Genomic DNA, 72,089 nt, shown 5'->3' with positions numbered 1-72,089 from the left:
CCCACACTTGAACTTTTGCTTGTCCTCAAGCAAAACTCTTTAATATGTGGCTTACACTCCCAAATAGAATGGGTAGAAGAGAAGGTTTTGGCTTGTCATAGAGTGTCGGGAATCCAAGATCTTTTTGGGTTTTATTTTTATTTATTTACAATCCTATTCATTATGATTTGTTTAGAACGTTTCATAGGAGAAATTACTTATTTGGGCATAACATGCCTTTTTTAAAATTCCATTTATATACAAGTTCACATACCTCACGGGAGAAATCACTCACACTCGGCCGAAGGTGTATTTTTAGTGAATCACTCGAGAGCGGCGTGGAACTTATTCCTACCATAAGCTTGCCAAGCAATCAATCCTCCTCCTTTTTAACTTGTTACCTTTGTAAATATCAAGAGGACTTTTTGGGTAAAGGCTTGGGCTAAAGGTGGGTGAATGGGTTAGTTGTTAGTAGAAAAGGGCGAAAAGCGTAAAAAGCGTCGGTTTTCGTAAAACACTTTGTTTTAGTGACTATTTATTTTGAAGTATTTCTTCAAACAAGCTTTTGTTTTAAGAGCTTTGTTTGTTTATTTATTTCTAACTTCATCATTTTTTTTCAGTCACACGAAAACCGGGCTTGTTACTAAAATAAAAGGTAAAAATAAAAAAGGGTTTTTGGTGGGTAAAAAGGTTTTAGGGTAAAGAAATGAAAGGTTTAGGCTCAAAGGGGTTAACTAGGGGGATTTTGGGAAGGTGGTAAAAAAAATGAAAAATAATGGTGTAGAAAGAAAAAGGGTTAGTCCTAATGACTCCATCATTTACTTACTTGGGTTTAAGTTGGTAAGGACCGGGAATGAATCGTCGTGGCAAGTTCTAGAGTCGTAAGAACCAAGCGGCTATTCACACAAGAAACGAAAAATGAGCATTTAGTCTAAAGATGTATATTTGTATGCTCAATAAAGGCTCAAAACTCACTTTTTGTGGGAATGGGTTTTTCTATGTGATCAAGTATATATAATCAAATTTTAATTAAGCTTGTCATGCCGTTTTATAATTTTCTTATGTTGGTTCTTTTTATCACGACGCTCTCGGTTGTAAATTTGTAAAAATATAACCTTATTAATCTTAGAATTCCTAACTTAAACTTTAGACAAGTAAAAAAATGGAAATTTTTGAAAAAAAAAAAAATTGGGGTGATTAGCGGTTCCAATAGAGTTTTGTGTAAGGCTTGTTATTAGGACTTGCAAAATTTCAAGGTTTTAGCATCCCCCCCCCCACACTTAAATTACACATTGTCCTCAATGTGTCCCAAAAATAAATTTTTAGGTTGATTAGATGTGTAATATGGTGTTAAAAGCAAAGATTTTATGTTACTGGCAGTCTGGACACGGCCCCATGGGAACCGGACACGGCCCAGTGTTTAGGTGCCAGTAACGAAAATTAAAGAAAAGATACAGAAGCCTGGACACGGGGGCGTGTCTGGTGAACACGGCCCGTGTCCAGTTACCTGAACTGGGCGTTTTTCTGCAGGGGGTTCAGCACGAGGCCGTGTTGGTTGGACACGGCCCGTGTTGAACCTTCTGTTTTGGAGAAATTGATGTCGGGTTGCCTTGTTCTTGTGCATGGGCCATGTTTCTCGTTTCCCTTTTCATCCTTTACCACCATGAGTGTGTTTTATTATGGACCATCCAAACTTTAAAACCATCATTTCATTGAAATCATAGAAAAATACATAATATTCCTAAAATAAAAACTTAACTAAATAGGTCAGGAGGTACACGAGGTTATCATAAAGAGTTCTACTTTTTAAGAAAATTTCGAGAATAGTTTCCCGATATAGTAGGATTTTCGGCCGAAGGTGTTCTTCCCTAGATGTCGTTTAAAGCCATTCTTCTATCTCCCTTGGAAGGAAGAAGGCGGCTTCATTTTCCTCAGTAACTTGTGGCTGAGGGGGAACATTCACCGGGATTCCTTGCACCACCCTTTGCGGAGGCTCTTGGTGCATGGCATACCATTCGGCCGGAATGATGACCTCGAGCACCACGTTCCACGCCATTTGGGATATTATAGGCACCAAGGGCGGGGAGGCGAGAAGGTTTAACCTCTGGTGCAAGAGGTTCACCTCTCGGAGACAACCCTCCAGTCCCACCGTTAGATGGTTGATACGGTCGACCAATGCTTCCTCCACTCCCGTCATTTCGTCAATAGCCTCCCTTAGGGCGTAAACATAGTTTACAAGAGAGTCTTCTGCCGTTGATGATCTCTTCCCTTGTCGGTTACTTCTTGAAGACGATCCGCTTGTTCTGCTTGCCATTTTCTGAGAAAGAAACCGAAGAAAGCTAAATTTTTACGAAACAGTGCCTCGGACACGGCCCCGTGCTCGCTGAGCACGGCCCCGTGTCCACTTGTCTGCAGGATTTTAGGCTAAGGAGTCTTGGAGTTTTAAATTATTTTCATGATTTTTAGCTGGGTTTTAAGCATAGATAATTTAAAACAGAGTTATACAACTAACTTTGTACAAGAATCCTTAGCAAATAATCTTACAAACTTCACATAGAAGGTTGGAATCATGGAGTTTCCAAGCTTCCATGGAGGAAATGTTGAAAAATTTGAAAGAAGAGGTAATGAATAAAAGTGGAAGGGACAAGATGGTCCTTGGGAACCTTCTTTTAGCACTTACCTAGGATGGTATGAGTGAAGATCCCAGGAATCTCTGTCTTTTGAAGTGGTCAAAAATGAGCAGAGATCAGGCTGCATTTAAAGAAAACGACAGCGCGCTGGACACGGTCCCGTGTTGACTGGACACGGCTCCGTGTGCAGAGGAAATCCTAACACATTTTGTCCGTATTCTGACAAAATCAGCAGAGAATCATTTAGGTGAGCACGGGGGCGTGTTGACCTGGACACGGCCCCGTGTCTAGAAGCTGTCTTATGGAGTTTTGTTACTTCTAAGGATCTCATCGATATCGGGTGGTTCCTTACTGGTTGGAACAACCCCAAAGTGCCTAAGATACCTTAATTGTCCTAGACTAAGGCGAGAACGCAAGAGGTTGTCGGTTAGGGTAATTCCTATTTTCATTCTAGGTGGACAAGTCCAACCCTTTCCCGGGCTCTCGTTAAAGAAGGTGTATGCCGAATTGCTCAGGTCTATGTATGCACCGAACGAAGTCGATGGAGAGTCCTTCACGGCACAATCGGCACAGGGACGACTATCGTCCAAGTCATCGCTAGGTATGAAGGTATTTTTGGGAGCAACGAGGTTGTCGGAATGCGATCCCAGCATTTCTTCATGATCATCGTCTTGGGGTGGATCAATAAAATCCTTCCTAAGCTCTTTTGACCAATTTGGAATTAGCTCTTCTAGTTGAAATAACTCGTCAAGGAGCATTTCTCCTAGAATATCTGGCTGGGCGCATTCGAGGGAGAGATAGTGATTATTTTTACTTTCGCCCCTCTTAAGGTTATAAGGAATAGGTGGGTCTATGTAGTGGGGCCTATAATTTAGAAAGTAACATTCTAATTCTTTATGTTCGCCTCCACATAATTGACACCACGTACCATAAGAGTGCCGAAAGTAAAAAGAATTGCTATCACTCATGTTTGTGTCAGAAATTACCAACCGCCGGGATCTAACGGTTCTATTTTCAGTAAGTGAATCTTGGGCACGGGGGCGTGTTGAGTGAGCACGGCCCTGTGTTCAGCTTACTGTCTGACTTAAAACAGGATTGCCAGTTCCAATGATTGAGCACGGGGGCGTGTTCAGCGGGCACGGTCCGTGCTGAGCTCTGCAAAGGCTGAAAAACTAAGAAAATCCTAAAAAATTAAAAAGAAAAATAAAAAGATGATTAGGCCGTTGATTCCTAACTTTCTTAAAATCCTTGTGTCCCCGGCAGCGGCCCCAAAAAACTTGATGTGCGTGTAGTGTAATATATTTTTGATGTATATTTTAAGCCCTTTTTACACTTTTAGCCAAGTTTTAAATTTATAAAACACGATATTTACTAACACTAAACACACATATGGGCAAGTGCACCCATCGTGGACGTAGTATGGTGTTGGTAAGATACCGAGGTCGTCCAAGGACACAAGAGTTTTTAGTACCGGTTTATCCTCAACGTCTAATCAAATCAAAAAGTTAGAAAAGATTTTTTAAACTAAGAAAATAAAAACTAACTAAATGCTGAAAAATAAAATAAAAATAAAAACAGATAGACAAGATGAATCACTTGGATCCGACTCGTGTATTAGTATAACCTTTGATTATTTTCGCACTTTTGCACTTGTTTAAGAGATTATCTTAGTTATTGTAGTAGGCCCCTCTTTTGAAGGCGACGTTACCCTCAACCCAATAGTTTGAGTCAGCAAGGATACAATCCTAAAGGGTTGGATTATTGGAAGATAATGAATTAAGTTATTAATGCAAATTATGGTAGGCCCCTCTTTTGGCGGTGACGTTACCCTCGGCTAAGTAGTCTGAGTCAGCAGGGATACAGTCCTAAATAGCCGGGTTATAGTATTAATAGTATTAACTTATGAGGGGGTCAAAGAGTTTGGATCCCCGCCATCCAATACCTATGGGTATTGAAGGAGATCCTACTAAATTTGACCCAGGTCCCTTGCAGGACCTCTAAACGCTGAACAAGGACAAGACCCTTACCAAACCGTTCCCTTAACCCCCGACCAGGTAGCCAACATATCTCCATATAGACCGTGGAGATATGAATGATGAAAATCTTTTATTTTATATAGACAGTAAAATAATGCCAAGACATCACGGAAAAACGATAAGGAAAGATCACCTTCAACATAAGCAACTAGTTATTAAAGTCATTAATACAAAACCAAATAAAAAGTGCAAAAGATTGAAAATAAAAAGTATTATACTAAACACTTGTCTTCACCAAGTGATGTAAGAGACTTAGGCAAACATGGCCTTGGTTGTCAAGAACTCTTACGATCAATCTTGGATCCCGAGACGACTCACACACTCTATGATGGACAATGGATGATGGTGGTGGATGATGGTGTTATGGTGGTGGTGGGTGGTGGATGAAGTGTGAGAGAGGTGGTGTGCCAAGGGATGAGTTGCAATGAAACCAAGCACTCCTATTTATAGGCTGAACAGAAGGCTGGGCACGGCCCTGTGTCCACTGGACACGCCCCCGTGCCTGTCTGACACTCTCTCTCTTCATTAATTGTAATTCGCAATTACAATTAATGCGCCTGCTGTACTTTCGCCACGCCCCTGTGTCCACTGGACACGGCCCCGTGGTGGGCAATAGAAGCTTCTACTGGTTTGTCTTTTCTGCTGCTTCTTGGGCACGGCCCCGTGCTGGCTGAGCACGGGGCGTGTTCAGTCTTCTGTCTTTTCTATTTTGCTTGGGAGGATGCTGTTGAGGGGTCGGGCAATCCACTTATGTTCCTTTTCTTGTATTTATGTTAGATTTAGTTGTCTTTTTGCTTCTTTTGTGAATTTGAGCTCATTTAATCCTGAAAATACAAAAGGAAGAAAAAAACACTCTTTTTCCAACATTAGTACTTAAAAAGGGTTAGTTTTATGCCTTATTTGATGTAATTTATATGTTGCATTTTACACACATCACTTAGCAATTAAGAAAACTTAATAGCTAAGAAAACTTAACAGTTAAGCAGCTGAGTAGGGTGATTAATCTGCTAATTAAGCTAAGCAATCAACTAAGCAAATTATAAAAGTTAAGGTAAATTAATCAGTTAAATAGTTAAGTCAGTTAATTAATTAATCCGTTAAGTAAGATTAATTAAGCTAAGCAGGATTAATTAAGCTAAGCAAGATTAATTAAGCTAAGTAAAGATTTATTAATCACATAAATAGATATACATGAAAAATAGATATATATGGGGTCGTGTATATGAGACCGTTTAATATTAATAATTAAATATATTATTTTTGATCTTACTCCATTTTTAATGAAACTTAGGTTAAAACATAGATAAAAATATGCTCGTTCTAATGACATATTCGTCGTTTTATAAAACGTCACATTTTAAAAGTTATACGACAAAAACGAGTGAAGCAGCTGAATTAATATATATAAGCAAGCTAGCTAGCAGGTCAAGCAGGCAGGTAGGCATGTCAATTGTATCCCATCGACCCAGAAAGATTTTGAGGTGCTTGCTTGCTTGCTTTAAATAAGAGTCTCAGTAGTTTGTTTAGGTACCAGTTTCTTTAATGGCAACGCTCTAGTATAGAGAATCCCGAGTATACGATACCCCGTTGGGTGTTGTTAATAGTCGCTTTTGGAGCGCGAGTAGGAGCAGGAGTAGGGAAACTCTACATCAACGTGTCGTAGATAGTTTTAAGGTATGCTCTCGTTTACGTTTATGTTTAGTTATTTATTATTCATTTTTTGTAGTTAATAGGAGTATTATTATTTGTAGTAATATTATTATTAGTAGTAGTGGTAATGTTAGTATTATTTTTAGGTACTAGGGTTATTGTCAGGGGCAGGTATTGGGTAGATCAAACTGAATGCTTAATCATCAGAAGATTCAGAACTATAAAGTAGATGCTTAGAATCAAGATGCTTGTTTAATCAAGACTATATGCTAACATGGTGAGTCATTCTCTTTTTACCAAATTGTTTCCAAAACCCTATTTATTTTTAAAGTTATAATTACAGGGATTAAGTTTTTGTAATCTTCAATTACTGCCGGTATGTGGGGTTTTGTATACATTACTTGATACCCGTCACAATTGGACAACGGGTTAGCCAATGGGTGATCTGACCATAGTCACAGAAACGAGTCGAGTGACAAATACCGATTTGGGGTAATTGGTTGATAGAAACATTGTAATCGCCCTTAATACTGTAATTTATAACTATGCGTCATTTTGTACAAAAATGAACGAACTCACCAGTATTTCCTGCTGACAAAACCTTTTTAAAACGCGTTTCAGGTAATTACAGTAGATCGGAATAAGAGTTGGATACGGCACCAAAAGACTTAAAGAAGTGGCTTATTTTATCATTAAATTGAATTAAGAAAAGTTGTTTATGTATTCGGATTATCCAATATAAAAGCTACCTTTGAAAAACCTGGGTTTATTCCCATTTATTTAATAAATAAAATCCGGTGTTTCAAACTCTGATATTTTTCCTAACTCGCGGTCCTGATGAATATTTCCGCTGCAACGTTTTTTTTAAAACCACCGGTACCCCTCGTCTGCTTCACGGCTCCCGTCCTGGGTGAGGTCGGGGGTCGTGACAATCGATACCAATGACTGCGGGTTGACTGCCCAAGGCAGTTCGTAATACACACTCACCACTGTGAGCCATGTAACTAGTTGTCCTTAACAACCCCTGAATGAATAGGTGTTGGGTCTAAACTATAGTACTATCGTTGCTAAGGCAGGTAGACAACATTCCATGTGTAAACATAACAAACAAGCATTCATTAAGTCACGTATAGCTTGCAGTAACGGTTAGCGTTAAAGTATTGCGTAGTGTGTTCGATGTGATTTCAGAATAAGTAACGTGTGTAACACCCAAAAGTGTGTTAAAGCAAAAAGGGATCGGGTATACTCACAGCGATGATGGATTGAAGGGAGCGCTTAGAGTGAGATTAGCCTGATCAGAACGATAGCATAACGATAAGCGATACGTAAATGGTGAGAGGTGTCAATGGATCGAACGGTACTCCGATCGGATGGCAATCCGATTGGGTAGCCGATCGATCGGGTGAAAATCCGCTCGGATGGTCATCCGATCGGGTGACCTTTCGGGTGGATTGTTTCTTTGCTTGGGAAGGATGTGTTTATGTATGATGGCTTGACTTTTGAAGTTTTTGTTGTAGCATTTTGAAAACAAAGAAGTATCTCTACCTTTCAGGTCGATCAATCGAACGACCGTTCGATCGGGCGACAATCCGGTAGGTTGGACACTTAGTGAGAACAAGTTCACAGCAGTTTGTCACTCGATCGGATTGTAGTCCAATCGGGTGGCAGTCTGCTTGTATTGAACATGTTTGGAAATTGTTTAAGTGTTGAAGTCAAAACATCACATGGTCGAGTGGCAATCCGATCGGGTGGTAGTCTGATCGGACAACATTTCGTTCGATGTTCAACCTCAAAAAGTTTGAACTAAAAGTCAATTATGGGTCCAAGGTGCAAGCCGATCGGGTGGCAACCCGATCGGGTGACAATCCGATCGGACAGCAGTCCGATCGGGCGACACTCCGTCCTGGTCGGCCTGATCGTCTTCTTCCTTGGTTATGTTGATGGTTTTGTAGTTTCATCGAGACATCGTGACAACGTGCTAATCCACAGAACCCCATCTTGACCCAAGTGACCCGATCGAACAGGAAATCACCCAAGTTCAACCAGTTAACCGGTTCAAGACGGTTGTTCTTGGTTAACCCGAAATCGGTGGTCTCGTGGATAGAATCCAGATCTTGAACCGACCAATACTAAGAATGAGTAGGAGATCAGAACAAGCTCCGATTCTATCGGTTTTGAGTGCATTGAGTGTAAAAGAGTTGAAAGAAAGTTGGAAACCATCTTTCAATCCTTTTACACCATGAATATGTTCAGATCTGTGCAAGATCTTTGTTTATTTGTGTGAAAATCGTTCAGATCTAAGTTGTTCTTGGTGGATTGAAGCCAAAACATGGAGTTCATAAGAACACCATGATGACATCATCCTAGAACACCTCAAACCTAGTGATTTCATGGTTAAAAGTTAGGATTTAAAAGATAGAAAGGTGTAGGAGTGCGTGTAGATCAAGAAAGTACAAGATTTAGGTTGAATACTTACAAGAATCGCGAGAAATCTGAAGAAAAGTGGGCAAGAAGCGTTGGTCGGACGAGAGGTGCAGAAAAAGGTAAGTTTGTGATGTTGACAGAGGTATTTATAGGGTTTCCATAAAAGGAAATGGGAAAAAAGAGGCTGGTCGATCCGGTGACAGCCCAATCGGGTGACACCTCGATCGAGTGGAACCTCGATCGGGTGGCAGTCTGATCGGGTGGCAGCTCGATCGGCTGACCACTCGATTGGAGCGTTTTGCGCGACGGCTTTTGCGGTTTCATTTCGCGTGTTGAGCGTTGCGATGCGATAGAGTTTCCTATTCAATTACTTTTAATCCCAACTACTGTATCTATCATACAATCATCCTAATTAACTTACGGTTAGCGTTTGCGATTCGATTGCGATAGCGTTTCGATTAATCACCACATTACAACATAAATAAACACGCACAAGTAACACATAAATAGCACACACACGTAAAACAAAATCCAAGGCGCATAATTCGGGTTGCGAGTGCGATACGATAAGCGATAAAACATGCGATAAATAGCGATTAACCTCGATTATTAATAAGTACTCCACATAATACAACTAAAGTAAACAATAAAATAGGCTAACTACGAGTCAAAGAAGTCAAAACAGGAATTGAGCACGGAGTGACAGATCGCAATTAGCAATCTTTTCTTCCTTTGACTTCAGTCTTGACTTTGACTTTGACTTTCGAAACACGGGGTGTTACAATATCTTCCCTCCAAAACCACCACCTTGTCGCGTATGGTCTACTTGAGTCTAGATTCTTGCTTAAACGATGTTCTGATATCGATAATGTTCGTTTGGGGAAAATGTTATGGAAATTGAAGGAAAAGGAACGTTGAAACCGTACAATGATAATGATTCAACACCAAATTTCATTTGTCCACACGAAAAGATGGTGGACCACAACTCCGCAGCAAAACCACTACTGATGATAGATGACTTGCACTATCAGAAGAAAACTCAAACAAACCACCAAACTAGGACATCAACATCAATTGATGTCCAATTGACGAACACGAATGTGTGAAATAGGATTTATTTAAAAGTAAAAAGAAAACTGAAACCAGTTTTCCTTGGTAGCAGAAGCCGTTCGATTTTATGGTTATGAACACTACATAGACTGCCATATCGAATGGTCGTTCAAACAAGATTATAGGAGTGTGTGTATAGAAAGGGCCCTTTTCTTACCTTTTCTTTTTATGATGGGATGATGCTATTATTGAAAGTTTCAGAGACTGTTGCCGACATTTCACATATTTCATCTAACAAATCCCATCTATTCAAAGAGAAAGAACACTCGAACTCTTGATAATCATTGTGAATTTGAGAACAGGAAGCTCAACACTCAGACTCTTGATAATCATTGCATTTTTTTAGCAAGCACGACTGATGATAGATGACTTGCATCATCAGAAGAAAACTCAAATAAACCACCAAACTAGGACATCAACATCAACTGATGTCCAATTGACGAACACGAAAGTGTGAAATGAGATTTATTTAAAAGTAAAAAGAAAACTACATAGACTGCCAGATTGAATGGTCGTTTATGTGAGTTTTCTTTCTCTTTAATGAAATGGGATTTGTTTCAAAGTAGAAAAGAAAACTGAAACCCGTTTTCCTTGATAGTCTAAGCCGTTCGATTTGATGGTTCTGAACACTATATAGACTGTCAGATCGAAACCCTAATGGGTGAATATTAACTCAAAGATATGATATTAAATCATCTATTTAGGGCTTTCATCTAGTTCTCACACCAAAGCACATAATAATGCCATCTAATTAATGTTCAGGGAATACTGGTAAATAACCCGGGTAATCACTAATGTTCGTTACGTATATATTTATTATTACGTAACATGATAATATCTAACAATTCACGAGTGCAAACCTAGGCATTGAAAAAGGGCTTTGCTAGACTTTAAACACTGAACTTAGAATGATTAAGTCTAAATGCATGTGATAATGTAAAACAATTTTAATTGGTTGTACTGATAATGACTCGGGTTTATCAGGCGTAACATATTTCTTTCTTTCTATTATCCCTCGATCCCTCACATAGACAGCTCACCCTTCTCAATCCATCTACAAAAATCTAATTCTCTCATTCCCCTTCATGCCTTCTCTTTTTACCTTTCAATCACACGCATAAACCCTAACGTTGAAGAAACTCGAGATAGTGGGTGCCACCATTGGTTAGCTACCCTCCACCGACGCAAAAGGATCGCTACAGCAGTACAACGACCTAGCCACCACCATTACAACACTACCACCTAATTGCCACCAGAACCCGATGAATTTGGTTTCAACTTTTTTTTTCCAACCACGGATTGAAACTCGAAAGCCGATTGAGGCGGTAATACCCGACGATGGTTTCAATGATGTCACACCCCTATTTCCACGTGTCTCACCGGTGGGCCCGGTGGGGGATTACCGTGACGTAGTTAGCAACATTATAGTCAAACCACACAATATAAATGAATGCACAGCGGAAGCAATAAGATAATTATATTTCAACATTTAGTGTAATATCAATGTATCACCATTGTTGAAATAATAATCCACAGGGGATCAAATAATAATATAAAAGTATTGTTCGACAGACTTCAGGCATCTTAAGCTTGCGAGACTTCTAGTGATGCTAAGGAGAAATCCCAGCCAATTACGCATAGTACCTGCATTTAGTCTTTTTGGGGAAAATACGTCAGTTTACACTGGTAAATACATTCAACCGACACTTTTGTAAAATGTTTAATAAAATTGGTTTAAATGCTCAAGGCACAAACTCTTTATAACTTGGGATAATTTATAATCAAATCTTGTAAAGAATTACATGTTACTATGCGTTCGGTCGCCCGGGTCGTGCCGGGTTAAAGTTTAATAGACACACCACATAGTATAAAACCGTGGCGGGTAACCAACGGCTACACTTTTATAGTTATAGACATAATGCCGGGTGTACGCCTACACCAGGATGTCAAGGTCGTGGCCATTCATAAATGCTGCCAAGGATATCCGGGACATGGTCATTAAGCCCCCAAAGGCGTTAAGCCAACAAAACAAGTTTTTAAACGGGTCACATTGATAATACCCAACTACAAATGAGTTGGGGTCAATTGCCCGACCAAGCGGTATTTTAGATACCGTAACCCAAGCCTGTATAACGGAAAATAAGTTAAAAGTATTTACCTTTGCAAGTATAATCCTTAATTGAATAAATCACAGATAGCTTTTACTGGTCTCCTATTCTGGAACGAAGGTTTTAAAATAACCTATTAGAATCCTAACGGGTCTTTATATTTGCCGTAGCTTAGACCGGTCAGTTTCAAAGTATAGTTACGGTTTAATCGCGCGAAAGGCGAAAACCGTGAATGGAGTGTGATTTTGACCCAACAAGTTTGAAGACTTGTTTTATATGGGTATAATAATCATACTCTGGATTTTGGGGTCCAAACAATATGGTTTGACCCGTATCGGCTAATTTATGTAAACTAGTTACATAAGCCGAACCGTGCGCGCAAAAGGCGCAACGGGTAACCGTAAAAGTCCTACACTGTTTTCCTAAGTCAACATGCTTTAAAGAGGTTGTGGTATCAGTAGGATACCTTCCATAATGCCCGTAACGAGTTTAAGTTAATATTATGCCACGTAGGGGTATTTCGGTCTTTTTAAAGATTATAAAAGAGGTTTATGAGTTCTACAAGAAATCTGAGTTTTCCGAACAGTTTATAAAGTCTAAAATACTTTATTTATTAATTAAAATCAGTAGCAACTGGAATCGGGTCAAAAGACCTTGTAGAACTCAAGTTATGGCCGAAAAGGGTATATTCGGTATTTACCGAACCGTAGCCATAACCGCAGGTTATGAGCAGGTTAAAAATAATTAAAAATCTTTAAAAATCCCAAAATATTATTTTACAACAGTGAGTAAAAGGTTTGGTGTCGAAATCCGGGTTTAGATAGGCGTTATGCTAATTGCGCTATTTAATTACTAAAGTTTCGCAATTTGCGCTATTTAGCATAACTCCTATTCTGGACCTCGGATTGACGTGAAATTTTAGGGACATGCTTAGAAATCAGTAACCAAGGTCATGATCCTTTCACGTGTCCGAAATTCTCGTTTTAAATTAAAAAGGGCGTTACGGTCAACTTTTAAGCATTTAACGGAAATGTGTAAAAGACTCGGACAAACAACGAACCGGTCACAGAGGTTTATACCATCATGTAACCTGGTCCTAAGAGAGTCCTAAGGCATATCTATATCTAACTTTAACGGGTCAGAACTGAAGTCAATGCAAAAGTCAAACTTTTGCGACTTTCGGTTCCGAACCGGGTCTAAACAATAAATGGTCGGATCAAACAAGCTTAGACTAGTTTGTATACTTATTATCATGTTTTATGAGTGTTCAAACATGTTACATATCATCTACATTACAGATTATGCAAGAAATCACAAAATGACATTTCTGTTGACTTTTTCTAAGCACGTTTGACTCGACATTTGGACTAGTTAGTCTGGGAATCAGAGGGTGCCCTTTTAGGGGTTTAATGCCCACATGATTACCATCATATAACTATCTTTGATTCGACAAACCACTGGACCATTCGTGATTTATCGCAAAGTCAATCGTTAATTACGATGGATTGACTTTTGGGCTAAAACTATGGAAAAATGAAACCACAAAGGGTTAGGCAACTTACAGAAGCTTTGTGCACGACTGAGAATGATAGAGGAAAGCTTGAGAGCTCCAAGAATGATCAGAAGGTAAGTTTTGAGGTGTGTTTCACTTATGCACAATGCATTGGCTTTTATAGTGAAAAATGAGGCTTAGGATCATCACAACTCATCCTACAAAGCATCATGGATGTCCAGCAGGTGGCCCTGGGTGCTAGGGGGCATGTAGAGGGCGCCCATGCTTCATTTATTGCCCATATGATCGTTCACAACTTCAAACAGCAAGTCTGTCCAAAGTTTCTGCATCTGGGACTTTCACGCGGCCCGCATGAGAGATCAGGCAACCTGTACGTGGGCCGCCTGGATCCTCAAGTCAGAACGTGTATAAGCAGGAGGCTCGCGGCCCGCATCAACTCATGTAAAACCTTTACGCGGCCCGCATTAGACTTGATTTTCAAGATTTCTAAATCTTTTATAATCATTGACCAAATCTTTGTAATTAATAACCTAACCTTTAGGTTTCGAAGGGGTAACTTTGCGATTTGGCCCTCGATTATTTACCGTTAAGGGCGTCGTGCCTTTTACCCGCGCTGTTAAGTCCCCGGTTAGTTTAATTACTATCCGTAAAGCCTTAACTTTCATTGTTGACGCTTTTAACCCCTCTCGTACGAATTTGATCATAACTTTATCGTTTTAAAACGGAACTTCGCGAAATTTATATAGTACATTCTAGTGAGCGTATTTTACTATTACAAAGCCTCGGGTTCGTCAAAGGGTCACTCAGATGTATAATTAAACATGTTGACACAGTTAACCCCTGCAGCTTGTAATCTCTCACTTTCTTCCGCGTTTCGCTTCCGTACGATCCATGATTTATTCGTTTGAAGGTACGAGCATCGTTTAGGGTTACTATACAGTATATTTACCCTTTGTTGACATTTATAACCCTCGAATTTACATACTTTCAAGGTTTGTCAACTTTAGTCCTTTATTTAATATTTAATGCCACGTGTAAACTCATGACACGTGTTAACACATTATTGGACACAAAATTTCGAGGTGTTACATCCTCACCCCCTTAAAATAAATCTCGACCCGAGATTTACTCAAACAAATAAGGGTATTTTTCTTTCATCGTGGCTTCAACCTCCCACGTGAATTCGGGACCTCTACGGGCATCCCACTTGACCTTTACTATAGGTACATGCTTCCTTCGAAGCTTCTTTACCTGTCGATCTTCAATCGACAAAGGCTTCTCCACAAATTTCAAGCTCTCATCTATATGCACATCTGTGTGTGGGATCAACAATGATTCATCAGCGAAGCACTTCTTTAGATTGCAGATGTGGAACACATTGTGAATTCCATTGAGCTCCTCCGGTAAGTTTAGCTTATAGGCAACGGACCCGACCCGTTTGATAACCTCGAAAGGTCCTATGTATCTCGGGCTTAGTTTGCCTTTCTTACCGAAATGCATCACCCCCTTCCAGGGTGATACTTTAAGTAGCACTTTTTCACCTACTTCGAAGTGAAAATCTTTACGCTTTGGATCCGCGTAACTCTTCTGCCTATCTCGGACAGCTTTGAGACGTTCTCGAATCTGGACAATCTTGTCCGTCGTTTCGAAAACTATCTCTGGTCCAGACAATTGGACATCTCCAACTTCCGCCCAACAAACAGGCGATCTACACTTTCTACCGTATAATGCCTCGAAAGGCGCAACCTTAATGCTGGTATGGTAGCTATTGTTGTAGGAGAATTCGATTAGTGGTAGGTTCTTATCCCAACTACCACCCAAATCGATAGCACATGCACGCAGCATGTCTTCCAACGTTTGAATAGTACGCTCACTCTGACCGTCTGTCTGAGGATGGTAAGCCGTACTAAAATTCAAACGTGTGCCCAAAGATTGCTGGAAACTTTTCCAGAAATGAGACGTGTATCTAGTATCCCGGTCAGAGATAATAGACACAGGTATGCCATGCAGGGCTACAATCTTATCAACGTATAACTGGGCTAACATGTCGGAGCTATAAGTCTCCTTGATGGGTAAGAAATGAGCTGACTTAGTCAGTCTATCGACTATAACCCATATTGTGTCATTTCCTTTCCTCGTCTTGGGTAACTTGGTAATAAAATCCATAGTTACACATTCCCACTTCCATTCAGGAAGTTCAGGCTGTTGTAGCAAGCCAGATGGCTTTTGATGCTCAGCCTTGACTTGCGCACAAGTTAAGCATTTGGCTACATAAGCGGCTACAGACTTTTTCAAGCTTATCCACCAATAATTTGCCTTTAGATCCTGATACATTTTATCAGCTCCAGGATGAACAGAATACTTGGAACTATGGGCTTCCTGGGGGATAACATCTCGTAGTCCCCCATAGATTGGAACCCATATTCGTCCATTCAATCGTAAAATTCCGTCCTTGCTACGAGTTAACTGCTCCTCAGTTACTCCTAACTTCTCTTTAGGATAGTTAGCTTCCAACACAGCTTCTCTCTGTGCAGCTAACACCCTTTCAATCAAATTATTCTTGACTTCAATGCTCTTGGCATTGATTCGGATGGGTTTCACCCTTTCCTTTCTACTCAGGGCATCAGCGACTACATTCGCTTTGCCGGGATGATATCTGATTTCACAATCATAATCATTTAAAGTCTCCATCCAACGGCGTTGCCTCATGTTTAGCTCCTTCTGATTAAACAGATGTTGAAGGCTCTTATGATCAGAATAGATCACAAACTTGATACCATACAGGTAATGCCTCCACAGTTTTAGTGCGAACATAACGGCACCCAGCTCCAAGTCATGGGTGGTGTAATTCTTCTCGTGCACCTTTAACTGTCTCGAAGCATAGGCAATAACCTTGCCTTTTTGCATGAGCACACACCCCATGCCAGTGTGTGATGCGTCGCAGTAAACTACGAACTCCTCGGTACCTTCCGGTAGTGTCAGCACAGGAGCGTTGCTCAGCTTTTGCTTCAGAATATCAAAGGACTCTTGCTGCTTAGAGCCCCAAACAAATTTTATCTTCTTCTTGGTCAGGGAAGTTAAGGGCGCAGCAATCCTTGAAAAATTTTCAATGAATCGCCTGTAGTATCCTGCTAACCCCAGGAAACTACGAATCTCAGTAGGCATCTTTGGCTCTTGCCAATTCATGACAACCTCTACTTTAGCGGGATCCACCTGGATACCACGCTCGCTGACAACGTGTCCTAGAAATTGAACTGCTCGTAGCCAGAATTCGCACTTAGAGAATTTGGCATAGAGTTTCTCATGATGTAGTAGTTTGAGAATACAACGAAAGTGTTTCTCATGGTCAGCTTGGTTCTTCGAGTATATAAGAATGTCGTCGATGAAAACGATGATGAATTTGTCCAAGTACGGCTTGCAGACGCGATTCATGAGATCCATGAACGCAGCCGGTGCATTAGTGAGCCCAAAAGGCATCACTAGGAACTCGTAGTGACCGTAACGAGTCCTAAATGCGGTTTTATGTACGTCTTCATCTCTGACTTTCAGTTGATGGTAGCCTGACCTCAAATCAATCTTCGAAAAATAACTTGCCCCTTGTAACTGATCGAACAAATCGTCGATCCTCGGCATGGGATATCTATTCTTTATCGTGACCTTATTAAGCTCGCGATAATCGATGCACAGACGCATCGATCCGTCCTTTTTCTTAACAAACAGGACAGGTGCTCCCCAGGGAGACGAACTAGGTTTGATGAAACCTTTAGCCAGTAGTTCATCCAGCTGGGTCCTCAACTCCTTCATTTCGGTTGGTGCTAGCCTGTAAGGTGCTCTAGCAATAGGTGCTGCTCCAGGGATGATATCAATCCTGAATTCCACTTGCCTATCTGGTGGCAGACCAGGTAGATCTTCAGGGAAAACTTCTGGATATTCCGAAATGACGGGAATGTCTTCTATCTTCGGTTTGGGCTCTTCAATAATCACCTGTGCCATGTAAATGACACAACCCTTCTTTAGACATTTTGAAGCCTTGAGCATAGTTACTTGCTCAGGCAATCCGTACTGGGTATCTCCCCGAATGGTAAGCGATTCACCAGACGGAGTCTTTATCACCACTTGCTTTCTGTTGCAGACGATCTGGGCCTGGTTGTGAGATAACCAGTCCATACCCAATACTAGGTCAAAACCGGCCAATTTAAAGGGAAGTAGAGATAGAGGAAAAGAGTGGTTCTTAATGGATATCACACATCCATCTAACACAGTGGAGACCGTTTCTATGGTGCCGTCTGCTAGCTCTACCTCGTAATTCATATTTAAGGTTTTGACAGGCATATTCAGCAATTTGCAAAATTTATGATCTACGAAAGACTTATCAGCGTCTGAATCAAAAAGTACTCTTGCAAAGATATCATTTACGAGAAAAGTACCTGTGATCACGTTATCATCCAGCACTGCTTCTTTCGCCTCCATTCTGAAGACTCTAGCATTGTTCTTCTTGGCCTCCTCAGGCTTCTTGGCATACTTAGGGTAGTTGCTTTTAATGTGCCCCTTCTCGCTGCAGTTATAGCAAGTTGCATCTTTTATTTTCTTGCAGTCCACGGTCTTGTGGTCCTTGGACTTGCACAACCCGCAAGCATACGACTTCGACTGAGTCTGCGAGTTTGATTCGAGCCTACACTTCCCAAAGTGATGTCTCTTGCAAGTCTTGCACTTGGGCTTCTCACCAGTCTGTTGCCCATCCTTCCTTGACTCCGACCCCCTCTTGTTATCACCGTTTCCACGATGTTTCTTGCTCGACCTCCGTGAAGTTTCATCTTCACGCTTTCTCTTTTCAGCTTCTTTGTTCCTTAGCGATCTTTGACCAATAAAACCCTCCCAAGTGGACCAATTCTGGTAGGATATTGTAGACACAAACTTAGTACTATTTGTGGTGTGGTTGTATGTAGGGGTGTTCAAAACCGGATATCCGAAATTTTCAGATACCAGATTTCACTATTCGAATCCGAAAATAAGTTTTCGGATATCCGAATCCGATCGGATAATGAATCGGATATCCGAATATCCAATTTTTTTATTTAATTTTTATTTTTTTATTATTTTTTGATATTCGAAACCGGATATTTCGGATAGTTTCGGATATCCGAATATAAGTTTTCGGATATTTTCGGATAGTTTCGGATATTTTTCGGATATTTATCGGATATTTCAGGTATTTTTCAGATATTCGGATATCCGAAAAAAAATAAAAAATTAAATTTTCGGATATTTCGGATATCCGAAATATCCGAGAATTTTTAAAATCACTATCCGAATCCGAAAATTCAGATATCCGAATTTCGGATATTTGAAATTGGATATTTCGGATTCAGATATCGAATATTTCGGATCGGATTTTCGGATACGGATAATTTTGAACAGGGCCGGCTCTGAGCATGTGCGAGGTGGGCGCCGGCTCAGGGCCAAAAACGTAGAAGGGCCCGTACGTTTTTTAGAAGTATAAAGATAAAAGATCTGGAGGGAACCCATAAATATAATTGGAGATGAAACTACTTACAAAAAATAATTATAGTCTAGTGGAAAGGCCCCTTGTTTCTAACCAGATGTTGTCCGGTTCAAGTCTTTTTTGTGAATTTCTTTTTAAGATTAATGTCTATTTTGTTAATGGAAGTTCCAATGAACTTGGTGTATTTAATGAAATTGTATTTTTAAGATTAATTGTTCATGGAAGTTCCAATGAACTTGGTATATTTAATGAAACTGTAAATTCGCAGGGTGGGAAGTCTTAAAAATTTAGTGTCAATAACCCCCTTTAACTAATATAGGCTTACAAATTAAACCTTTAAGTTTGTTGAGTTTTAAATAACCCTATTTATGCATTTCTTATTAGGAACTAATTGTAACAGATTAAACTGCACTTACGCATTTCTTATTAGGAATTAAGGGAAAAGATCAAATATGAAGTTTATTTTGGCTAGGAAGTGTAGGAAGCATTAGGATTAGGACATGTGTCAACATTTAAAATAAAGAAAAAGGGTATTTTAGTCAAGCCAACCCTTTCTTCTTTCTTTTCTAAACCCAGTAACTTCAAAACCCACCATTTTTAAAACCCACCATCTTCAACCATTTCTTCAATTTCTATCTCAATAATCATTACATTATAGTGCGATTTTCATCACCAATCAATGATTCAAACACCCGATCAACGTGTTCTTCAGCTTTTTTTTGAAGAAAACCCAGTTTAATTTCATACAAAATCTCATTTTTTCCGGTGATTTTGAAGATAATCACTCGATCCGTTCGATTCGAGCGCTGATAAGTGTTTCAATCATTCAAAATTCGTCAATTGTTGAAGAAATCACTTCGATCCATGTAAGAAATTCTTTAATTTCATTTTTACGATCTGGGTTTTTGATTTAATCATTGAGTTTTACGATCTTGGCGGGGGTTCGGGGGCAGCGCCCCTGGTAGCGGGGTCCCAGGGGCGATTGCCAGGTCAACTCGGAAACTATTTTTTTTCGATTAAATTGCTGTAATAAAAATGCATCAGAAAAATTAATTTTCTGTAAATTGCCTCTAGAAACTGCATTCGTAAGCTGCATTGGTTCAGACAGTTCACAGCACAGACAATTCACAGCACAGACAAAACTATTGTCATGGTTCAATGCGTTTTAGAGAGAACACTTTCTTTGGTGTTTTTAGGCAATTGCGTTTTAGAACTAAAACATTTTTATGTGTTTTTTGGCCATTGCATTTTGCAGAGAACACTTTCTTTTGTTTTTTAGGCAATTTCGTTTTAGAATGAGTCATTTTCAAGTGTTTTCTGGCCATTGCGTTTTACAAATAAGACATTTTTTTTTGTGTTTTTGGTGCATTGCGTTTTAGGTAAAACACTTTCCTATGTGTTTTCAGTCCATTGCGTTTTAGAAAACAGACATTTTAAGTGTTTTCTGGCCATTGCGTTTTAGAAATAAGACATTTGTATGTGTTTTTGGTGCATTACGTTTTAGGTAAAACACATTTTTATGTGTTTTTAGTCCATTGCGTTTTAGAAAGTACATTTTCTTTTGAGTTTTTAGGCTATTGCGTTTTAGAAATAAGACATTTCTTTGTGTTTTCTGGCCATTGCGTTTTACAAATAAGACATTTCTTTGTGTTTTTGGTGCATTGCGTTTTGGAAAAATGTCATTTTTAGGTGTTTTTTTTCATTGCGTTTTACGTAACTAGGGGTTTTTCTATTGCGTTTTACGCAACTGGGTTTTAATTTTTTTTAAATATAGCAATAGTATACTCGTTTTAAAGATAAAAAAACGTTCGTTTTTTGGTGCAATTTTTATAAAAAAATAATGTCGTATGAAAGAGTTATTAGCGTTTAAAAAATGGGGGGAGGGAATTGGAGGAGAGAAAAACTATTGCCTTGCATTGACTAGAATAGCTCTGAACAAACTCACACGCCTCTTTTCTTCCCTTCAATTTCCATCATTTAATCTTAGCGCTTGATTAACTAAATAGATGGTCAAGATCACTTTCTAGCCTTCTTAGCCAAATAAACTTCCTATTGTATCTTCACCCTAAGAATTAATTGTAACAAATTAAATTAAATAAATAAATAATATGTTATGTTTTTGGATTAGTCAACTCATGTATCAATGTTTTTATTTTGTTATTTTTTGTTTATTATTGCTTTTTAATTAATAATAATGATAATAATGATAATTTTGGATCAAATAAAGAATTGTACAAGTTCAAGCAAGATCGTATTTGTAAACCAGATAAGTGTGAATTACAGGGTATGTCGGCACCAACCATAGTTGAACCGGTTGCCGACTCGCCTTCTAAAGTTCAGGTGTTGGGTTCGAGTTTACGTGCTAGGCGGGTTTTTTTTTGTTTAGTCGGCTTACTTTGTTTCTCGCTATTTCCTTATTTACTGCAAAAGGTTGGGTCGGGCCTGGGTTTTTTAACTCGCACAGGGCCCAAAATCTTTTTAGCATTTTCAGAGACGACCCTGATTTTGAACACCCCTAGTTGTATGGGTGTTGGTGTTTTCCAACATAGGTTGTTGTTCGAGCCTCACAATAGGCAAACAACGGAGTATTATAGGAGGAAAATAGGAGTTAGATTCAACCACTAAAAAATTATTAGTCACTAGTTAGACTATCCCTAGCTATGGGGCGAATCACTTGGGGAATACGGTATACTCACAAAACATAAGATAATATTTATAATAGTATGAATAAAAGTTATAAACATAAAGTTGTGAGTTGTAAAGTTACATTTTAGTATGGTATGTAACGCCCTGTGTTTTGTACTTTCTATTTATAGCTTGTCTTACTCGTGTTGCTAATTTTGGAAGCTTTGTATCATTGTACTCGTTCCTTCTAGTACTCGTTGTAAACTCGAGATTTTGATCATGAATGAAAACTTGCATTTCCTTGTTACATACTATACATACACCATAATACGATTAATCATGAGATCATTTGATACTTCTTTGTGATACTTACAAACATATGTTGAACTTGTAAATATGTGACATATACTTGTTACTTACAAACATGTTACATACTTGTACATTACACTTTTTGCCTAGTTAAATCATGTTTTATTTCATATTTCACCTTGTTACAAGTTAGGGGAAACATTGTTGCATATTATTACACAACTTAACTAATAAAATTACTCATTATAATGTTTTAGAAAAATAAAAAACTAAAGAAACATGGCAGCCCAAATTCAGCAAAATTCAGCCCCATATAGTTGGGTTTTGTGGGCTAGTTTCAAGGTGTAACCCCTTCTAAACACTTCCAAAGCCCAACCCATTGAAACCCTAATCCTTCCCCCTATAAATACCACTTATAACCAGCCTCCCTACCACTTTTGCAACACTAAAAACTCTCAAAACATCCTCCAAACCGTAGCTGAAAGCAAAGGTTCGAGTAGATTGACACCCCTTCACGAAAATGAGCATAACTCACTCAATTCTTATCCGATTCACTCGATTCTTTTTCCTACTTGCTTGTATAATCATGGGGTTCGATTCCTAGACTTCTCCTTGGAGAAATCAGACCTGGAAATGCCCCGAAATAGTCCATAAACTTTCTGTTTGTTTTTATGTTCATCAAAAACTTGTTTAAATCTATGCAACTTGTGTCCAACACATCTCATACCTATGTCCTAATGCTTACAACTTATCCCATGGTTGGTTAAGCTTAAAAACAAGGTTGAGACATCTAAATCAGAGGTTAAAACCTCATAAACTTTCTGTTTTTAATTAGGGTTTTACCCACAAGTAATGTTCAAGTGTGAAACTTGTTGAATGTGTGATGGTTGGATTAGCTTGGGCTATCCTTCATAAGAATCCACTCATTACTTGATGTTTTGCTATAGATTAGTTGTTGTTAATACCTTGATACTTGTATGTTCATGACCCTCCTTGTTGTTTATAACAACAAGTGTAGTGGTGAACAATAGAGGTGCCTAAATGGAAGCTTGTTCTTCCTACCTCATGTATGTATTCTATGACACAAAGAGGTACCTAAATGGAGACATTAATCTCCTACCTCATGCTTGAATCATAAGACTTGTAAACTATATAATATCTAAGTTATTCTATATGTATACATCTAAGTAACTAAGACTTGATGATGACTTAATAGTTATTTGTTAAGTGGACGTTACATCATCTATGACCATGCCCTTGTTACGACTCTAATGGATCTTAGAATCCATGAAATCATACCAACTCTTTTGAGTTTCAATAGTGTCAAGAACAAGAGTTATGCGTACAAGATGATTATTTTCACCTATGTTACTTTCTATATATTAAAAACTCCGAATCTATAATCTTCCGTTATACGCCAAACTCACACACCTACGTTTCCTTGTGTAGAAGGACAAGGTGCTCCGAACTAATTCATCTACAAACTTGCTCTCGGAATTTCAAGTCACCACTTGTAAACCGTGAGTATACTCGTATTTCCCCCTTTTTACTTTTACCACTTTTGGGGTGTAACATGTTTACCTATTAACTTACACATGAACACTTTATTAAACACATGAACGTTCCTATAACATGCTTGTATACGTGATGACTTGATACTTTAAACTTGGGTTATTCTTATGTGTTGAACTTATCATTAACTTCGTACGAGCCAAACCTTGACATATGTAGCGCTATAGGATTAACGACCCGCCCGTAAACTTGAGGTTATGTCTTGAGCATATTGCGTTTTCTTGGTTTGATATGTTAGACACATGCCATATTTAAGGTTTATCTTGAATCATATGCTTGCCATGAGGAATTGATCACACTTTTTAACTTATGCTATGTACGTACCAAACTTGTATACTCGCCTTTGCTTTTGCATTGAATTGTATTTTTAAACATGTTACAGGTTGATGATGATGAAATGAAAACGGATAGCAAAGATGCCTAAATACTCACTTAGACGTTTAGGTTTAAAGTGTTGTATCAATTTTGTTTATGTTATGTTGAACAATGTTGTTATTTGCTTTTCTTGTAATGTTTTGACATTTATTTTGGAAATGAAATTTGGATTATTAAATTATTGTCACAAATAGCGTTATGATGTCTCGAGCAATCTTCACACTTCGTCTCATCCCGATGTTTCCGCCATTGGTTGGGGTGTGACATGGTACTACTTCAGTATGGGTAGTGAAAAAATATAAAAACCAACTCGGATCAAAATAAAATACCATAAAAAAGAATATTGGTATCGACGCCAATGTTGTTCGAGCGGTATTGGTTCGTCTCGGTTTTGGTAAAAATTTTGTGATTACATAGTTTAAAAATGTATATACAATGGTTTAATGTGTAACTCAAATAAAGAAAGTTGTGATATGCCAAAAATGATAGCTACACATGTTTTATGTACATACAAACCGACTGATACATTATAAATATGTAGAGAATTGTAAAATTATAGAAATTGTATATTTTATTTTATCATCAATACAACCATTACCCTCTTATGTATTTTTTTGACTGTTTATCACGAGAAATTTTGTATCGAATACTGGTACTGTACCAGTATTGTAGTCTACCGATGTTGACCTAACATATACAAGATGGTATTCGGTTTTGAATTTAACTTAATTTGTGTATACAAGATGGTACTATGTCACACGATACCGGTTTAGACTTTTAACAATATCGTACTATACCGATACACATACGATACGACATTCGGGTTTGGTTTTAGCTAAATTTTGGTATCAATACTATGTGATATGATACCGGTTCAATTCGATACCAATACCGATCTCATTCCTAGTTTATCATTTATGTTATACTAAAAATAATAAATTTTAATAAACTATAGCAATCAAGATTAATAGGGTTTCCAATTATCTTGACTGTCGATTTCAACACCCTAATCATAAACAACGATAATTTCTCTTATCACTTTGAATAATATTTTGCATGATTGACTCCCAAAAATAATTTCTTCTGTTTACAATAATAATCCAACACATTTATACACACACACACGATCGCAATAAACGACAATCAATTTTGCATCTTCTTCGTCATTCTTGTTCGTAAAACCCTAAAAAAAAAATTAACCCCCAAAATCACCCCCGATCCCTTCTCTTTCAAACCCTAATTCCCTCGTCTCCGATCAATCGATCAATTGCAATTCCTAATAATCTACAACAATTTATAATAATTTTCAAAATACCCACTTTTAAAGATCTTCGTTTGTATCATAAAGGTTTAAACTTTTTTTTATTTAATTTCAATTTCAATTTCAGTTTTAATTCTTTGAAAAATTGGGGAAAACTGGCGGGAACAGGGGATATGTAATGGCGGATCCGCCTGGTGTGTGCAAAGTATTGGTGCTGGAAATTGTATTATTGTTGTTGAATAATATTGAATTAGGGTTAGGGTTAGGGTGTTTTGGTATCAGAAGAAGTTGTGGGGATTGAAAGTATGCTGAGTGTGCTGAGAGTGCACCTTCCGTCCGATATTCCGATTGTGGGCTGCGAGCTTTCGCCTTACGTGCTTCTTCGTCGTCCCGACTTAACTGTGTTTACGGATGATGTACCGGAATCTTCGCCCGTTGAGGGTCATTTTTTGAGATACAAGTGGTTAGTTATTGATTGTTTGTTCATATCAGTATTGTGTGTTTGTTATTTATAGATGTTTATTATTGTTTTGTTGTTGATAGAATAGAATCTTTAGATTGAATGCTATATAAGTGCTATTACATTGCATTAATTGTGCTCAAAGAATACAAAACAAAGATATGTTATAAGTTATGCTTATATATCTTTGTTATATGTATATTTATTACGTAGGTATCGTATACAAAGTGATAAAAGAGTTGCCATTTGTAGCATACATCCATCAGAACAAGCCACTTTACAATGTTTAGGTTGCGTTAAAGCCAAAATACCCGTTGCCAAAAGCTACCATTGTTCCCCTAAATGTTTTTCCGACGCGTGGCAACACCATCGTGTTCTTCACGAACGTGCCGCAAGTGCCGTTGCCGAAAACGGGAACGAAGAAGATGAAATGTTCGGCCGATTCGATAGCAACAACAATAATCAAACCTTATCCACTTCACAATCTCTCCCAAGCCTTACAAACGGTGTATCCGCACCGTTATACCCTCCAGCCGTGACACAGAGGAATGGTGGCGAAACATGGTTCGAAGTCGGGCGATCTAAAACGTACACACCGACAGCTGACGATATCGGCCATGTTTTGAAATTCGAATGCGTGGTTGTTGACGTAGAAACGAAATCGCCGGTTGGATCATCGAACACTATACTGACATCACGGGTTATCCCCGCTCCATCCCCGAGCCCACGGCGGTTGATTTCCGTTACTAATGCTGATGTGGCAGCAGGGAATTTGGATTCGTCCATGGGGAATTTTACTGTGCTATCGTATAATATTTTGTCTGATACATATGCTACGAGTGATTTGTACGGTTATTGCCCTTCGTGGGCTCTTTCTTGGCCCTATCGTAGACAAAACTTGTTACGGGAAATCGTTGGGTATCGAGCGGATATTGTTTGTCTTCAAGAGGTTCAAAGCAATCACTTTGAGGAGTTTTTCGCCCCTGAGCTTGACAAACACGGATATCAAGCTCTATATAAGAAAAAAACAACCGAGGTTCGTTACTTCGTTTCACACTTTTATCATCGTTTTAGATTTTGTTAAGATTCTTTTTTATTAATTCTAGTGTGTCGTTACAGGTTTTTAACGGCAGTATTATGACCATCGATGGATGTGCGACTTTTTTCCGGCGAGATAGATTTTCACATGTAAAAAAATACGAGGTATACAAAATATATATATTTTATCTAAACTAATGTTTTAATACCATCGATTCACTAACTTCACATTAGTTTGCACATGTAGGTTGAGTTTAATAAAGCTGCTCAATCTTTAACGGATGCTTTAGTTCCTAGTGCTCAGAAAAAAACCGCCCTAAATCGGTTGGTTAAGGTATCTTGCATACCGTTGTTTTATATTCTATTGTGTTTTTGCTTTTTTAAGTAATTTAATGTTTTAAATTTGCGTACGTTTTGAAACAGGATAATGTTGCATTAATTGTTGTTCTAGAAGCAAAGTTCGGTGACCATGGTGTTGATAATCCAGGAAAGCGGCAACTTGTTTGTGTGGTACAATAATAGCAATTTATTTAATTATTTACTGGTCAAATAATGAGTTTCGTACATTCATATTAATTGTTACTTTCATGGCGTGCAGGCAAATACACATGTGAACGTTCAACAAGATCTAAAGGATGTTAAACTATGGGAGGTCATCCTCTTGAGCTCTAATCTGAAAACGTAACGGTTCTTGCTAATATTATATCTTTCGCTAAAAAGTTCCGATGATATTTCAGGTTCATACGCTGTTGAAAGGATTGGAAAAGATAGCCGCCAGCGCAGATATACCAATGTTAGTTTGCGGCGATTTTAATTCGGTTCCCGGAAGGTTTGTTCTTTGTTTCTTTCGTCATCAAGAATAATTGTATTTCAAAGAAAAAAATGCCATTTTCGTCCCTGAGGTTTGGCCAGTTTTGCGACTTCGTCCAAAGGTTCGTTTTTCCGCATCTAGATCCAAAAGGTTTGAAATCTTGCCATTTTCATCCGTTTCGTTAACTCCATCTATTTTTTCTTCGTTAAGTCAGGGGTATTTCCGTCTTTTTTTGTTAACTTAAAGGGCAACTCGGTCTTTTTCACTTTTATGTAAAAAGACCGAATACCCCTGAAAAAGACCGAATTGCTGTTTAAGTTAACAAAAAATGACGAAAATACCCCTGACTTAACGGAGAAAAATGGATGGAGTTAACGAGCCGGATGAAAATGGCAAGATTTCAAACCTTTTGGATCCAGATGCTAAAAAACAAACTTTATTGCAGTGCTCCTCATGCACTTCTAGATTTAGCGGCTGACCCTCTTGGAATTCTTCAGGGACGAAAATGGCATTTTACTCGTTTCCAAATTATAAAATTTCGGTACATTTTATTGCAGTGCTCCTCATGCACTTCTAGCGATCGGGAAAGTTGACCCGATGCATCCAGATTTAGCGGTTGACCCTCTTGGAATTCTTCGACCAACAGCTAAATTGACGCACACACTGCCCTTGGTAATATAAATATTTGATTGTTTCTTAAAGTTTTCGCGGAAAACTATTAGCATGTCTTTTCGTGAAGTTTGAATCTTGATCATGGTTTTGTGTTTACAGGTGAGTGCATACTCGTCTTTTGCAAGAATTGGGGGTGGTCTTGGCTATGAACAACAAAAGAGGAGAGTGGACCCTGCTACAAATGAGCCGTTATTTACAAATTGCACACGGGATTTTATCGGTACCATTGATTACATATTTTACTCAGGTACGTCTTCAAATTTTAGAGATTCGACTCTTTTCATGCTGTATGAAGTTGTAATGATTAGATAAGTGATGTTGAAGCGTTTTGCACGTATTTATTATTCAGTGAATTAATAGATAAAAATGAGCAAAAAGACATCACTTTGTTAAATAAAGGGTAAATTGAATTTTACGTCCTTTAAGGTTGAGCAAAGTTGCAGGCGTTGACCTTTAACTAACGAATTACACTGGATGTCCTTTATGTTACAGTTTCTCATCATGCGGTGTTCTTTTACCCTTCTTCAGCTAATTTTTTTCCGTTAACTCTAAACACACGTCATTCACATGAGAGGCATAATGGTCGTTTTCACTTATTAACTAAAACAAAAAAAAAAAAAATATCCATGAAACTCTGAGAGGAAGATGTAGTTTAAGTGAAAATGACCATTATACCCTCATGTGAGTGACACATGTTAAGAGTTAACATAAATAACTAACTGGGTTAGGGCAAAAGGACACCGCATGATGAGATACTGTAACATAAAGGACATCCAGTGTAATTTCCTTAGTTAAAGTACAACGTCTGCAATTTACTCTTTAATAAAGGAAGTGCTTGAGATTTATTGTTTTTAATGGTTGTCTGAACATATATATATATATATATATATATATATATATATATATATATATATATATATAAATTTATTTTATGAGTTTTATATATTGTTTATTGTGGTTTTCAGCCGACAGCTTGACTGTGGAATCCTTATTGGAGCTTTTGGATGAAGATAGCTTAAGGAAAGACACCGCACTTCCGTCCCCAGAATGGTCTTCTGATCACATTGCGTTAATGGCTGAATTTCGTTGCAAACCTCGAACTAGACGTTAATTCCATTTTTAGGCAAGCATCCTACTTTTTTATTTTATGATTTCTTAAGAGGTCGGAAAAATGGGCGGTTTGGTCACCCGTGGGTTGGGTAACTAGTTCTGATCGAATCGGGTCTGGTTTGATTGGTAACTTCATATGTTGACTTTTGATTAAGATTATGGGTTGACTCTGTAATCCGATGACTGTTGCAGATTTTGTCAGAAAGCGATGAATAGAAGCTTAAATTTGTAAGAAGAGTAGATCAGTAGCTGGTAAATGATCTACTATTGTATCATGCCTATTATTATATTACCCTTGTCCTCTATATATATATTATTTATGTTTCTTCTTTCTTTTCATAGAAAGATAATTTGAATGATATTCAGCTTCAATATTATATCCAGGTGTATATTATTTTTCAAGAGAAATTGATGTTTATGTTTCAACTCCAGTTTTATTTCTCTTACACAAGTAACCTTCTATAGTACATACATATATACGACGATATGATGTGACGTTAGTGTTTTTTTTTATAATGATGTGATTTCATTTAACTTTAACCAAACAAACGAACAAATAGGTTCACGTTACATTTGTTGCAAGTTTTAACAATAATAGTTAATAGTATTTCGTTTATTATTGCATAATTTGGGAAACTATTTCGTTTAATGTATATAGTTGAACATGTTAGTTATCTATTTTACAGCAGTTATGCTGCTGGACTTATATACGTTTATTATATTGTTTACATGATCGAATTGAAATAGAGCGCGCCCAGTTGACGAGGAAATGAGTGGAATACAATTTGTTGAAAGAAAACGTCTCCCAACTAAATTAGCACGTCTAATACTTGTCTGCCAAGTTCAAGAATATGGAAAATTGCGGCGCAAGCCCAAAAAGAAGATGAAGGAAATTGTTAGTTTGTTATGATAACTTGAATTAATGGTATGTACTAGAACAAGCATATGTTTGTCATTTGTGTTGATTGTTAGTTGCGTTTGTATTAATGGTATCAGTTTCAATTGTCGATTTATATGTTTGCGTTTGATGAAAAAATTTAGAAAAAAATAATGTCGAAATTGGCATTTAGCGACGACAAGTCGTCACTAAATTTTTAACAAATCTTTTATAAATACAACAAACCTTTAGCGACAACTTGTCGTCGAGAAAAGTTATATTTAATATTTATTTTGAATTATTTTTTTACATAATTTTTATTTTCAACGACCCTATAGCGACAACATGTCGTCGTTAAAGGATCTCCAGTCCCGACGACTCTTTTCCGACGACATTCTGAGCTTTGGCGTGTAGCTGTGGTGACAAAACTTCCGACGACTAGTCGTCTGGTCGTCGGGATAGGCTGCCCGACAACACGTCGAAGGAAAAGCCTACGTATAGATTTCTTGTAGTGATGTGTCAAATGCATCATTTATTAGACAATGCATTACACTTTCAACTAAATATTATTTTTAACAAAACTATACCCATATTAAAGAATTCTTGATTTTATAGTGTAACTTTTTTAAATTGTAAAATTCATCAAACTTACATGATATTAAAATTTTATTATTCAAAAGAACTTTAGAAGTCTTTATACGTATTTCAGAAAAATAAATTTTATAACCGTCTTCAACTTGCGAGTACACATATGGATATATTAATTTCTTTTAACGACTAACGGTCTAAACGTATCACAAACAAGAAAAATAATTCTTATATTTATTTTCAACTTAGAAGTTAACATTAATTAAGGGTATATACGTTAAGGAGAGGAGATTTGCATAAAAAAAAGTTATGTTTTTAAATGAGTAAATTGCCATTTTAGTCCCTGAGTTTTGTCCAAATTTGTCATTTTAGTCCAAATAGTTTTTTTTTTGCCTCTGGGTCCCTGACTTTTCACTTTTGTTGCCATTTTGATCACATACACTAACTCCATCCAAAAACTCCATCTTTAACCAGGGGTATTTTGGGGATTTTCATTTTAAATGTTTTCAATTGCCATTTTGATCCAATTCCAAAAAATCAAAAAAATTCCAAAAAATTCTAAAAAATAATAAAAATTCTAAAAAATTCTAAAAAAAATACAAAAAATCCGTTTCGGTGCGAACCGTTTCGAACCCGAACCGTTTCGAGCTGAACCGTTTCGACGCGAACCATTTTGACCCGTACCGTTTCGACCCGGACCGTTTCGAGCTGAGCCGTTTCGACGCGAACCGTTTCGACCCGTACCGTTTCAACCCGAACCGTTTCGACGCGAACCGTTTCGACCCGAACCGTTTTGACGCGAACCGTTTCGAGCCGAACCGTTTCTAGCTGAACCGTTTCGAACCGAACCGTTTCGAGCTGAACCGTTTCAACGCGAACCGTTTCGACCCGTACCGTTTCGAACCGAACCGTTTCGAGCTGAACCGTTTCGACCCTCGAAACGGTTCAGTTCGAAACGGTTCGCGTCGAAACGGTTCAACTCGAAACGGTACGGGTCGAAACGGTTCGCGTCGAAACGGTTCAGCTCGAAACGGTTCGGGTCGAAACGGTAGGGGTCGAAACGGCATATTTTGTGTGGCAGGAACGTAATAACCGGTTGTTTTCGTCAAAGAAAAGGAATGCAACTCAACTGATTGAGGTGATTTTAACGACAATTCGTATGAAGCTTCACACAATGAAGTTTAGGAGGACTAATAATGTGAATCAAGTGTTGCTCGAGTGGAAGCTGCCGAGAGCTTTGCTTATGGATCAAGAAGAATGCGGCTAGGAAGTAGAAAGACGGTCGATGTAATTTGGTTTACTTGTTTGTCGTTTAGACTTTGTTTCGTTGTTTGCGTGTGCTTTGGATCAAGAAGAATGCGGCTAGGAAGTAGAAAGATGGTCGATGTAATTTGGTTTACTTGTTTGTCGTTTAGACTTTGTTTGCGTGTGCTTTTTGTATACGCGTGTTTACTCTAGATATGGCATGTCATACTAGAGAACTGAGGGATACATAGTTCCTCACTTTTTATATTTGGTTGATGAATGAAATTTCACCGGGGTAACCCTTTACCAAAAAAAAAAAAAAAGAAAAAAGACCTAAGTGTGTGGGTGTTTGATCCCGAAAGGGGATGAGTAAAGAATGCTATGTGTTGAAAACCAACTGGAACCATGTTGTCAAGACAAATGGGTTCAAGGAAGAGATGGTGATACGGGTTTTGAACCGACTACAATTCGTCACTACAAGCTCGAATATACTTTTTTTTTTTGGTTTTTTACCTTTCCAAATTTTCAGCGCCATTATGAATTGTTTTTCCCGACGACACGTCGTCGGGATAGGTCAATAATTCTTTTTTTCCACCATAATATTTAATAGTACACCGCCGTTAGAAAAAGTAGGGAACAATTTTATCAAAACTTTTCATTGTTACAACAATAACTGTCACACATGCTCACAAATCAATCAATGCCAATGCCATCACTAAAATCACACAAAACTTTGAAAACATGAACAAATTACAAAAGGGCTCTATATATATGCTACTTCTGGATCATGATACATAATACAATTTCATAATTAGTTTCTAGCATATTTCAAACTAGCTTTTCTAGATAAAAAATCGAATAATGTTTCTAGAAATTTAATGAGAAGCTTGAGTCTCCGAGCCTGCTGGTTTTGCATTGTAAAGCGGCTGCAAAGCCTTCACCACAATCGTCATATTTGGCCTGAAATCCGCTTCATATTGAACACATAATGCTGCAACTGCTGCCATCTGTGTATGATCAGCACAAACAATAACACTTCAGAGATCAAACATAACCCTAATAAAATCGTAAAAATAGAATCGACCTTTGCAACCGCTTTTGGAGGGTAGTCACTGTTTAACTTCGGATCGATGCATTGCTTTACTTTGTCCTCACTTAATTTTGGTGTTGCCTGTAGCAAGCACGATTATACATACGTAAAACAACGAATTAGTTAACTCCATCCATCCCATTAAAAATATTCATCTAACAAGATAAAATACATACATACCCAAGTAACAAGACTTTGTTGACCTTTAGGCATTGTGTGGTCAACCGGTTTTCTTCCGGTCAAAAGTTCAAGAAGAACAACTCCAAAACTATAAACGTCACTTTTTGAAGTTATCTGCCCTGTCATTGCATACCTGAACCAAAAATGTATATATATTATGTCAACACACCAAATCGATAAACGAGTGTTTGCAGGTCAACCCAGCCCATACTAAAAAGACCGTTTGACCTAAACTTGTTCTGACCCGTTACCCGATTCACCCATGTTGTCGTCTAAGTACAAAAGGCTTACTCTGGAGCATGGTAACCAAAAGTTCCCAAAACCCTAGTCGAATGCAACCGGGCTGCACTATCAGAAGACTGACTGCTCAAGTTAAAATCCGCTATCTTGGTTTCACAATCGTCAAATAATAAAACATTACTGGACCGAACATCACGATGTACAATCGAAGGTTGGACCTTCTCATGTAGATATTCGAGCCCTCTTGCTGCACCGTATGCGATTCTAACTCTCTGAGTCCAGCTCAGCGCCGGGCCCGGTTCTGCCCCTTGTACGCCCTTTCTCCCTATAACCGAAAATGACACCAAATTTATCGTAAGTTTTGAGGCCACGAGTACAAGATTATAAAGAATATGAAAATTATGTACCGTGTAATACGTCATGCAAAGAACCCATGGTTGCGTACTGATAAACCAAGATCCGATTGTTTGCTTCCAAGCAGTAACCAAGTAACTCAACAAAATGCTCGTTTTTAAGCCTTGAAACGACAGATAACTGCATAATGATTAATCCAATATCAGATTAATCAGTTTAAAAACACACATGCAAACACCCCTTAACTCTTATATGATAAAATTATGAAAAATCTCACCTGGGCTACAAAATCATTATCGGGCTCGGGTGAAGAGCTGGTATCGAGCTTTTTCACTGCTACTTCTTCTCCGGTACTTAATTTTGCATAAAAAACCCGGCCATAAGAACCTTCGCCGACCAAAGATTTTGTACCAAAGTTACTTGTAATCTTGTTTAACTCGGTTAACGATAATGCTGGTTTCTCAATGGGTAACGGTTTTTGAGACGCGCCACTTCTTGGAGGTCCCGTATTCCTCGGCTCTCCTCTATCACTTCCTAAAACACAAAAAGTTCAAAAACTGTTAATAAATACATTATGTTTTGCTATAAATTATGTCTGAATTACCTCCGTAAGGCGGTCCTCGAGGTGCTGCTGTGGCGACATTGTTGGAGGTTGCACCATCATAGGTGTCCTCTTCCGAACCTCCACAGCAAGACATCCTTCAAACAGAAGGTATGCAAATCCACAAAAAAATACTATGTTTTCAACAAACCATACGTACGCTTTTGTTTGTGATTTTACCTACAAGAATCCCTGCATCACCCATAAATCAAACATTGTTAATCAGTCCCATAAAATGTTAATTCAACCTCACCAAAGGGGGAACTTAAAATATTTAAATATATGACATTAGCAAATTCATGATCCATTGAGGCATTTCATCAAACACTTGACAGCCATAATAAATAAATTAATAAAAAGAAAGCAAAACATCATGTGATTTGAAGGTATTATGATAAATAAAGTTACAACATACCTCAAATTCAAGATTTTAGAGCCAAACAAGAACCAAATAGTGTAGGGATTGATACAATTAACAATAAAAAAGATGTGAAAATCAAGATTTTGACGGGAGGAGAAGATTGAAACAAAACTGATCGAAATTTTGTGGGTTTGGATCTTTGGGATTTTCTCTCTCCTCACTCTCGCCGAATTTGGAAAAGGGGGAGTCAAAACAAAGATTAAGTGTGGGATACGCGGGAAAATCGGGTTCTGTTCTTGAATGTTGATTAATCAAGCGTGTATGTATATACGTGTGTGTGTAATGTGTGTGCATTGCTTTGATTTCATGCTTGCACGTTCATGCAATCATTGATTTCCTATTAGTTGATGATGATGGGCCACTTGTTGGATCCCAACAACACGAATTAAAATTTTCTCACAACTAGTTTTTACTATCGTCGCGTTGCGGCGAACGTCTTTTGTTGTTTAGTATATGTTTACATGTGTTTTGAAATCACTACAAGCGCGTTGCGTACGGAAACCGTTGACAAGAATAACAAGAAAATATTAAAAAAAAAACACTAAAAGATAACCAAAAGAAAATCAACCAAAAAAGTTGTATGGTAATAATGTTGTTCGTATGAAACCTGTGGTCAGAGATGAGTAAATGATACTGGGTACCGGTACCGAATTTCCCGAACCGAAAGATCTTAAGTACCAATTCGGTACGACTTTTGGCGTTCCTGGTACCGGTTCGCTACCGTTTTTTACCTTCATATACAGGTACCGTAATTGGTATTTTCGGTACCAGTACTGATTCGGTATTGGTTGGGACTGAGCTCATCCCTACCCTTGAAAATAAAAAAAGAAATCATTAAAAGTTGAAGAAAATACACAAAAAAAGTTGCACGATACCGTTGTTGTTCCTACGACACCCGTGATCAGGGATGAGCAAATGGTACCAGGTGGCAGTACCGAATTTCTGGAACTAAAAGATTTTCAAAATCAATTCGATACCGACTTTTGGTGTTTTGTGTACCAGGTTGGTGTCGATTTTTATCTTTATGTACCGATAACCGTACTGGTATTTTCGATATGAACACTGGTTGACAAAAACTTATCTAACTTAGGGGCTGTTTGGTAGCCTCTGAATGGTCATTAAGAGGCTATCTTTTAATGGAACCATTAAGAATTTTAGGCCGTGGGGTATGGGGCGGGAGTTTGGGCATGGGTTGGGGGGAAAACGCCCAAGTCACCACCCTGGGTGGGTTTGGGTTGTGGCGTGGCCCCTTGGGGCTTGGCTTTCAAGCCGGGCGTGGGGCGGTATGGCGAAGCGAGCTGGCTTATTCTCATTGGGTCACCCGCCACGTCAGGCCGCCACGTCAGGCGGGTGTTTTAAATTTTGAAAATTAAAATTCAAACTGGTCCCCCCATCCCCCCATCTTCTATAACCGCCACCCGGGTCACCCAAAGGCCCTATATATTGCAACCCCAACCCCACCGGTCCCCCATCCCACGAACCAAAAACCCCACCGGCTACACCAATTGTCTTGAACCCGCTACCCCGCTGGTCCCCCCATCCTACGAACCCAAAAAGAAATGGCATCCTGGACCCGTCAAGAAGAAATGACACTCGTAACTAGCGTCGTGGACGCTATGAAGGGGCGGCCACCGAGCCAAACAAAATATTGGGCGGAAGCATTCGCGGCCTAACGACAAAACGTCGGTAACGATCGCCACAACCTCAACGCGTGCCAACATAAATGGCGCGAGCTACGGCCCAAGCTCGAGCGTTTCAAGGCTTACTACGATGAGGTTCCCGGTGGCAAGTTAAGCCACGAGGACCGGGTGGCGGTGGCGAACATAGAATTTCGAGGCAAGGAAAACAAGGCGTTCGACAAGATCGACCTTTTTGAAAATTTTTTAACGCTCTAGGTTTTTTTTATTTTGTAATTTTTAGAAATTATGTAATTTTTAGGATTATGTAATTTTTAAAATTTTAATGAAGTTGTAGGTTTTTTTATAAATGTTGTGTGATTTTTTATAAATTTTTTGTATTTTTTTTAAAAAAAAACATTTATGCCACGCGGTGCACCCAACACAAGCCCAATCCACGCCCCGCCATATCCCGCGGACATGTAACCCGGCAGTGGGCTGGCTCCGCGGACACGTGTCACCAAATGCCCAACCCAAGCCCCAACCCCCGCCCCACCATACCCCACGGTCTTACTAATGAAAAGATAGAAGAATGTGACATCTGATGATTTACCATTCAAAGGTTACCTCTTAATCATTCAGACTTGAGGTTACCTCTTATTTATTCAGAGGTTTTAAACCATTAAGAGGTAGTATCTGAATGGTCATTAAGAGGCTACCACACAGCCCCTTAAAAGTAAAGAAGATAACAAAACTAAAAAAAACCATATATATTATTATAACTTTTTCTATTTTTACTATTGAAAGCATTTGATTTTTAATATATTGGAGAACTTTTTCTATTTTTACTATTGAAAGCATTTGATTTTTAATATATTGGAGAATTGGAGAATGGAGAATGGAGAATGATTGATCCATGAAATTTGTTCAAGTTGTCATGGTTAAAAAAAAAAAGATTATTATAAACTAAAGAGTAAATTGCCATTTTAGTCGCTGAGGTTTGGTCCAAATTGTCATTTTAGTCCAAATAGTTTTTTTTCCTCTGGGTCCTTGACTTTTTCATTTTCTTGCCATTTTGATCACATTGCCTAACTCAATTTAAAAATTTGGTTATAACCAGGGGTATTTTTGGCATAACTGTTGTGTAGTGATAACCAGGGGTAGTTTACAACATAATTTATAAACCACATAATAATTTAATGCCAAAAATACCCCTGATTATAACCTGGTTTTTAGACTAAGTTAGGCAATGTGATCAAAATGGCAAGAAAAAGGAAAAGTCAGAGACCCAGAGGAGAAAAAAAAAACTATTTGGACTAAAATGGCAATTTGGACAAAAACTCAAGGACTAAAATGACAATTTACTCTAAACTAAATTTGGTTTCGATCGGGATCGGTATCGATTTTGTACAATTCATTACCCACTGATACATTACCGATGCTCGGTATAGTTTACAATACTAAATTTGAAAGAATACCAACATATGTTTTACGTAGTCCGAAACCCAGGGTCGGCTCAACGCTTTTGAAGGTCTAAAGCGAACTCTAAGCATGGGGCTCTTTCTGGTTTTTAACTGATTTTTTTTGTTACTTTAATTATCTCTAGTATGTGGTGGAATTTTTATATATTATACTAATGTTTTCTAAAAAGAAACTAGATTATATGGTTACTAGGTCATCACCCGGGTGGCAACCCGGGTTGAAGAAAACTATTAAGATAAATATAAAGTGTATAAATAAAATAAAATACAAATTCTCATGTTACATAAATTAGTGATACAGTGGATATACAATTTAAAGATAGTCGAGTCCCTTTGAAGATGCATATCATTCGAGTTACCAAAATCCTTCCTTTAGTAAATTGAGTTCGCTCTATAAAAAAAAACCAAATTATAAGTGTTTAAATATATAATATAAACTTTAGTGTCGATACCATATAATATAAACTTTGGTGTCGATACTAAGCTTGCTAAGATATTTGTTGATTTATATGTATTACGAGTTGAAGTTATGTCGCGAATCCATCATCATCACAATAAAGACAAAACTTACCATATTAACAGATACTTAGCCTCAGCAATCACCGTGCCCCGCAACACATTCATGAGCGTCTTGGTCTAAGTCCATTCATCAACAAATACAGGGTCTCTAACCCAATATCAATTCTAAAGTAAAGTTCCACCAATTCTTTTGAAGCAAGAAGCAACCAAAGCCAATTATTTCCTAATCATATCTTAGTTTAAACATATATTATCTGTCGTTCAATTTCTATTAAGATCAAAAGTAAAAATAAATATAAATTGTCACCTTTATCAGGGTCCACACAGACAATAGCAACTAAAGAAGAATTGAAGTTGTCACCTATTTTCAACCAATATTAATAATAAATAAAACTTTAAGAAATATGAAACAATTAACAAAGATATATCCATATTAATAAATCTTTAAATTTCTTACCATAAACAAAGCATTGTGCCACAAAGTTGCACTTCGCATATACGCTCTCGATTTTCTCAGGAGCTATGTACTCTCCTTGTGCCAATTTGAAAATGTTCTTTTTCCTGATATTATGAAAATATAATTAATATAACACTCAAAGCTCGTAATCCTATTGGTGGCAAATTCAACATATATATTCTGGTCAACCCGCAAAATCTTGTAATATTCAACTCCCATCATTCCTTGTTCGGTTATACGATTGATGAATACTTTTTCTTATTAAAATTTTGTCCAATTGCAGATACAATACCTAAACATCAGCTAACTGCCTCCCATCACGACATCCACCAACAGTGTATAGCTTTTCATCTATGACGACCACACCATGCTATAATACAAGATGGAACACAAAAGGTAATATGATATGTGTTTAAGACAACCAACTAATATAACATCACATATAAACAAACGCAGTCCCACTTGAGGTTTCAAAACTTAATGAATAATGGATATCTACAAACCTTATAATGGGCTATTGGCCATGGCCCAGCTACTGGGAGAGCAACCCGCCGGTCATATTTCAACTCAAAATGCCAATTGGAATTGTCCGAACCCATACCACCTCTTCCAGAGACCAAAAAGTTTTGTTAGTACGATTGCTGAAAGACAAACTAATTTCACTGAAGACTCTGGATCACAATCACACTATGAATTGCCCTCCAAAGTAAAGAACCAACACAACCTAGGCTACTTAAAAAAAGAAAAATGAGTAGTCATACCTTTGAAGAATAATACAGTGAGGTTTATGTTTAGTTGAACTCTTGAAAGATATTAATAGCGTTCTGTAAAAGCAAGTTAATGGGAAAAAAGTAATCTAATGGAGGGCCAAACAAATACTCTTATTGAACAGGTAAAATCTAGAAAAAAGAGATAGGTAAAAAGGAAACATGTCATATGAATCGAATGTTGGCCAACGCCTAATTTTAATGCATAAAACCCCTTAAACCTTTTATTTAAAAAAATAATATTATTGAAATAATTTGATTTTACTAATCACATTTGACTGATATGATAGAACAAAATAAAGTTAGCAGAGAAGAGTTACCTGAGCTTTCTTTTCAACTGCATCCATGTCGGCAAGGACAACTTTTCTTGCCCGCGGGTCATTGCACAGTTGTTCCAAACTTTCAAACTACAAGTCATAGAATAAGTTTTAATATAAAATGTGAAAAAAAAATCAAGCTTTTGTAATCTTTTGTAACAAAGTGTAGGTTCAAAGAATAGGGTTATAACAGTGTGCGGGAAATTGAAGTCTTGGTCAAATATATAAAACATATTAAATGCAAATGAAGTTTAATTATTTCCTAATCATATCTTTGTTTAAACATATATTATCTGCCGTTCAATTTCTATTAAGATCAGAAGTAAAAATAAATATAAATTGTCACCTTTATTCCTTCCTTAGCAGCCCATGCTTTGAGCATATCAGGGTCCACACAGACAATAGCAACTAAAGAAGAGTTGAAGTTGTCACCTATTCTCAACCAATAATAAATAAAACTTTAAGAAATATGAAACAACTAACAAAGATATAACCAAATTAATAAATCTTTAAATTTCTTACCATAAACAAAGCATTGTGCCACAAAGTTGCACTTCGCATATACGCTCTCGATTTTCTCGGGAGCTATGTACTCTCCTTGTGCCAATTTGAAAATGTTCTTTTTCCTGATATTATGAAAATATAATTAATATAACACTCAAAGCTCGTAATCCTATTGGTGGCAAATTCGACCCATTCATATATTCTATTTCCTGATAATAAGAAAATATATAATTAATAAAATACTTATAGGTCATAATCCTGTTGGTGGCAAATTCGACCCGTTTACTTACAAATGGATTTGGGTTGCGTGTTATCTCTAACGGGTCAAACAAAGCATATAGTTAAAACCTCCTAGATCATTATGTTCAAATAATTAAACTATCATAGAAATAAATATAGTTTTTGTAATCATTTTTTCACACACTAACTACTATAAAAGAAATAAAAATCTTTTGATATAAGGGATTCAACCTGACCCATATAAAACTGACCCATTTTGACCTGAATCTATTAGACCCGTTAACCGACATGTCCTACCGGTCAATGATCTTTAAGCGGCCTCCAGGTGACCATAATCCTATGTCTCCGGTATGAAGCCATACTTCTTCATCGATTACTTCTCTCCTGATCAAATTAAATCAACACAAAACTCGGTATAATACACACATTTAAAGATACACAATTAAAAGTAGAAGAGGGTAATCAAGACTTAATTATACGTTTGCACTTCATCTTTGTAGTAGCCTTGAAAGACAATCGGTCCTCTCACACAGATCTCTCCACGAGGATATGGTTGATCATAGGATGTACAGTTCATTTCCGGAACATCTACAAGCTTTACTTCTAAAACAAGAAATTATTAAAAAAAATAGAATATAAATTTTATTATTATTGTTATCATATGATCGAGACTTTAATTGACATTTCATACTTTTATACGTTTCAACATTCCTACTAAATTAGTGAGAACTGAGGTACCCTGTGCTAAATTCATCTCATAATTCAAAGAATGGCAAACTATAGCTTCTAATATTTTATTGAAAAAAGAAAAAAACTGACCACAAGCAGCATTAGGAGCGCCCACGTGACCCGAGGTGACATCGTTGACATTCATAAACGTTATAACACAAGAACTCTCGGTCATTCTATACCCCTCAGATACAGGACAACCAAAGCACCTGAAAACATGTTAGTTTTCTGTTAAAATAATTAATAATATGAATATATGACCTTTTGTGATAATAAAATATTGAAAACTAACTTACACTTTAAGAAAATCCCTGACACCAGGTAACGAACTTCCATTGCTAATCGGGTGAATCTATTTTTATCGTTGTTAGTATGAGATTAAAATATGCACATAATAAACTACTTGTAAACAAAAAAAAGTACCTCACAGTAATCGTATATGCATAATCACCTTTATCTCCCAGTCTTAATAATCAAAATTAAACCCATAGTAAAACTTAAAATTCCAATCAAAATTTAAACCAATTACCGCTACAAATGTATCTAAAATCAACCAGCATATTTTACCAGAAGTTTGCCATTGTTAAGCAACACTGTAGTGGGGTACTCTGCAACAATACGACAACGTTTGCATCAATCCAGTCTCTCTTTTCACGCTCTCAGCGGCCATTATATTAACAATTAAGATTTTGTTTTTCAAAATTGTAAAGAAGCTGTATATGATTTCAATTGAAAATTAAAACATTTGACCCCATTCATCTATATTTAATTATATTCCATTTTTTAGTCAAAATCTATGACTTCAATTCCAAGAGTAGAAATAACAATAAACACCCACTAAATGCCCCAACTTTAGACCAAATTCAACCACCCCTTGAATCAAAAACCAATCTCAGAAACCAAATTAATCCAGAAAAACTAATAACTCATTTGAAACCCTTGAAATCAAGATCTAAAAAAAATGAAATATTTGGAAATCAAATACCGAGAAACATGAAAGGCGATTGATACCTCGATGATAATAACCAGAATCTGAGACTTGAATCGGAGATTTGGATGATTTGAGAAACTAAAACCCTGAAACAATTTCACAAAAATAATCCAGAAAAATCAAGAGTCTTCTCAAGTTATAGAAATAACAACAAACATCCATTTGTTGAAATACGACTTTGGTTTTTAGGGTTTAAAAATAGGATGATGAAGATCTGGGATTGAACGATGATGATGACAAACCTTGATGATGATAGGAAGATTGGTGAAGGTGGCTGTAGTTTGGGTTATAGAGAAGAGGGAGAGAGTGTAGTTAGGGTTTCAGAGAAAATATGAAGAGTGAGAAGCTGAATGAGAAAAAAGAAGGGTATTATAGGATCCGATTTTGTGGGTCGGTTTTGGCCATTCGGATCCCACGAAATAAGGGGAAATCACACGGAAGTTTTTGGAGCCAAAACCAATATCAAGAAGCCCTATGGTGATGACACCTCATTCTCCAAGCCCTCATAACATGACACATCAGCTCTTATTTAACATGTTTATTATATATAATAGATTACTTATTGTTGGATGAATTTAAACGAAGATTATCACATAAAGGCATATTCATAGCTCTAAAATGATTAAAAAAAAATTAACTAACATTGGTTTTGCTAACAAATAATACTTGTATCTAATCATTATATATGAAGATAAAAGAATATAACTTTGAATGTGAAGTTGGAATCCCAAAAATCATAAATCGATTAACTTTAATGATTGAAACTCATTTTTGCCCCTTCTTAAACCTATAACAAAAATAATATATCTCATTTTTCCTCTTCCTAAATCAATAACAAAAAAAAAAAAAAATACTATATCTCATTTTTCTTATATCTCACTAGGTTAAAACCCCGTGTATTACACGGGTTGCATAAATATAATTTTAGATAATAAATTATAAAAAAGATGTATTATTAAAAAAAATCGTATATTGCACGTGTTGAATAAAATATAATGTCATATGTTAATACAAACAGTCATCAAGATTTATCTTTTAAAATGAATATTGATATACTATTTACTTATTGTAACATTTTACTATGTTTTTTTGCATAAATGTAATTTTATATAATAAATAATAAAAATATATCTTTAAAAAAACTCGCATATTGCACGTGTTTAATAAAATATAATATCATATTATAACACGTACTTTTAAAAATGAATTTTAATGTACTATTTACTTATTATAACATTTTACTTTGTTAAATATGTATTCTTACCTAATTTTTTGTTTAAAATTATTATTATTATTTAATATGATCATAATAAAAATAAACATTTATATTCTTATCTAATTTATTATTATTATTATTATTTAATATGATCATAATAAAAACAAATTTTTATCATTGTCTAAATATTTATTCTTATCTAATATTTTTGTTTAAAGTTATTATTATTATTATTTAATTTAATATGAGAGATAAATAGAAAATTAAGATGAAAAAGCACTAGGGAATGACACGTATCCAAAAAAGATTTTAATTTATTATTATAGGAAGATATAGATAGTATAAATAATAAACTATTACCAAATAATTATATTTCAATTAGTTTTTTATCACAAAGACAACTTTTTATAGAAATATTGTCAAACAACCGCCACCTTTATCCCGTCATAGTTCATAGTTCATTTGAAAGTAATACTTTGGAATCAACGGCAACTGATCAAGTTAATGGCAACTATGTATAATTGCTATTTCAAATTATTAACTTGATCAATGGCCATTATAAAAAATAATTATCATTTATCAATGGTCAACATTTACATACTCATTTATAATTGGCCTACGCATGTTGAAGAATAGACTTAAATTGCACCCCTAGATGCAATGTTGTATCGTAATAGATAAACATTTAAAGTTGAATACTCTTTTATAATTGACCTACGTATGTTGAATAATAGTTAGTAATAATTAATTCAAATAAATAATATTATAAATGAGAAGGAGATTAAACTAAATAATAATTATCCATAAGATATTAATTAAAAGAAATTAAACTAAAATAATAATTAAAGAGATAGCCTAATATGATGACAAGTGTCCCTAAAGTGGTTTCTTTTATTATATAGTATAGATAGATTTTTCCCTTCATAAATCAATAACAACAATAATATATGACTTTATTTCAAATTGGAGGCCCTTAGAGGAATGAGGCCCAAAGCAAAGCCTTGATTGGCTTGCCCTTAAGCCGGCTCTACCGAAACCTTTAAAAATGAATTCCAGTATTGTATATGATAATACAGATACTAGTAGTAATGTCGGTATCGATTTGGTTCGTCACGCTACCAGTACAATACCAACAATCGTTTTAGTTTACATTACCAAAATCCAAAGAACAGTAGGGTTTCTTGTAATGAATGCAGAAAAAGAGACCATCATTGTATCCTAATTTCTTAACCATCTCCTCTAAAACATCAGTATTCAACACTCGAAAATCTACATAATCAATGTAGTTCATCTTCCCACCAAAGTATTTCCTATTTGGGTTTTCTACAAAATTACCTCCATGGTGAAATTTTATGGTAAATTGAGTTTGGGTTTGACCTGTAAACAAACATCAATAACAAATTAACACAGAAAAAGATTCAAATTTTACCTAATTCAGACCCTGTGAGCTTGCATGTCACTTATGGTACATTTCATCCGGTTCGAAATACTGATCTTCAGCTCTAACCTTCCACACTCGAAGATCCATGCTCGTAACAGAGTTCCAATCCACTGTAATTCTTCAAGAATGCCTGATCGCCAATGAACAGCTCTTGATTTTAGAGGTAGGTTAACTTGAGGGTTTCAAAGTGATGAAATGGGAATTATATGAGGTTGCAGCTCAAGAGTATGATGATTTAACCTTTCTGCCCTTTGACCATTAAAAGAAAACGTTGATCTGTGACGGAAACATGGTCCAGGGGGTAAAAGTGCGACATAACATAAACGTTGGGGGTGGGGGGGGGGGTAAATTGCAATTATTTCGTTAGGGGGGTCAGAGTGTCAATTGGCACTCTCTTTCTGAGTTATTCCAGCTTCTTCATGATTTTGTGCCGCGGTGAACAAACAAAAAAAAAAAGAGGGCCATCTCAGCGGAATGAGAAGGACCTGCAACGGCACTAGGGGGTAAAATTGCAGTTTACTCTTAATTTTGAATACAACATCGTTTTCAAACATGAATGTCGAGAAAAAAATACAAACATGTGTATATTTTTTAAACAAGTTAAATAAGGTGAGAAACCGAAACTTAAAAATATATATTTTTTAAAGTTAATTGTCCGGATGGTCCATGTGGTTTCACGTTTTTTCACGTTTAGTCCCCACCTTTTGGAAATAGCAGGTATGTTCCCTATAGTTTGTCATTTTGTTACTCGGATAGTCCCCTAACATTTACTCAAGGGACTATCCGAGTAACAAAATGACAAACCATATGAAGCATACCCGTTATTTCCAAACTAACTGACATCTACTCATCTACTCAGGGGACTACCGAGTAACAAAATAACAAATCATAGGGAGCATACCTGCTATTTTCAAAAGGTGAAGACTAAACGTGAAAAAACGTGAAACCACAGGGACCATCCGGGCAATTAACTCTGACAAAGTTACCATTCACAGTCCAATACAATTTTTTATTAAGTACTAGGTTAGAACCTCGTGTATACACGAGTTGTATAATGTAATAAAAAATTATATCTTAAAAACCCGTGTATTATATGGATTAAATAAAACATATTATAATCGGTTAATATATATAATCGTCAAGATGCGTTTTTAGTTTATGATATATACAATCGTTAAGATGTGTTTTTAATTTATGAATTTTGATGTACTATTTATTTATAACATTTTAATTTGTTTTTTCTTTATTATTATGTTAGATTAGATTAGAAACTTGTGTGTTACGTTTGGTTGGATCAATGAAATATTAAATAGTTATTAATAAACGTATTAAATAAAAGAAAATATTTGAGAAAAAAAAAACATTAATTAGATAATATATATCCAAATATAAATAACACTCGTTATAATTTTACAAATCCTATATTTTTATCTAAAGACTAAAACTATCCCATATGTATTATCTTAGACTCGTAAATAATAATTTCATGCGGATCAGGCCATATGCTAAAGCATCATATAATTTAAGGGCTTCGATATATAAATGATATACAAAGTTTCATGATTAAACAATTTCAATATTATGAGATAACTTTATTAGAATAACTAGGTTAGAACCCCGTGTATTACACAGGCTGAATAAATGTATTTTTATATATTAAATAATAAAAAGTTATATTTTTATGAAACTCGCATATTGTACGGGTTAAATAAATGTATTTTATATATCAAATAATAAAAAAATATCTTTAAAAATCATGTGTATTACATAGATTAAATAAATGTAGTATAGTAAATACTAAAAACGTCGTATTTTTAAAAAAACCCATGTATAATCGGGTTGAATAAATCTACCAAATGATAAAAAAAAAATTACATTCTTAAAAACCACATGTATTACACGTGTTGAATAGATCTAAAAAAGATTTATATCTTTAAAAACCATGTGTATTACACAGATTAAATAAATGTAATTTTTATATTAAATACTAAAAACGTCGTATCTTTAAAAAATCCGTGTATAGTCGGGTTGAAAAATCTACCAAATAATAAAAAAATATATTCTTAAAAACCCCGTATATTACACGTGTTGAATAAATCTAATTTTACATGACAAATGATAAAAAAGTTATATCTTAAAAACATAGTGTATTACACGGGTTATATAAATGTAACTTCGTATAGTAAAAAACCACGTATATAAATGTAACTTCGTATAGTAAATAATAAAAGTTAAATTGTTAAAAACCCCGTGTTTTACATGAGTTGAATAAATATAATTTTGTATACCAAATAATAAAAAAACTTATATTTTTAATAAATTAGGATAACATTTAATATTAATTTATTATTTATATATTTAATAGAAGATAAGTAGGAAAGAGTATTTGTTTTAAAAATATATTAAATTAACAATTTAGATTTGAGGATAATATTTTATTAAAGTATGATAAGATTTAATATTAATTTATTATTTATTTAGTTAATATAAGATAAATATATATTTGAGGATGCCTTCAATGAATGACACGTGTGTAAAAGTTGGTTTCTTTTATAATAGTAGATAGATAAAGATATGGGTTTGTGATATTTATGTATTAATTAAAAAAAGAATAAAATAAAATACAACTAATTATATTTAGGTGGAAGTAAAGAATAAAAAACTTTGGATTAAAAGGAAAAAAAAATAAAGGGTATAAATTGTAAAATTAAAGTTATTTATTAATTTTAGATAAAAATAGGTGATATTTATATATTGGTTATTAATTAATATTAATATTAAAAGAAATTTATTAAACAAATATAAATAAAATTGATGAGGTCGAAGGAGAGAATGTCATGTGGCATTATTTGGAGTCTTTTATTATAAGTTAGATTAGATACTCTTGTATAATATGACTACCGTTATAAATTAGGTTGATAATAAGTTAAATTTTAGATGTTAAAACTAAATCCGATTGATTTTATAAAATTTAGTAGACGGTGCACTGTTTCGGCCCAGTCTAGTTTTTTTTAATGGCGGCAAAAACGTATTATAACTCTATAAATTATCTATGTGAAGGAGACCTATGTTTGATCCATAGTTAGGATTTAGGAATTATCGTTTATATCATTGATGACTTTGCTTGAGTTGCATTTTATCTTGTTGAATATGTTGTTTCTCCTCTTCCAAATGACCATAAAGTTGACATAATTATTGCAAGATATAGTTTCTTCACCGGTTTGGCAAAATAAGTCTTTGATTTCCAAGAGAATAGCTTTCTCTCGAAATTTTCGATAATGGGCTCCCAAATTTTTGCAAGGTTCATGTTGGCAGGCCCAAGTAAGTGAACGAAAAGGAATCCATTCGATAACATAGTAAAGAAGGAGACCATGTTGCAAATCCGGTCCTGTTCAAGACTTTGCTTTCTTGGACGATGACAAACAAAAACACCTCAATAGTCTAGCCAAGTTGTACAATTTTGACCATGACCACTCACCCATTAAGGTTACATAAAATCACTGTTTTAAATATTGGTATGAACCGGGCGGTTAAACCGTATATCGGACACACGATAAAGGCCGGTAAAACCACAATACAATATGTTTTATATATCAGCGGTAAATCCGGTTGTACGGTTTGAACTAGTTTGCATTATCTTCAAATTTGTTTTTTTTTAAATTTTAATAAAATATGATATCAAGGTTATACGGACCTTCCATATTACTATTACTGGCAATTAACCTAGTGCCTTCCATTTCAATATTCTATCGCTGTTGAAACTGTTACCCACCTCGTCGTATGTAATATTGTTTATAAGTAATAAAAATACTCTTAAAAAGCTTAATATTTTATAAGAAAATAGTTGTTTTTTTAGATAAAACTGTGAACAATTACATAAATCTTAATTGAGATTGGATTGTTTTTTGAGATGAATTTGTATTTTATGGAATTATAGGGTTAACTAGTAACCCGGTTGAACTGTCTGGTACAACCCGGTTCAACCAGTTGAACCATTCCAGAGCTCAACCCGGTATGATTTTTAAACCGGTTTTCAAAACATTGCATAAAATAGGTGAGAAAGAACCAGTCTATTATTAGGAGTTACAATGCCATTAAGAATACCAAGATCAACCGACTTCTTTGTGACAACGTGAAGGGCTTCTATGACCGGTAAAAAGGAAAGGTGAGAGAGGATCGCCTTGAGAAACCCTTGAACTCTTTCGTAGGCGGCCCATTTATAAGCACCGATGATTTGGTAGAGGAAAGGCAATTCTATATCCAAAGTCTCCACAATTGAAGAAAATTCATCTGATCGAGAACAGTGTCAATAAAACCCCAATTTACCGTATCAAAAGCTTTCTCGAATCAACTCTAACAAACATTGTTCGTTTCTTAGAGCTTTTAAGCCAAGTGTATACTTCACTATTAACGATCAGGCCGTCAATACATCTAATTTTTTGTAAGTGTATAAATCTTTACCCATTTATTTGCTGGTTAAAAATATATTATGTCAAATAAATAAATAGTCTTTAATAAATATAACCATGAATTAACATATAAAAGTTAAGACTCAGGCAACACATACATATATTTTAACTGTCAAATAATTCATAACAATCATTCCAACAACACAACAATCAGAAAGTTCACCATATAACAATACTAAAGTACCAGACCACCAACATTTATGCGTCGACTGTCGAGCTAGATCACGAGGCCAACCAACTATACAATCCTGACCCGACCCGACCCATGCTTCTTGACTCACTGCTCTTTCCATATACGCCCGCTAACTCTTAGTTTGAGTTCTTGTCGATCTCCACCGGAGAAAAACAGGGCCAAGTTTCTTGGAAGTACTAGCCCGTCTTGACTATCACGAACTTTTCTGTGACTATCGCGGATGCTTCGTGGGACCCCTTGCCATGTGCATTTACGACCATACCCTCCCACTTCTAACGAATAACTAAACTTCTTGGCTTCATCATCCTCACCCATGAACCGTAAAAACGATATGTAAACGGGTGCCATTCCGAGCTGAAATGCCTCGAAATGCAAACAGAACTGTCTTCCATAGCAGTTGAATACCTACATTGTAAAGAAACCGACTTTACTTATTTCCCAAAATACCCTTTTCTAACTAAGAATGGGTGATAATAACGTTTCTATGATGGATTTATGTTCCTGAGTTTAGTATTAGCTCGAGGGTGTAAGCAAGCCAAGCCGCTTGTGAGACCGGCTCCCTAAAAACCCAAATCGAGCCGAGTTTAAACGAGCTCAGGCTATTTAAGCTCATTTAATAAACGAGCTTGACTATGTTTGCAAGCCTAAACGAACCTTATATTTATATGAGTATTATTTAGTATTTTAAATATGTAGAGAAAGTTTAAAATACAAGACCACCTTATCGTGCGATGTGTACGCGTGCATCTCAACCACACATCTAATCTAATCTAGGCCTTCAATTGAAATAGCAATTAACTGTGCATAATTACGCATGTTATAATACATAATTACGCATGTTATTTGCGTAATTACGCATACGTTGGGTTAAACCCTAATTACGCACGTTATTTGCATAATCACGCATGGGTTGGGTTAACCATAATTACACACGTTATTTAAATTTTCATAATTACGCACGTTATATGGCGTCGCGTACCGTCGCACAATAAGGTGGTCTTGTACCCTAACCGGCCTCTAAATATATATATTTTTTGAAAATTCCTCTAAATATATATTTAAATGATGATAGTAATTGTATATCTAACTATGACAAAAATAACAAAAAAGTATATATTATGTAAAAATTAAAACCACAACTATATATAAAAATAACTATAAATGTATACAAATAAAATAATTTAATAACTAATAAATAATAAACAAGCGGAGCCGGAGACGAGCTCGAGCATAGGTGAGCTCAGCTCAGCTCGTTTACACCCCTATGTGATACTGAATTATTAGAAACCGATAGTCGATTGTAATAAAAACGAGTTGTAGGAAATAGTGTTCGGATGTGCTTATGTTGTTTGAATGTTACAATAATGAATAATCATATAATCAAATGCTGGAGCGTTTTTCAAATTCAGATTACTTAGAGCATTCTCATCCAATCCATCAAATTATACATACATTCCACTAAAAAACAACTCCTATATCAATATATTTCCACTAAAAACAAATACTTTTTCTCTCTCCTTTTCAATTAAATAATATTATCATCACATTTTTCTCTTTCCTTCACTCACAACCACTTTCAATATATATTAAAAAAATTATACTGGGTGAACAGTGTCCCCCCAAATATACAGATGAACAGTAACATTTTCTCTCTCCTCCACTCACAACCACTTTTTATACCCTTTACAATATAAAAACTCACCCTCACAAGTTTTGATGGATTGAATGAGAATGCTCTTACAAAACTAAATGATAAAATAATAAAAATGAAAATGGTTGGGAGAAAATAGTTGTAGCAACTTACCGTCAGCATCCATGTGGCGTTTTCAACTTCATGTGGATTAGATTTAACATATCGATGGTTAAAAGTGCATCCATCATGCATATCTACATTATGATCATCCTTCAAATGTGTGACAAGAAACGGGATGTCCCCATTGATTGAACACTCGGACCCCGCATAAGGACAATTGTAGGGGCGAAACTGACAATTTTGCTCGTGTTTTAGCTTGCTGTAATAAGGAAAGATGTCATGGCATCCGAGATCTTGGTATCTACATGGAAGTTCCAAAGATTCGGCTACTTTTTCCAATGCCAAACACCTTATATTTCCCATTTCAAGACGACATGTGGGACAACAATTGTGCACTCGAAGTTTGCAATCTGTGCATAACGTGTGGCCATTTGGACACTACAAAAAAAGGATCAAACGATTACTTTTGACATGTCAATTTGGATTGGATTTTATCTCAAACGGGTCAAATGAGAAAATTAGCTTAAAGAACACGTCAAAGTATATTCTTAAAACATACCTCGTAAAATGATTATATTCATAGTTATTTATGAAATAAAAAAAAAACAATTGAACAAAAAGTGTTTGCAGGTCAACTCAGGACATTTTGACCCGTTATCCACCTTCAAACACATCCATTACGCTATTATATACATCTAATTATCTAAACCCTACATGGAATCACAAACTTTATATGTAAAGTTTTCTTGATGTGCCCAATTTAGCTTTAGAAATTTGCAGAAAATAGTGAATTCCTCTAAAAGCAACGGAAAATAATAAAACGGACAGTCAATAGACGGCTAAACATAAATGAAGGCAGCAAAGGAGCGTTTTTTAAAACATAATATCCTATTTAAACTTACCCAAGAAAGTATTGATTTAACTTGTAGATTTAAGTCCAATGGCGAAGCTTGAGATTTCTGACCGGGGGGTCGAAAACGTACATACCAAAAATTTCTATAAAACCAGGGGGTCAAAAACATATACACCCAAAAATTTCTATACGAAAGCTACATACTCTCCACTAACGAGCGAAAAGTTCGGGGGGTCACCCGCCCCCACAAAGCTACGCCTTTGGATTTAACGATTACGCCCATCAAGTGATACCCTCTATAACATATAGTGAAGATTTAGTAATTTAGCAAAATTTAGTGATTTCCTATAAATCTAAGCAATATTAACATGTGAATTAATCATTCATGTCTATCAAATTATATAAGTGAAACGCGAAAACAAACCTGATGAATTGGTGGATACATTAAAGTAGTGCAAACAGGGCATTCTAGAAGCTCATGAACGCCATTTGTTGATTGCATGCCATGTTTTCCGGATTGCAACCGTGTATGACTTTTATCGGTTTTTGTTGTTGCCACATCATACTTCAAAGATTTTGGGTGAGACTCGATAACATCTTTACAAGCACTGCCACCTGGCGCCATTGAAATCCCAATAATAATATGTTTGTCGATTTAAACGAATCTTTTAACACATGATCAAAGCTCCGATATCGTTGTTCTTGAAAGACACAAGCAATGTCTGTTAAAACACAATTTGTAAAGCAAAATATGAGAATATTTGGAATTAAGATTCAATAATAAAGTTTCTTAATATTGACCAAATATGTATAATATAACGATCAAAGTGAGGCCGGCAAGTCAAAGAACGATAGCTTATTTAATTACAAACTCAATTATTTTAAGACTCAAATATACAGACGATTTAAAGACTATTTAATATTCCTTTATTACCCCTCTCCTACCCTTAAATTTGCAATAAGACAACATATCACAATTCACAAAGCATAAACGGCAAAAAAAAAAAAAAAGTAAATATCTATTGCAACTTGAATAAAAGCCCGATTATCAGATAATAAATTTTTACATCGAATTTTTACAAATTTCTCCAAACTTGGTTATATTGACCATAAATAGTTAAAAGATCATAAATTCATAATCATACTCATTTTTACCGAACACTCGAAACTAAGTATTAAGCGTAACCGCACATCCAAACAGCGAGAGTTTTACATCTAAATTACCTTCCATACTAAAAGACATAAAGTTTCGGAATAAAAGCACTAACGGACAAACCCAAAATGAAAATTAGCACAATCTAGTAGGTGAAACTCTAACCTAATATTTAGTAATATATAGATTCTTACACCAACCATTTTCAATTATATCATCAGGCATAACATTGACTTCGAGTATCACGAGTTTGCTAATTCTAAAAGTAACTCCTAATAAATTTCGGGTAGTTCTAAGCATATAATAATCGATCCAAACGTATTTTATATTGCAAAACAGATCTGTCAACAACAACCAATTAATCAGCAGTTTCAGTCATCAGCTTATAAAGATGTTACTTTCAAGATTAGTTAGCTACTTTTGGTACCAATAATTAAGAATGAATATGATGGGTATTAATATATATAAGCAGAAAAAAACAAGCAGATTATATGATTGCCCAACAAGATCAATTTTCATACATGAAATTCCTATAGCATCAATCAACCTAATATTCTGCATTTGACAAAAAAAGTAGGTGAAACTGAAAGATATATATATATATATAAATATATAACAAAATAAATAAATAAATATATAAAACCTTAAAGCAATTCTCTTGATTCCTCAAACCGAATCAAACAAATACCTAAAAATGAAAAAAAGGTTACAAGGTTTTCCATTTAAAACAAGAATAAAACATGATCAAAAGCCTAAATTGCAAACACCAAGAACAACCCAAAATTAAAATTTAATAAAATTTCAAGATTTGGGGGTTTTATTTAAAAACCTAATTCATTTAATCAAAACCCCATCTGAGAATCCAATGCAAGCAAGTGAAAAAACATCAACCAAATAAGATCAAAGTTTTATGATTATGAAGGGTTGCTATAAGTATACCGGCCACCCATAAAAGAATCCGAGAGAAAAATTACAAAATAATAATAATAAATAAATCAAAACAGTTAACAATCAACAACCCCAGTTCAAGATTTTGAATAAATTAATTGAAAAACAATAATTTATGATCAAAAACATACGAAGAGACAAATTAGAGAGATACCCAGTTGCGATTATCGAACGCATTGTGTAAGTTTTCGATTATATTGAAGAAAAGATTGAATTTTTATTATGGGGATCAGATAAATAAATAAAAATTACAGAGGATATGAGAGTAAAGAGGGAAGAAAATACGAATTGGAGCTCCGGAAATGACGCATACGGAAGAGATTTCAAAGGGCAAAAGTCAGCATCTTCTTTGTGCCCGTATCTGAAATTCAAGAAACATGGGTCGTAATATTTGAAATTGTGTCTTTCTTGGATTTCGTTCGTTTATTTTTCTAGTATTTGTGAAAAGTAAAAAAGAAAAAACATATTGTAAAAGGTCATAGATTGATTATGGATATTTTTAGTAATGTGAAAAGTAATAAAAAACATATTATAAGTATATAGATTGATTATGGAGTATTTTTTAGTAAATCGCAGTTTTACATGAGGTTTGTAGGCCTATTTAAAAAAAATCAGTTTTACACACTGTCTATTCCTGGTAGCATTGTTCTTGGACCCTCTCGTTTAATGACATCAATTTTCTGTTTGTTTTAAGAACTGGAAATTTTAGGTAAGGTTGTCTACATCTTACCTTTTTTAAATCTTACCTTAGCTTTGCTGTTATTTAGATTTACTGAGTATGATAATGATGATAATTATTAATTATTAATATATGATAGTAGAGCAAGTGAATGAACAGTGATTTGAGGGCATTTTAGGCATTTTTTTAGTTTGTGGTCTATTCTGATTGTCATCACCTGGATTCTTCTTATTCACCTATTTTAAATGGTTTTGAGGAGAGAGAAAGGGAAAGGGGCGGTCGCCGGAGGGACACCGTCATCACACCGTCACAAGCATCGTGACACCACCACCGTCGCAATAGTGTTTTTGCTTTTTGGGGTCTTTTACCCAAGAGAGAGAACGTGAAGAAAGAAAGGGAAAAGGGAGAGAGAAGACGTTGTGATGGTGGCCGGAGGTTCGCCACCGGGACACGACCACCATCGCAGTGGCGTTTCTGTTTTGTTGGGAGTGTTAGATCTCCATACCACCACTTCTTTTTCTCTCTTTGCAAATCTCTCTTTTCTCTCTCAACGGCTGGGAAATGAACAGTCTTTTTGGTTTGTGGTGTGTTCCGATTGAACTATTTGGGTGGTCACCCCCCTTGAGACATTTCCAACTTTATATCTTACCTTTTATAAAGAAAGACAGGGGCGGTGACCGGAGGGTCACCACCAGCGGATTCAAGTCGTTGTGGCGGCGGCGATTTTCAAACTCGATGATGATGTTGGCTTGCTACCTGGTATGGTAACTCCGGTTGCAACCATAGCGCCACTGAGCGGGTTCAACGACTATGATGATCCTTTCTGAGTCGATTTGTATAGTTTCGATGCGTTTTTTTAGTATACATGTATGTAGTTTCTGCTTCTTCAATTTTGAATGATACGGATGTGTATGGGTTGTTGAATCCATTAGTTTCTACTTCTTTATGAAGATCATTCCCAACTACTGTCAACACCACGGTTTTTTTTAATGGTACGAATGTATATGGGTTGTGAATGATCGGAAAAGAAGAAGACAAGTCAATTTAAAAAGTTCAATTTTCAATCCATTATTTTCTTTTTCTAAATCCGTGAAATTGCCAAATTGGGTTGTTGATATTGTTTCTGAATGGAGAACTCAAGCAAAGGGTTTATTTTGGACTGAACTATGATTGTTAGGTGTGTTTGGTTTTAATGGATTGTTTAAAGCATTATGGAATTAGTATGAATTTCTTTATTTAACTTTGCTTCTTATCAAACAAAAAAAACGAGGGTGTTGTGCAAATATGGCCCATGTATTGTAAGCTTTGCAATTTGCATATAGTATGCCAGAAGAAAATTAATTACGGTCGTGGATGTTGTTTTGTATCCATTTTTTACTTTATGATGATGATGGTCTGCCTTGACACATCTTTGAGGTGCTTTAATCTGTATCTAATAATGCTGCTGGGTTTAAACCTGTATTTCTCTTTTGACTTTCTTACTTGATAACCCCAATTCTTTTTCAGAGATGGTGTTTTTTTTCTTATTCTTCACTCGATGATGGCAACCTTAGCCTCATAAAAGAGCTAATTCGATGTATGCTTAAGTGTTTTCGGGTTTTGGAGGCACATCCGAAAGGTATTTGAATAGTTGAATTTGTATATTGTTTGCCTTTAGTTGTTTATCTAATGGCGATGCGATGGGTGTGAACCCTTGGATTTGTGAATACGGACAACATTAACAGCGCTTGTAACTCACCGTTGTGCTTTAATTATTCGATGATGATGAACTTGCGTTCATCTGAGAGGCTCCCGACTTTGTTCTCTGGGGTCAGTGGTTCGTTGTTGTTGCTTGAGTAAAAAAAAACAAGTCTTTTTCATTGAACTCACGTGATGATAGTTGACGTACACTTGATGTTGATAACTTTGGAATGCATTTTCGCACAGTAAATCTGTGTAGCTGCATTTAGTAAATCTAAAAGGCCAGGGTGATGATGATACCAAAAGGATTGCTATGTTCGTTGTCTTGGCGTGGCAATCATGTTGTTTGCAGCCACAACGTGTTAGCATATATGAGCCTTCGATTGCCTGTTTATTCTGTTGTAACTTGAAAGTCAAGGAGACTATCGCAAAGGACTTAAAACTTATCGTTTTAAATTCCAGCTTATTTAAAAACTCATGTTATTTTGAATTGTTTGTTTATAGCAAAAACGTGAATTGTTTGTATGGAGATTCTTTAAGTGTTTCTTTCTAAAGGAGATTGTTGTGTGGAGATTCTTTCAATGGTTCTTTATAAAGGAGATTGTAGAGTTCTTCGGTTTAATACCTTTGGACAAATGATAGAAATTGTGAATTTTTATGTTTTCTTTTGTAAAAATGGCTGGCTTTGTTACTCTTAGTATGTCATGTCGATCCAATATCAACAACCTTTTGTACCAACTTCATTGGCATAACTATCATGTTCAAAGCGAGAACGACACGGTTTAGCGTGTCACAACGCGCACGTGGTGTATAAACCTAGTTTAATGTAAAATGACATTTATACCATTTCCCTCTCACACCCTGTGGTTTCTAAGAACTGGAAATTTTAGGTGTTGTTTGTTTTTTAACAGATAAAATGCCTACAGTCTGCAAACCACGTCTGGAGACATCTGTAGAAGAAGAGGTGGACCAAACCTCTACAGTCTGTAAGAAGTAGATTTTTTTGTTTTTTAACGTATGTAGACTTAAAAAATAAAATGGTGGTGGTGTACGAATGGTGGTGGTGGTGGGAGGTGGTGATGGTGTTGAACGGTGGTGGTGGGAGTTGGTGGTGGTGATGGACGATGATGGGTGGTGGACGGTGGTGGTGGTGGTGGTGATTGATGGTGGATGGTAAGTAAACATCTTCATTCCAACCAACAAAATCTTGTCAACCAAATTAGACATGCATAACGATTCAGAGAACAGACTCCTCGTCAAGATAACAACCAAACTCACAAAAGTAAGAAACAAATCTGATAACGTTTAACACATTCCTATCGGAAGAACCTAAAGGCTTAACCAGTCTTTAAAACCCCAAAAGGTTACTAAAGCATGTGGCCGTAAAGTTCAAAAAAAAAAAAACAAAACAAAAATAGATCCAACCTGAAAACCCTAAAGGGTTAACTGTAACATCCGCCAAAAACAGGTCTTAAAAAGAACCCGAATCGTTTTGTAAACCGCTTCGGAAAGGTAACAAATAAAAATTAGAATTTTAGTATAAATTTTGTTTAATAAAATCATGTATTAATTTAATTAGTATAGTTAATTAAAGTTTAAAAAAATAAATTATTAATCTTATAAACAAGATAAGTTGGTCCCATTTAATTGCGTTTTAATGAGGAAACTTAATACACTCATAAATCACACTTAATCACCTCGTAATGTGTATAATTAAAACTACAATCAAGTCTTCATTATCATCTCTTGAACACAAAAGTCTCTAGTAAACTTTGATCACCATAATCCTCTAAACCACTCACAAACGACATCCCTTGACGTATCATACAAACCCTCACCCTCGAAACTTGTGCACAATCATCACATTCCACGATTTGGAAGCAAGATCATAGCTAAGACTTGAAACTTGGTGAATTGATATCTCCCTTATCTCTTCATCAAAACAGGTAATTCCAAAACCCAATCTGCTTAGTTTTTCGAACTTTATAAAGCCTCTATGTCCACTCCTGTGATGGAGGGCATTTACAATACGAATTTTATATGTTTTGTTTCTAGGGTTCTTGGTCAAAGAGTTTATGGCTTTTGATGTAGGATTGTGTTTTGATAAAAATGAACTTAGGATATTGTTTATCATCATGCTAGATAAGTTTGTGCCAGTTTTGAGAATTTTTGATGTCTCGTAAATTTGTTATAATATTTTCAACGCCGTATAAGAAAATATATATTTTTACAACCGATCACCAAAAATATATTATTTTGGAAGATTTTAAGAACATATTCTTAAAATGCAAATTCTGGAAAAACCTATAAAATACTAAGTGTGGAAATACAAGTATATATAAATATATATTGTCACACCCCAACCGATGGCGGAAACATCGGGATGAGACGAACAAATCGCTCAAAGCATCATAACACTAATCATGACAATATAATTAATTCAATTTTCATAAATACTAAATTGTCAAACATTGATCCAAAACACAAATACAAACAAAACAAGTTTCAACTTTTTTTATTTAACTAGGTGTATTTCTAAGTCCAACGTAACTTGATTCTTCATCGCGTTGTCTATCAACCTGCAACATGTATTAAAATAATGATCAACAAATATGTTGGCGAGTATACAAGTTTGGTACATAGCATGTATTAAAATATCATAACCAAGTTAGTCAAGTTATGATAAGTAAGGGGGCTATATGGTAACATGTTATAACTTCATTTTATAAAGGAAACAAAAACCTGTAGACCGCGGGACTCGAACCCGGGTCTACATCCAACAAGCAAGCTTCTTACCACTCCGACACTCCCATACTTACTAGTTTATTTTGTTATAAAAATAGGTTATTTCTATAAAAATAAAAAGAACAAAACTTTTTAATTTGTAAATTTAATCATTTCTATAACGAATTAGATTAAGGGTAACGATCTTTTAACGATTGTTTATTTACGGGTCGGATTTTTGGGAATTTATTTTGACGGATGTTACATATATACTTATAGGTACAAATACGTGCCTACGTATACCATAACACACTTGGTAGAATACAAAGTTACAAGTATCATACATGCGTATACGTATACGTACAAATACGACACAAGTACCTACTTGAGAAGTATACAAATAAGTATATATACATGGGTATACATATACGTACCAATACACAACAAATACATGAACTGGACAAGCATACAAACAAGTACACATACATGTATACATATACAAGACAATGTTAAAATATTGTTTTTAACAAACGTCGAACAAGGAAAAGTATATTTATTTTTAAGAATAAATATATTTTGTGTTAATCATTAATTAGTGAAATCATGACACGATATAAGAATATATATTTGAAATAAAATTATATATTATTTCACTAAACAAACCAATCGTGTGGGACACGAGTACATACAAGGACTAGGCCCCGGACATTACAAAAACAAGTACAAAACAATCGTGTGGGAAACCAGGTTATACAAGGGGCTAGGCCCCGAACATATACAAACAAAGATATAAATGTATGTAGATACATTACATATATGATCATTTGGATAATCAATCACCAACGCGTCTAAACAAACAAAGATTTTCAAACAAACAAAACAAGGTCAAGTCTTAACAAGGTTTATGGTGAAAGACTTTTACATGAACAAACAAGTGGACCTAAGTGCCTTAACAAAATTAGGACGCTTGTAGGTTGGACACAAAACAGGAACATCAGATTCCTAGCATTGTAGCACGAATGCAAGCCGTGAGTTTCACGGTCCCTCCTTTAAATTTTTTTACGTTTAAAAATACGATGGGAATACATGTTACACAATGGTATGGTAGTCATGAGTGAAGTGAACTAGATCACGTGTGCGTAGGCGTAAACACAAGCAGTAATCATTAGTCAACATTACAGATCGGGGAACAATTGGATAGATCTATCGAGTATAGGCATGCTCCACTCTTGGTCTGTGAGACCCTGAGAAGTGCTTTTGTGTCCAACAAGTCGGGGTATCACGATGGGCTTAGTGGCCCGGTAACGGATAACACTGTCGAGGTTTGGTTACTGGCTTATGGCGACACATATATTAATGTTCTTGCAAAATATTAATGATTAACAAATTTCATTGACACTATGCATATCGTTTTTTCATACAAAGATTATCAAATGTTTTCAAGAATCATTTTGTGACAAAACAAAACAGGTGAACTCACCTACATTATTGTTGACATTTTTCTTAACATGTATTTCAGGGAAATAAGAAACGTTGCACGGTTTGGAAGTCAAGGACAAGAGTTACAAGAACGATGCCTTTTGAAGGGTTTGCCTCATATATTCCGTCCTCTTGCGGAATATAGGTGTCAAAGCCTTGTTTTAGAAATCTATAATTTGTTAAGATCATTTTGTGAACATGAAGTACTTGGTTTATATTTGTGAACAAAACACTTTAATCTTGTATTTTCAACTCGAATAATATATATATATCGGCATTGTTGTTCATTTTTAATCATGTAGATGTTTACACTATCAAATGCTATGAAAACCTATCATAATCACACATCCGCACTTCCGCTACGAGCAGGGTGTGACATGGATACTATGGTGCGTGTTAAAACCGAATACGTTTCCTTAACCGGAAACTACTTTGTTTAACATGTTTGCTAACTGATAACACATCAATGACACTATGTTATAGATCATATCTACATAATTCTGTACCCCTATAATCGTTTACGACACGTTCGTTCATTTTTAAATCGTTAATGCACTGTTAATCAGAAACCTTTCCGTTTAACATGTAAGCCGTAAAAGTATATAAGTAATTAATAAATAGTAGACAAGTAGAGCTCGAGCTGAGTCAAGCCTAAATAGGCTTAGACTTGGCTCGGCCAACCCTGTCTCGTTTACACCCTTAAATTACAAACGTACAATCTTTTCTAAGGGACTGTTTGTTTACCTCTTAAAGAGGCTCTTAATGGTTCAGACCTCTTACTGGTTCATCACTTAATGGTACAGACTGTTTGTTTCACGAGCAGATGTCTGAATGGTTTAGACATTTGCCTCTGAATGGTTAAGATTTATACAGAGCCTGAATGGTTAAGACCTCTAATCTAAATTGGTCAGACATTTGTCTCTGAACGGTTAAGCTGTCACAACCCCCGTCCCCTTATTACAAACCCGGGAACGGGCGGCCGCGGCCAGTTTCAGTGGTATCTTGTTATTGTCTAAATTGGCAGCGGAAATTTTCATCAGGACCGTAGTTAGGAAATATGTTATCAGAGTAAAATACCACACTTTCATAATATTAAATACATGGGTAAAACCCAAGTTTTCAGTACACACTTTTTCATAGGAATAAATCCTATTTTTATTTAATAAAAACATCTATTTTATTTAGGTAACTTTATTGCTACTTTTCCAAGCCTTCAGTGCTGTCCACCTGGCTTCTATTTGGCTTTCACATTTTGTTACCTGAAACGCGTTTAAAAACATTTTGTCAGTGGGAAATACTGGTGAGTGAATCCCAGTTCAATCAAGTTTTGATAAAAACCATTGTACAGTATTGAGGGCGGTCGCGCAATTACATTTGTTTCCAAGTCATATCAATTACCACCCATGGTACTATCGTTCCGACTTATGGTCATGTTACTCCTTACCAGGTTGTAATAAATTTTGTATACAAAACCCCAACATACCGACGATAATTGTATCCTTACAAATACTCAATAATTGTTTAATATATAATTAATTAAGTGAGGTTTTGTAAAAACAGTTAACAAAAATGAGATTACTCACATTGCTGTCTTAGGATTTTCAGTAAGGATTTCCTGGAAATAATCTATAAATTACACAAATGCACGCATGTTAGTATAATAACCCATTTTAACATTAGCAATACCCTCCCCAAGACGGCATTCCAACGACTACGTCGGGCAGAACCACGACAGCCGTTACGGAACCCTAGATCAATCAGGTAGAGTATCTAATACGTATCCAGGGGTTATAATACTTACAACGGAGCAGAACTTCGCTATTTAGGGGGTATTATACTTGAATATAATGCCTACTGAGAGAGATTTATGTTTAGAAAGAAAGAAATAAACGAATTGTGTTGAAGGCCGATGCATGCTATTTATAGGGTCACATTTCAGGTTTCTCGCGGCCCGCGTAAAGTTTAACAAGGGTTTACGCGGCCCGCGTCGTAGTGGTCTAGGGCTTTAGCTGATCCGGGTCATTACATAGGTTCAACACGCGTTCGGACACGTGGCAGGACCGGAGCTCACCTGGTCTTTAAGTTGTCGCGGCCCGCGTAGGGGTAGCCAAAGGGCTACGCGGCCCGCGTCAAACCCAAAAACTTGGTTTTTAATTATTTTTAATAATATTTAGGGTATTCGGGGTCCGTTTTCTCGTATGGGGTGTTTTTAGGGACATATTGGGATATTTTAAATATTTTTAGGGTGTAGGAAAATATTACGAGGGTGTCGGTTTTCTTTAGGGTTGTTATATCCTCCCCATCTTGTTTTAGAGCCCGTCCTCGAGGTCTACTGGAACAGGTGTGGATATCTACTTTGCATTTCTGATTCAAGCTTCCATGTGTATTCCGGTCCTCTTTTGGAGTCCCACTTCACTTTGACCAGAACTAATCTTTTATGCTTAAGATTCTTAATCTTCCTGTCTTCAATTTGTAGAGGCCTCTCTACAAACTTTAACTATTCATTTACTTCTATATCCTTAAGAGGTACCACTAACGATTCATCAGCTAAGCATTTCTTAAGATTTGATACATGAAATACATCGTGTATTCTTGCCATTTCCTCTGGCAGTTGTAGCTGATAGGCTACAGGTCCTATTCTTTTAATAATCTCAAAAGGTCCAACATACCTGGGACTTAGCTTCCCTCTTTTGATGAATCTTACTACTCCTTTCCAGGGAGAGACTTTTAACAATACTTTATCTCCTACTTGAAATTCCAAAGGTTTACGTCGGTTATCAGCATAGCTCTTCTGTCGATCACTTGCTACTTTCAGTCGTTCCTTGACTTGAATGATCTTGTCAGTTGTTTCTTGCACTATCTCAGGTCCAGATAGTTGCTTTTCCCCAATTTCTGCCCAACAGACTGGGGTTCTACACTTTCGTCCATAAAGTGCTTCGAATGGTGCAACATTGATACTTGTGTGATAACTGTTATTATAATAAAATTCTATTAAAGGTAATTGATCGTCCCAATTACCTCCGAAATCAATTACACAAGCTCTAAGCATGTCTTCCATTGTCTGAATTGTCCTTTCGCTTTGTCCGTCCGTTTGAGGATGACAAGCTGTGCTTAGATTCAGCTTGGTTCCCATTGCTTTTTGGAAACTTGCCCAAAAATGAGAGGTAAAATGGCTATCCCTATCAGAAACAATTGATAAAGGAATTCCATGTAATGAAACGATTTCATTTACATATAATTTGGCTAATTGTTCCATACTGAAAGTTTCCTTCATTGGTAGGAAATGAGCTAATTTGGTTAGCCTGTCTACAATCACCCAGATTGTATCATTACCTTTTCTTGTTTTGGGTAATTTGGTAACAAAATCCATTGTTATCAATTCCCATTTCCAAACTGGCATTTCTAGCTGTTGTAATAATCCTGAGGGTTTCTGGTGTTCAGCTTTGACTTGCGAACAGGTTAAACATTTAGAAACGTAAGCTGCTATATCCTTTTTCATTCCTATCCACCAGAAATTCTTTCTTAAATCCTGATACATTTTATCACTTCCAGGATGCATTGTATACTTATACTTATGGGTTTCTTCTAATATACGGTGACGCAGGTTTCCTAATTTAGGTATCCATATTCTTTTCTTATGGAATCTCCAAATTCCATCTGTTCCTTGTTCTAATTCATTAATCATTCCTTTTAATTTTTCAGTATCTTCCTTGATTACTGATTCTTTTGCTTTTCTAATCTGTTCATTTAAATCTACTTGTAAATTTAATTTAAGATAACGTACCCTTTTCGACTTTTCATGATACTTTCGACTTAAAGCATCAGCCACTACATTGGCTTTCCCTGCATGATACTAGATATTACAATCATAATCACTAAGTATCTCCATCCAGCGTCTTTGTCTCATATTTAGCTCTTTTTGCCCAAAAACATACCTTAGACTCTTATGATCAGTGAATATGGTAAACTTACTACCATAAAGGTAATGTCTCCAAATCTTAAGGGCAAAAATTATGGCTCCTAATTCCAATCATGGGTTGAATAATTCTCTTCATGATTCTTAAGTTGTCTAGAGGCGTAAGCTATGACCTTTTGACGTTGCATTAATACACATCCATAACCTAACTTAGAAGCGTCACAATAGACTACAAAGTCCTCAGTTCCTTCTGGTAACGCTAGTATGGGTGCATGGGTTAGTCTTTGCTTAAGGATTCTAAAGGCTTCTTCTTGCTTTGGTCCCCATTCAAAATTAATGGATTTACAGGTTAACTTAGTTAAAGGAATGTCTATTCTAGAAAAATCTCGAATAAATCTTCTATAATAACCAGCCAATCCTAAGAAACTTCTAACCTCGGTTGGTGACTTAGGGGTTTTCCATTTGGTAATCGCCTCGATTTTTGTTGGATCCACATGAATTCCTTCATGGTTGACTAAATGTCCAAGAAACTGTACCTGTTCTAACCAAAACTCACACTTTGAAAACTTAGCGTAAAGCTTTTCCTTTCTTAATAGATTTAAAAGTGTGTGCAAATGCCTTGCATGATCCTCTTTACTCTTAGAGTAAATGAGAATATCATCAATAAAAACAATTATGAATTTATCCAAATGTGGCTTACATATTCGGTTCATCGTGTCCATAAATGCAGCTGGGGCATTGGTTAAACCAAATGGCATGACAGTAAATTCATAATGGCCATACCTTGTTCTAAATGCAGTTTTAGGAATGTCCTCTTCCTGTACCTTTAGTTGATGATATCCTGATCTTAAATCGATTTTAGAGAAAAATCGAGCTCCTTGAAGTTGATCGAACAGATCATCGATTCTTGGTAATGGGTACCGATTCTTAATCGTGACCTTGTTCAATTCACGGTAGTCAATGCACACACGCATTGATCCGTCCTTCTTTTTGACAAACAGTATTGGTGCTCCCCATGGCGATGAGCTTGGCTGTATGAATCCTTTCTCCAATAATTCATCTAACTGTTTCTTCAGTTCCTGCATTTCTGCGGGTGCCAAACTATAAGGTGCTTTGGCAATCGGGTCGTTCCTGGTAGCAGATGGATTCTGAATTCGACTTCCCTATTTGGCGGTAGCTCTGGCAATTCTTCTGGAAATACATCTGAAAACTGAGACACTACTGGAATGTCTTTTAGTTCTTTTCCTTTAGTGTTAGTGAATATAGAAATCAAATAAACTATAGACCCTTTTCTTATATAACTTGCAGTTTTCATCACAGAGATGAATTTGGTGGATCTAGATGGTTTATCTCCCTTAATTGTGATCTTTTCACCCCTTGGTGAATTTACTTGGATTGACTTTTGATCACATAAAATACTGGCTTTATTGGCTATTAACCAATCCATTCCTAATACAACATCAAATCTTGCTAGATTTATTGGGTAAAGGTTTGCAATAAACTTTTGATTTAAAATTTCTATTCTTGCTCCCTGCAAGATTTCAGAAATCCTAATGGTTTCTCCATTTGCTGTCTCCACTAGACATTCTTGTGGGAGTTTAGTTAATGATTGATTTAGAAGTTTGCAAAACGAAGTATTAATAAAACTTTGGTTTGCACCAGAGTCAAATAATACTTTAGCAAAAACATCATTAACTAAAAATGTACCAGCTATTCCGGAATCATCTTGGCTTCATCTGCAGTCAGAACAAATGCTCTAGCATTTTTAGGGTTCTTGTCGTTCGCAGCTGGAGCCAATTTTGGACGGTTCAGCTTGATGTGACCTTTTTCTCCACAATTGAAGCACAGTCCATTAATAGATTTCCTTCTGCAGGTTTCTTCCTTGTGCCCTGGTACTTTGCAGAAATTGCAGTAAGTGGAGCATCTTCCTGAATGCTTCTTTTTGCAGGCTTTGCAGTATGGTGCAGAGGTAGAACCTACATTCCTACGGTTAGAATTTCCAAAACGGAATTCTTGGGTAAGTCTTTGGGTTAGGTTTCTCCTCTGGTCTTCTTCTCTAGTATGGATTAATTCATCTGTCAAGGTATTTGCTAGTTATACAGCTTCTTCTATGGTTTGAGGTCTAGCTGCCTTGACTACATGCCTAATCTCTCCAATTAATCTCCAGATGTATCGGGAGATTAATACCGGCTCAGGTGATGCAAGGGTCGGTACTATTCTAGCATATTCAAAGAATGTAGTAGTATAACCCTTACTATCTACCCCGGTCATTCTAAGGTTCAGAAACTTATTCGCTATCTGCTTCTTTTCATTGGGAGGGCAGAATTTCCTTTCTACTAGATTTTTAAATTCCTCCCACTCCATGTTGTATACCCTATCACTTCCTCTTGACTGGAGGATAGTGTTCCATCATTACAAGGCTGAGTTTTTAAACAGATTAGAAGCAAACATTATCTTGTCTTCTTCAGCACACTTGCTTAATTTTAGAACAGCCTCAGTCTTTTCTATCCAGCGTAGAGCTGCAATGGGTCCTTCATTGCCCGAGAATTCTATTGGTTTGCAGGACCAGAATTCTTTATAAGAACAACCATACGGCATGGTTCTTCTTCTTTTGGGAATGGGCACCTGAAGTACGTGTCCATTGCTTACGCTGTGTTATGGTTCAGTTGGTCGCTTACTGCTATGCGTACTTTTATTTTCTGCTTCCTTAACAGTTTGAATAATAAATGGCATTGCATCTATGATTCCTTGTGCCACTATGTGTTGGATGGCACTATTATCCACTTGGTTTCCATTGTTATTGTCGTTCGGATTCTCATTATTTAGATTATTGTTATTCGGGTGGTTGTCGTTCTGGATGTTATCATTCTAGTTTTCTTGATTCGCTTCGTTGTCCATCTGAATTTTAGACATTTACCACATATTAATATTACGAATAATATCTGAATATAGCCAATCACATGTCACGCATTTTGGTCAAAAGCGTCGAGCATTGTGACTTTACTCTATTCATATAATATGCATCTATTACACACCAGTACTGAAATAAAAATTACAATACCAACTGAAATTTAAAGTTACACTAATAAATATAGGCATCCGTAGTTTTTTTTTTTAACACACATATTTTATTATTATATTATTATTAAATTATTACTACCATTTTCACCATCCCATTCATGGATATGGATTCATTCAGAAATCCATATTGCGTTCGTCGTATTTCCATACGAGACGCTCTCCCACCTATCTCATTCTCTCACTGTTTTCTAAAATTTCTTCACCAAATGTCCTAAGTTCTTGTACGTTTCTGCACTCATTGGGGGTGCAGGTTCTAGGACTGGGTTAGGAATCTGGGGTACGGGTTCCTAGTATGGGGCCTGGTATGGGTAAGGATTTTCCAGAATATCCCTAATGAATACATCATTATCGTAATAGGGATCTAGAGGATCTAACCCTGGGTAGGCTCCTAGGTTTGGCATGGGTATATCTTCATGTATCGGGTAACGTTGCACATAGTCCCTATTGTCGTCCCACCATGGGTCATAAATTGGGTATAAGGGATTTGGTGCGGGTACCCTAGGTATTTCTTCTGGATTGAAGTCATGCATTTCTACTTGGTTTTCAGGGTTTTCTATCTCCATCGATTGGTCAGGAATTGGCAGTTGTGGTTGGGGTGCTAACATTTGCTCCAGGTTAGGGTCAGCTGCAGTGGTTGCTAAGATGTGGATATTGGTTATACCCCTATTAAGCATGTCCTGGGCATATGCATCAGTTTCTCTTTTGGCTGCGGCTAATGCTCTCTGCTCTTATAACTTTTTCATACGCTTTCTAGGCTCGTGTTGTAACACCCCGAAAACGGGTTTGGTAATCAAACTCCGTTTATACCTAAAGACGGGTAAAGTACCGTTAGTAGTAAAAATAACCCGGTGAATATTTGGATTTAGATAAGAAATCCTAATATTAAATACAAGCGAATCAAAGTTTTAAGGAATTGAGCTTATAAGAGCCCGAGTTAACAGGACTTAAAGTAAAACGGGTTATGACTCCCGGGACCCACCAAGTAACTAGGAGTATTAACCTAGTTAGTTATAATTCTGGGAATAATGTGAAAGTTGATTAAAATACCCCAAAATGAAATTTGAGAATAATAGAGGGGTCAAAAGTGTTAAAATTTAACAAGGTTTTATTAAATAAAATTTAATAGACAAAACACACATTTGGTGTGCTTGTCTGGTCGTAGAAACACAGGGGGCGACCAAAGCTCCCTCATGAACCCTAGCTTTGCAATTTCACCAAATTGATAGGGTAAATCGGCTCCAAATCGAAATCCAAACTCAGAATAGTGATCACGTTCAGGCAAGGATCATAAGGTATGCCTAATTTTGCTATTTAGTTTCACCATGAGTTCTAGGTGAAACCATGAAATCGAAATTAGGGCTTGCATGATCAAAGTTTGAACGAAATTAGGAATGAATATATGTCTAGGAGTAAACCCTAGTCATTAGTTTGATGAATTGATGCTTATAATTGTGAAATTCATAATCACCCATCTAAGTGTAGAATGGGTTTTGTGGAATGGTAAGAACACTGGGAATCTGATTGTAAAACAAGTGTTATTGAGTCACTTGAAGTGAATCTAGATGTCATTAGGCATACTAGATATAATGAACTTACAAAAATTGTTTAAAATTTGGCTAAATAGTTAGTCATGAACTTGATTGTTATTAGTATAAAATCATGCTCACTAGGTGTTCGATGTAATGCCTAAATGAGAACAAATTGTGAGATGTAGAGTAAAAATGCATGTTCGAATCGTATGGAAAATTATGCGTTATAGGAAATAATAAGAGTTCTAAACACGATGTTAGTTGAACTCTACAGGCATGGTAGTTGAATCTTCAAGCGGTCAAGTCGGAGCGGACGCGCGCTTGAAGGATATGCTTTGAAAGGTACGTAACTACGGTTCCATTACATTATGCTCGATTTCATATTTTCGTTATTAGACTTTAAATTAGCATAATACATGAAATTGACATATAGTGGAAGTGACGAAGATCACTAGGTAAATAAACGGGTCAAAGGGTGAAATCATCACCCTTTGACAATATCGACTAATGGTTTGTCGAGTTACATGTTTATAGGAATAAATATCAAATGGATACGCACATCGCTATTGCTTAGCGGCTACTAAGTCAAGGTATTGAAACGGGTCAATATATTGATCCGAGCCAGGTATGTATAATGATTCAATTCATCATGTAGAACTTGAGGTTTTCTAAGAAGTTAAACAAGGTCAAATTGGATATTTGGTTATCTTAAAGATAAACCGAATAATTCAAGTTATAATTGTAGTGTTTTAGAAACATAGTGGCTTCTAAACAAGGTTATAGTTAAAAGATTGAATTTTTGGGTCAAACAAGTATCTGAAAGTCCTTTGTCGTAAAAGAAGGACCAAAATTGACCAAAATGCCCTTGTAGGTTAAATTGAACAAACAACCCTTAAAGGTTGTTTGGAAATGAGTTTCATGATTAAATAAATACTTAGATAAGTGTAGAAGTTGAAAGATGTAAAACGTTAGTCAAATAGCTCTATATGGGTCTTTGCCGTAAAATGATAATCCGAGGGGTAGAAACTCGGAACATATAGATATCCATATTAAATCCAACACACATATAGATGTGGTGGAAGATAACATGATAAGAAATGTAGGAATAAGATGCTAGAAATGAATGAAAGCGATTTCAAGCTTTAAAGTGCTTAAACACCCTTAACGGGTCAAAATAAGCATACGAGCATAAACGGGTTTAAATGGTGTAATAAACCTATGATTAGAACCTAATATAGTAAGTAACATTAATTTGAAGAAGTGTATGAGATATAGGAATCAAATAAATACGTTTGTTTGATAAAATGCATAAACGGGTTAAAATTAGGTAAAAAGGTAACGAGTCGAAGGCTTAGAAGTCTCAAAATTTCTTATGTTGGATGTAGAATTTTAACTCCATAATATGGAGGATTAAATTACGGACGCGTAGGAAAAAGAATCAGGTAAAACGGATCAATAACGAAGAAGTTATGGCCGTTTCCGTGAAATCAGATCGTGCTGGGTATGTACAGCATCAGCTAAGGCAACAGGCTGTGAAAAACAGGGCTAGGCGTGACACCTAGGCCCTTGGCGTCACGTCTAGCCCCCTAACAACGAAAATTTTTAAATTTGTCATTTTTAACCCCTGTACTTGTTTGAACTTAATATTTGATTATCAAAACTAACTTTTAAGTTGGTTTTGATCATAGGTGAATGCCAAGAGTGCCCGGATGAAGATCAAGCTCGATGAGGAACCGAACATGATAAAATACAAGCTTCCGTGCGGCGTTTTGTCGTATCTTTAAAACGACAAATCCAATTACATTAAGTTGCAATTTTTGAAATGTTGTTAACATGTGGAAATGTTAGTATGAAAAGTTTTTGTAAAGTCACATTTTAGCATTTAAATGTGTATTTTATTAATAAAATCTTGATTTATTAAGACGGGTGTTACAAGTTGGTATCAGAGCCTTGGTTTAAGAGATTCAAGTATGGTGGGAAAAACTATGCTTGGACTTAAACCTTATGCTCTTAATAAAGATTGGTGTTCGGTTCGAGACTTGATCGCAAATCCAGTAAGTACACGTATATCAATGGTTTAGTATGATTAAAGTGTTGAGAACAACACATATGGTTATCGTGTAATACACGCTATACCAATAAAAATGATATAGAATAGAAATAGTCAACGAAAATACGCGCGTTGACGCGTATAGTAGAAAAAGCCTTGTATTATAATACGGGAAATTATTGAAGTTGACATTACTAACTTTTGTGAATGTTTTAATTGAAGGACACTCGCGTTTGAAGACGGCGAGAGTTGAACGAATTGTGGATTTGATGATGGAACGGTCCGAGATATGACAAGAAGAGCATACTCATCAAGGACCTAAATCGTTTAACGATCGCAAATAAGTAATGGCAAGAAAGCCAGTTAGGGCAAGCATTATCAGGTGCACACTTTTAAATTTAATTGCACAAGTAGTAATATGCAACAAACACGTAAGTAATGACGGTTGCATACACATATGATAGAACTTAGAAAACCTGATTTCCAAGAGAAATTTAATAGAAAATGTGTTATTGACGATGA

The 72,089-nt window shown here is 36.1% G+C and overlaps 4 protein-coding genes across 9 annotated transcripts; 1 reads left to right on the top strand and 3 right to left on the bottom strand.

The window, feature by feature from the left end:
- Window positions 1-24,901: 24,901 nt before the first annotated feature.
- On the top strand, window positions 24,902-30,199 carry LOC110867453 (carbon catabolite repressor protein 4 homolog 1). 2 transcript variants are annotated; one of them, XR_002551620.2, is made up of 12 exons: window positions 24,918-25,558; window positions 25,769-26,591; window positions 26,675-26,758; window positions 26,841-26,927; window positions 27,017-27,103; window positions 27,192-27,245; window positions 27,331-27,422; window positions 27,962-28,076; window positions 28,176-28,323; window positions 29,042-29,199; window positions 29,379-29,438; window positions 29,934-30,199. XR_002551620.2 is itself a non-coding variant. In XM_022116470.2 (11 exons), exons 1-10 carry the CDS (start codon window positions 25,401-25,403, stop codon window positions 29,185-29,187), a joined length of 1,794 nt encoding a protein of 597 aa, XP_021972162.1. In that variant the 5' UTR covers window positions 24,902-25,400; the 3' UTR covers window positions 29,188-29,199; window positions 29,379-29,702. The 2 variants fall into 2 exon arrangements, 1 of the variants encoding a protein (XP_021972162.1); XM_022116470.2 differs by lacking the exon at window positions 29,934-30,199 and having other exon boundaries at window positions 24,902-25,558; window positions 29,379-29,702.
- A 2,439-nt stretch (window positions 30,200-32,638) lies between these two features.
- Window positions 32,639-35,078, bottom strand: LOC110867441 (probable protein kinase At2g41970). The gene is made up of 8 exons (XM_022116466.2): window positions 34,777-35,078; window positions 34,365-34,553; window positions 34,038-34,294; window positions 33,814-33,940; window positions 33,458-33,731; window positions 33,167-33,299; window positions 32,981-33,067; window positions 32,639-32,903 (listed from the first exon to the last, which is right to left on the bottom strand). Exons 2-8 carry the CDS (start codon window positions 34,456-34,458, stop codon window positions 32,772-32,774), a joined length of 1,104 nt encoding a protein of 367 aa, XP_021972158.1. The 5' UTR covers window positions 34,459-34,553; window positions 34,777-35,078; the 3' UTR covers window positions 32,639-32,771.
- A 3,626-nt stretch (window positions 35,079-38,704) lies between these two features.
- On the bottom strand, window positions 38,705-45,147 carry LOC110895747 (long chain acyl-CoA synthetase 7, peroxisomal). Its single transcript, XM_035987711.1, has 15 exons — window positions 45,089-45,147; window positions 44,955-44,996; window positions 42,646-42,721; window positions 42,424-42,489; window positions 41,709-41,764; window positions 41,503-41,621; window positions 41,163-41,286; window positions 40,981-41,067; window positions 40,462-40,565; window positions 40,286-40,371; window positions 39,943-40,029; window positions 39,359-39,461; window positions 39,148-39,225; window positions 38,856-38,959; window positions 38,705-38,759 (listed from the first exon to the last, which is right to left on the bottom strand). The coding sequence occupies exons 1-12, from the start codon at window positions 45,145-45,147 to the stop codon at window positions 39,423-39,425; spliced, it is 945 nt and encodes a 314-aa protein (XP_035843604.1). The 3' UTR covers window positions 38,705-38,759; window positions 38,856-38,959; window positions 39,148-39,225; window positions 39,359-39,422.
- Window positions 45,148-49,568: 4,421 nt separating this feature from the next.
- LOC110867408 (E3 ubiquitin-protein ligase SINAT2) lies at window positions 49,569-54,837 on the bottom strand. 5 transcript variants are annotated; one of them, XM_022116455.2, is made up of 5 exons: window positions 54,715-54,818; window positions 54,125-54,169; window positions 52,753-53,050; window positions 51,527-51,913; window positions 49,569-50,127 (listed from the first exon to the last, which is right to left on the bottom strand). In XM_022116455.2, the coding sequence occupies exons 3-5, from the start codon at window positions 52,951-52,953 to the stop codon at window positions 49,807-49,809; spliced, it is 909 nt and encodes a 302-aa protein (XP_021972147.1). In that variant the 5' UTR covers window positions 52,954-53,050; window positions 54,125-54,169; window positions 54,715-54,818; the 3' UTR covers window positions 49,569-49,806. The 5 variants fall into 5 exon arrangements, with proteins under 5 accessions (XP_021972147.1, XP_021972142.1, XP_021972144.1 ...); XM_022116450.2 differs by lacking the exon at window positions 54,125-54,169 and having other exon boundaries at window positions 54,715-54,837; XM_022116452.2 differs by lacking the exon at window positions 54,125-54,169 and having other exon boundaries at window positions 54,584-54,724.
- Window positions 54,838-72,089: the final 17,252 nt, after the last annotated feature.

The sequence above is a fragment of the Helianthus annuus genome, chromosome 1 (assembly GCF_002127325.2).
Source record: "Helianthus annuus cultivar XRQ/B chromosome 1, HanXRQr2.0-SUNRISE, whole genome shotgun sequence".
NCBI classification, from domain to species: Eukaryota; Viridiplantae; Streptophyta; class Magnoliopsida; order Asterales; family Asteraceae; genus Helianthus; species Helianthus annuus.
This window is presented reverse-complemented; position numbering and strand designations above follow the sequence as displayed.

What these genes read in the sequence shown, in the direction of transcription:
- LOC110867453 (XM_022116470.2), top strand. Translation starts at nt 25,401, where the DNA reads ATGCTGAGTGTGCTGAGAGTGCACCTTCCGTCCGATATTCCGATTGTG. An exon ending in TTTAATTCGGTTCCCGGAAG is followed by an intron (nt 27,423 to 27,961) that starts GTTTGTTCTTTG and finishes ATTTTATTGCAG; the next exon opens with TGCTCCTCATGCACTTCTAG. An exon ending in TGACGCACACACTGCCCTTG is followed by an intron (nt 28,077 to 28,175) that starts GTAATATAAATA and finishes TTGTGTTTACAG; the next exon opens with GTGAGTGCATACTCGTCTTT.
- LOC110867441 (XM_022116466.2), bottom strand. Translation starts at nt 34,458, where the DNA reads ATGTCTTGCTGTGGAGGTTCGGAAGAGGACACCTATGATGGTGCAACC. An exon ending in ATAATGATTTTGTAGCCCAG is followed by an intron (nt 33,941 to 34,037) that starts GTGAGATTTTTC and finishes ATCATTATGCAG; the next exon opens with TTATCTGTCGTTTCAAGGCT. An exon ending in AACAAAGTCTTGTTACTTGG is followed by an intron (nt 33,068 to 33,166) that starts GTATGTATGTAT and finishes TGCTTGCTACAG; the next exon opens with GCAACACCAAAATTAAGTGA.
- LOC110895747 (XM_035987711.1), bottom strand. Translation starts at nt 45,147, where the DNA reads ATGGATCTTCGAGTGTGGAAGGTTAGAGCTGAAGATCAGTATTTCGAA. An exon ending in TATTTCGAACCGGATGAAAT is followed by an intron (nt 44,997 to 45,088) that starts GTACCATAAGTG and finishes GTTTGTTTACAG; the next exon opens with GTCAAACCCAAACTCAATTT. An exon ending in TACAAAGATGAAGTGCAAAC is followed by an intron (nt 41,068 to 41,162) that starts GTATAATTAAGT and finishes TAATTTGATCAG; the next exon opens with GAGAGAAGTAATCGATGAAG.
- LOC110867408 (XM_022116450.2), bottom strand. Translation starts at nt 52,953, where the DNA reads ATGGCGCCAGGTGGCAGTGCTTGTAAAGATGTTATCGAGTCTCACCCA. An exon ending in TGTATCCACCAATTCATCAG is followed by an intron (nt 51,914 to 52,752) that starts GTTTGTTTTCGC and finishes CTTTTTTTGTAG; the next exon opens with TGTCCAAATGGCCACACGTT. An exon ending in ACGCCACATGGATGCTGACG is followed by an intron (nt 50,128 to 51,526) that starts GTAAGTTGCTAC and finishes TTTACAATGTAG; the next exon opens with GTATTCAACTGCTATGGAAG.